This window comes from Silene latifolia, chromosome 11 (assembly GCF_048544455.1).
Source record: "Silene latifolia isolate original U9 population chromosome 11, ASM4854445v1, whole genome shotgun sequence".
NCBI lineage: Eukaryota > Viridiplantae > Streptophyta > Magnoliopsida > Caryophyllales > Caryophyllaceae > Silene > Silene latifolia.
In genome coordinates, this window is record NC_133536.1 from 35,719,247 (window position 1) to 35,791,335 (window position 72,089).

General features: G+C 39.3%; 4 protein-coding genes and 1 non-coding gene across 5 annotated transcripts; 2 read left to right on the top strand and 3 right to left on the bottom strand.

Annotated features, from left to right (window-relative positions):
- The first annotated feature begins 6,684 nt into the window (after positions 1 to 6,684).
- Positions 6,685 to 18,068, top strand: LOC141611519 (aspartic proteinase 36). Its single transcript, XM_074430072.1, has 10 exons — positions 6,685 to 7,365; positions 8,182 to 8,311; positions 8,713 to 8,963; positions 9,534 to 9,761; positions 15,669 to 15,831; positions 16,078 to 16,151; positions 16,244 to 16,340; positions 16,853 to 16,919; positions 17,071 to 17,142; positions 17,574 to 18,068. Exons 1-10 carry the CDS (start codon positions 7,118 to 7,120, stop codon positions 17,729 to 17,731), a joined length of 1,488 nt encoding a protein of 495 aa, XP_074286173.1. The 5' UTR covers positions 6,685 to 7,117; the 3' UTR covers positions 17,732 to 18,068.
- A 664-nt stretch (positions 18,069 to 18,732) lies between these two features.
- Positions 18,733 to 19,904, bottom strand: LOC141611520 (uncharacterized). The gene is made up of 2 exons (XM_074430073.1): positions 19,395 to 19,904; positions 18,733 to 19,290 (listed from the first exon to the last, which is right to left on the bottom strand). The coding sequence occupies exons 1-2, from the start codon at positions 19,561 to 19,563 to the stop codon at positions 18,965 to 18,967; spliced, it is 495 nt and encodes a 164-aa protein (XP_074286174.1). The 5' UTR covers positions 19,564 to 19,904; the 3' UTR covers positions 18,733 to 18,964.
- A 9,295-nt stretch (positions 19,905 to 29,199) lies between these two features.
- On the top strand, positions 29,200 to 33,977 carry LOC141611518 (uncharacterized). Its single transcript, XM_074430071.1, has 4 exons — positions 29,200 to 29,632; positions 30,620 to 31,540; positions 32,622 to 32,669; positions 33,176 to 33,977. Exons 1-4 carry the CDS (start codon positions 29,414 to 29,416, stop codon positions 33,590 to 33,592), a joined length of 1,605 nt encoding a protein of 534 aa, XP_074286172.1. The 5' UTR covers positions 29,200 to 29,413; the 3' UTR covers positions 33,593 to 33,977.
- Positions 33,978 to 35,733: 1,756 nt separating this feature from the next.
- On the bottom strand, positions 35,734 to 35,820 carry LOC141616257 (small nucleolar RNA U30). Its single transcript, XR_012530614.1, has one exon. It is a non-coding gene; the product is annotated as a small nucleolar RNA U30 (small nucleolar RNA).
- Positions 35,821 to 49,919: 14,099 nt separating this feature from the next.
- On the bottom strand, positions 49,920 to 54,564 carry LOC141613236 (uncharacterized). The gene is made up of 3 exons (XM_074431976.1): positions 53,286 to 54,564; positions 52,478 to 53,164; positions 49,920 to 52,381 (listed from the first exon to the last, which is right to left on the bottom strand). The coding sequence occupies exons 1-3, from the start codon at positions 54,562 to 54,564 to the stop codon at positions 49,920 to 49,922; spliced, it is 4,428 nt and encodes a 1,475-aa protein (XP_074288077.1).
- Positions 54,565 to 72,089: the final 17,525 nt, after the last annotated feature.

Sequence of the window (72,089 nt, forward strand, 5' to 3'; positions counted from 1 at the left end):
CGAAGGGAGAAAATAAACATGGTCTCCTTTATCTGGTCCGGAGTCACGCCAGTGGGTGTGGGTATGGAACAATAATAATCGATAAAGGTCTCCATGTGCTTGGCTGCATCTTCAGTTGCAGCTTCCCCGAATTGGTTTCTCTCAACCAAATTAATATAGGCAGACTTTGGCTCGAATTTTCGTTCTTCCCCTGGTAATGCGAATCCTTTGTAAAGATTCGCAGCAGTCGGCTCAGAGTGACTAGCTATGCTTGCTTCTCCAGCCATGACTGGAATTTCTGGAGAAGTGACGGTCTCAACTGAAGAAGTAGAAACAGGAGAAGAAGGTGGATCTTCCTCAAATAGAGCGTTTTCGTAGTAACTTGACAGAGTACTCAGCTCTTCCTCTGTTGGCAATATCCTAGATGATCGTCTCAACTCGCGCAAGGTCTTCTCAATCTCAGGATTGAAAGGTATTAATTCACCACCCTGTGACCTGCGCATAAGAAGAAACTACAAAAAGAATATGAGAATAGTTTAAGGAACGAATGTCCCTTAAACTAAGAAACAGACTAAAATAAAACAACAAAAAATTAGAACAATTGCCTCCCCGGCAACGGCGCCAAAATTTGATACCCGTCGTTGTGAGTACCAAAAATAATATTTATATTTCCTATTAAAACTAACCTAGGCTAGTGGTAACAGGGTCGAACCACAAGGAGGCAAATGTAATTAATAATTGTCTAATTCTAGTCTAAGGTAACGAATGTGGGAGTTGAATTGATTTGGTCTAAAGCTAAAGGCACTAAACTAAATAGACGGATAAAACAGATAAAAGAAGGGGTACTAGGATGGTCGGTTCACTATAGTTTCGGTGGCAGCATACTAAGTAGGGCTAAATCAAACACATGAGGCGGGAAAACAAGAGGTCCTCTCGCTCCACTCTTAACAAGTAGCATCTTTCGATCTCGCTACAAGTCCCTAATATCACTAATACTGACTTTCGTCCTGAAAAGTGACTAACAACCTAAACTTTACCTATCTTTCGATCTCAGCATAGTTATTTTAATCGATGGTCAATCAACCTTCCCTATCTTTCGATCTAATGGGTCAGTCGAATCCTAAACATTCAACTAGTCACGTGCACTCGATTCGTCAAATATAGAAATAAAAACAATTAAAACGAAGGTAACACCTCACGTGGTCAGTCGATCGACCAGGTATGGCAGTCGATCGACTGACACGCGATTTCAGTCTACTATTCTAATGCCGCCTAATCCTACAAATTCCCTACATCCTAGCACGAATAATTTAGCTATTCGTGACTATAGTGGAAACAACAATAATATTAAAGATTAAAACTACTGAATTCATGCTTGAATTAACGGAATAAAGGATTTGCATAAAACGATAATTATGGCTTCGGGAAACTAACTAGCAATTTCTATACTATCAATGCAATAAAGATGAACTGAAATAGAACAGAAAGAATACCGAAATTGCAGAGGAATTGTAACGGAATGATTAGAAGTACGAACGAAAATCCGATGCAAACCAATATTCCGAACCCTAATTATTTGATATTCTAAAACTGATAAAAACTGAATGTAAAACTTGATTGAAAAACTGAATCCACTCCCAAAACTCAAGCTGCGTTATAAAGGAAAAGTACGCAGCTATTATTTCTAAACCTAATATATCATGGGCTTGCTAATTCTCGATCTTCTAATTCACGTCTGAGTTAGCGTCTTGGTCGATCGACTGCTGGGACCGGTCGATCGACTGGTCCATGCTGAACAGTAGCTATGGAACCCGTGAGTTGGTCGATCGACTGAAGGCAGTGGTCGATCGACCGAAGTAGCTGACACTTGACTTCTAATTTCTCGTGGATTTGTCTTTTGGGCCTCGAAATGCGCACCAAGTTCGTTCCTTAAGTGAATACTTCACGTCAAATGCAATGCAAGATACTCGGGGACGGATTTGGCTCAAAATCTACTCATTTCCGCATAAATCTGCAATATTACATAAAAATACGAAAGTAGACGAAATGGGCCAAATAGTAGCCTTAAACTACATAAATGAGCTCTGAAATGCGTGTAAAATAAGGTGTAAAACATCATATAAATGACACGCATCAACCATCCAATGTAAACATTATAGCAGCAAGCTACCGAAGTTGATTAATGTTATAGATTGTTTAAAGGTAGCATGACTGCATGAGTTGGAGGTTGAGGATTCAAGCTTTTTACTCCTCATTTTCTTGTGTATCATGAAATTCAGTAAGTTTCAGATTTTTAAATATCCTTTATTCATCTTCAACCATCATTTTTTACATGAAACTCATTAACTTTTAGATTTCTGAATATTTTTTTATTAAATCTTCTATTTTCAGGCAAGTAAGTGTAGTGTAATACTTGTGTCAATTACAAATTTGACAACATAAATACATAGTGAAAATGATTTGAAGTAGAAAATTGTTGAGGTGCTTTAAATTTTTAAATAATATATTTAGATTCTATATTGAACTCAATATATATTGTTTTATTTTCGACTTAAATTATAAATACTACCTATATATCACTTTTGAATTTTTAAAATATAACTCTATATAATTTAAATCGTAGCTCTGTCCCTGCTCTCAAAGTCTTGTATTACACATCATAGTTACCTACTTTTCTTTTCTTTTTTTTTTTTTTTTTTGAGGAAAACTTACGTACTTTTCTTTCCACACAAATTCTCATTTGTGACATGCAATATCCGTCACTTTGGAGTGACGGATACCATTTTACCTCACAACGTACCCATTTTTTCTCTCTCTGCAACACTGTTCATGTGGCCCCCTTTCTCCACTAACCCATTTTATTACCATTTTATCTCACAAAATATCCGCTACAAATGGTAACCTGTCACAAGGGAGACCAATTGTTCTTTCCAAGCTTCGACGTTTGAACTTTTGAAGCCTGGCTCGATTTAGTAGTAGGTAGTACTTAGTAGTTAGTAGGTACATATATATACGGATGTGAATAGTGTGATTTGGGCAGTGGGCTCCAAAAGCCAATATGATATGCATGGTTTCTTCGTGATTAAGCATTTAAAGTAAGTTGCTCAATTGATTTAGCTTTAGCAAATCTTTGTTGTAAGCTTTCGTTATCCACAATTTCTTGTTCTACTTACAATTATCTCAAACGACGAGCTCCGGAAAATGTATTTTAGTGTTGTTGGAAGATATGGTCCCACTACCTTGTACATCCTTGCAAGAAAAGTTGACTTCACTTTTTTTTTTTAAACAAAAAATTGTGAATTGTGATGCTTGCAGACAATTTTTGTGTATTTGGTATACAACATACATAAATGTATTTATTAAGGTCCGTTTTTTTTTTATTGAAACTGTTTGAACGAAAGGGAATTGAATCACTCTAAACCAAATTGAACCAAATTTATAAAAATTAAAATTAAATCCAAAAGAACAAGGTTTAGCTAGGAGTAACTCGCATGTTTACCATTGATCAACATTTCAAAAATGGTGGAGCCAAGTATTTTAGATATATCGTTTTTCGAGTAATGAGAAAAATATACGGAGTAATTTTTAGCAAAAACTTTTGGATTTCCTCAATATTGCCTCAATATTTACCATGTTCTTTTCGGTTTAATTTCAGCTCTCATTTAGCTCAATTAATCCTACTTCAATTCAGCTAAGCTCATTTCAGTTCAGTTTGGCTTAATTCAGCTTTATTCATTTCAGTAAAGTTCAATTCAGTTTAGATCATTACAGTTCCATTCGGCTCACTTTCACCTCAATTCAGTTCAGTTCAACTCCATTCAATCCAAAACAGCATGACTTGATTGTTAATTCTTATCTAAATTCTAAATATTTTATCTAAATATTCAGTTCGGTTCAGCTCCAATCAGCCCAATCTAGATATTTTGTCTAAATTTTCGTCCCCTTAATTATAAATTGTGGTTTAATTAAGAAAGCAGATATATTCTATATAAGTTTATCTTAATTCTTATACTTAATATATTTACTTGAATCTTGTCATCTTGATTGGCTTCCTTTATATTGTGTCAAGTAAACTATTTGTTTTTTTTTTGGCAATCGTAAAAAAGTTTTATATAGATGGTATTTGACCAATTTAGTCAAATGCACTTAATTTAGTAAAAACATAAACTAATTAAGACAACCAAGTAGCTACATTAGCTAATATCATTGTGTTGATGGCGTACAGCTGATTGCACACAGATATCTTCTTCAACATCCACCTCATTCTTGAAGCGACGGTTAGAGCTGGCCAACTGATCAAACATAATGTGTCAAGTAAACTAACATAGATGAAATGTGACAAAATTTTGTTAAATTTCCATATTTCACATTTTACAATTTACCTAGTGTTCATGTAAGATTGTAATGTACGGAGTGCAACTTTATTTTCTAGTGAACGCGAGAAGTTAAGTCGAGACGCGTACTTTTGCTACAAGCCTACAATAGAGGATTGTCACTACATGCTTAGTAGTTAGTAATGTATCCAAAGAAAAAGCAACATTAGTAAGCAGTAAAGCACCAAGAAAAAATGGCTACGTTATATTAATGCATTTCCTTTTTTATTATGGTCGATAAACCAATAGGTTAAAATATGAATTTATCAATAAATAATTAATAAAAAAAAAATTATTGGCGCACAACAAAATCAAACTCTTAAGAGAACTAAAGTAGGTCCTTAATTACAAATCTAATCACAAACAAGTTAAAAGAGCTCCTTGCGTTCCAGCAAGGATCCTTTCCATTTTTTTTTCTCCATTTTCTCTCAAAATCCTATATTATATTAATATTCCACATTTATCTCATCATTCACTTGCAGTCTTGCACCATTTGTTCGTTTTAAAATCTAATCCGGACCATTAAAAGGAAATGGAAGGAAATGAAGAGGAGAAGAAATAGAGAGAATCTAAATTGCCTGCGTTCTACATAATCTTTTTTTTTTCCTTTGATCAATTTCTTTGGATTTTGTCTGTAGCAACATGCAAATTTATCGTGACAAAATAAGCAGTGAATTAATTGATTCATGTGTAACATAGATACTCCGTATGTTCCGTCACAAAATCACCTCCAAACACGAAATTGTTTGACATAATTGAGTAAAGGATAACTAATTAAACGTTGGTAAAATTATTACGAATGATATAAATAACTGTTTCACCGTTGAGATATATATCGGTTACTGATATGAATTATGATGAAATTGCCTCTCTAATATATGAGTAAAGTTTCTTCACAATATGTTATTATTCGGTCTCTAAATAGGAAGTGCGTATGTTATCATGTGTCAACTATATATGGCCCATACACGTTATGCATAGAACATACGCTGGAAATTATAGTTGGGAACGTCGTCAGGTACGTCGCATGGCTCATGGAACACAAATTATGACCAACCTTGCTAGCTATAGTAGTTTGAAAGCTAAAGAATAATCTTGGTAGGTCAACAAACAAAAACTCTCAAGTTTGACTTTGATAGGGGTTAAATAATCATGCAAAAGAAATGCATTACTAAATAATGTTCCTACTACAACTTAAACAATTTAGTCAATTTCATCTAAGAGGGCATATATCATATATCTAATAAAAATGATTTTGGTCAAGCTAATCTTACAATTACCACAAGTTTGTAACATGGGAGAAGACATTTGTATACACGAGAATTAAGAATTATACTCATATGATATTATTATATGCAATGTCGCATTTCACATTTACATTTTATGATTTCATAATAGAGATAATGAGTAGTTGATGATTTCGTGAAATATTTGAAGTTATGTGATGATTTTTAACTTTATTGTTGTTTACTTCTATTTACTTAATGACATTTATATTGAAAAAAAATAGGATTTTGAAGTTCACATGATGTTGGATGGCTGTGTCAAAATATGTTATTGGTCCACTTTTTATTTTTCGGAGTGTTAGCCAAGGATGTGTGATTTAATTATTTTGAATATATAAACAATTTCACAAATGTACCTCTAACGAACCTTTTTTTTGTGCAATAAAGAGATTCAAAATCTAATTACTCATATCAGCCAATGCAATTCCCGCCCCTTATAAACTTGGAAGATTTACACTAATATAATCCACAATTTATTACTCTATAACTCCCTAATCAACATAATATAAAAGAAGAGAAGAAAATTCAAACATGTACGATTTACAAATTTTCATCTTAATCACTATTAGCGATTAAACTAGCCAAAAATCCAAGCCTATTAAGTTATCAACTAGCCAAAATCTTATAAGGCACATGTCACAATAATTGGAATTTAGAAGGTGTAAGGAAGCTACCAAGTCATCCAACAAACATTAAAAACCCTCCAAAATAATTCTTCCAACCAAAAATCCAGGTAGAACCTTCTATACCACACAACTCCATCTGTGTTTAACCTAAGACTTTACTTAACAAAGAACAAGTACAAGTCCTCCTCCCTCTTATCCATAAACAAACACAAATAATCAAAATTGAATTTTCCACAAACCAAACATTAAAACTCGAGTCTTTTTTAAGACGTAATTATCCGCCTCAGATCAGTACATATCGGTTATGTATATAAAGAATACAGGAAAAAAAAAATTAATATATTTCTTTTATATATACAAGCCACTTGATCTTTATTAAACTTAACATGGATAAACCACGTCTCAAACGAGTTTCACCGTGGAAACTTAAAAACAGATACAAATACAGAAAGAAAAAGAAAAATAAAAAGTAAAAACGTGTATGATCAAGTACAGAAAAACATATATAAATGCCAAATGACCAAATAACTTCCATCTTCTTCAATTCTCTAAAGCTTTCTCTCTCTAAATTCTCTCACTAAATCATTCTACTTTAACTTAATTACATACTCTCTAAATTACGCTACGAAATTGAAAGATTTAATCTTTTTGAAAAACCCATTAATTTAATCTAATTTATTCTTAATTACATACTCTAATTCTCTACTCATTTCTTAATTCTTCCAAATATTCTTCTTCTTAATCATTTCGCACATCAATTTCTAGTTGAATTATTCTTGCTTGGTGTGCTGTCAATTTCATCAAAACAACAAATAAAACTAAAAATATTAATTTTAAATATTTAAAATTTTAAATGAAGAAGTTATACATTTTAGGAAGTTTATTGTTCATATGGGTGATCTTATCCGACGTCGTTTTAGCGGTTATTGGTGGTTCATTCCCGACAACGTTGACTCTTCAACGGTCAATTTCATTAAAAGATCGAGTTGGACTGAGTCAACTCAGAACCCATGACCGAGCTCGCCATGGTCGTTTGTTGCAGTCCATCAATGGCGTCGTAGATTTCACTGTTTCTGGCACTTATAATCCTTACCGCGTTGGGTATATTTCTTTTTTCTTTTCTTTCTTTTAATTTCCAAAATTTACCTATTTTTAGAAACCTTGATTTTGGGAATAATTTTGAAGAATTCAACTTTTTTGAGTTCTTGAGGTTTATATATGAACTGAGTTTTTGTTACTTAGATGATATGTGATCTGAGTTGTGTTTAATTTTGGTTTTAATGTTGTGTTTGAGCTTCTTGCATATGTTTTTCTTCTGTTCCATTGCAATTTTTGACTGTGATCATAATCGAGTTATTCTCATATAAGGCCGTCTTACATTATGTAAGACGGATTCATTAATACAAACCTCTTAATGTAAGGCCGTCTTACACAAGTATTTGAATTCATAATTTGAGTTGGGCTAATTAATCAGTTGATGGGTAGTTGGCATAATATGTTTGATTCTTGGTGTATTTGATGGATTATTAATTAATTACTAAATTTTTGTTGTGTTATTGGTCACATTATGTGGCTAATCGTATTGTTTAGTTGATTTATTTAGTTCATTAATTAACATAACTATGTGACAAATATAGAAATTTTGAACTTTGTTTATTAAATTAAGCTTTTTTTAAACAATAAAGTTGTCAATTATTCTGTAGCTTTAATGACCTTACTTGATCCATTGTATTGTTCATAGCTTTTGTTTTGGTGAAGTTTCTTCTGTAATTTCCATTATGGCTTTTATGACTGGATGTCCACCAGTCCACCCTACCAATTTCATCCGACAACTTTGATTAATTTTGCGGGGTAAGGGGGTCGGATGTATGTCGGTTGTGACTAATTTACGAACTTTGATTAATTTTGTGATTATAGGCTGTATTATACAAAGGTGCAACTAGGGACTCCACCACAAGAATTCAATGTGCAGATTGATACAGGAAGTGATGTGTTGTGGGTTGGTTGCAGTGGATGCACTGGTTGTCCATCCACCACTGGTCTTCAAGTATAGTAACTCTTGTCTCATAACTTGTAATATTCTTTCTTTTACGTTCACTTGTTGAACTTCAGTGACACGGAAGAAATTACTTCTAAAATGATTAGGTTTTAGTTACTTCTAAGTTCTAACTGGTTGTCTGGTTGTTAGTTACTTCTTCATGGAAGGATCAATTCAGTAATAAAAGGTCATATAAGCAATATAGCAGTTCTAAAATAACAAGGTTTTAGTTTTCCTTTCTGAAGAAAGATAAGTTAAATAGAAGGTCGAACAATGCCTATATTGAAGGAATACAAATTTATGAACGTCAAACAAAAGCATCAGTCTTGAAACAAAGATCATCAATATTAAGATATGATGAATATGCATGCCCTCTATTATTTCTGATAGAAATCTTACAAATCTTACAGGATGTACAACTCAGTGCTTTCAACCCTTCGGGCTCTTCGTCATCATCTGTTATTTCTTGCTCAGACAAACGCTGTAGTATGGCAGCGCCATTTGCTGATGCTCTCTGTGATAACTCCAACAACTGTGCCTACCAATTCCAATATGGGGATGGTAGTGGAACCGAAGGCTACTATGTGTCTGATATGCTGCGCCTAACAACTGTTGTTGGTGGAGATGCATTAACCAACAGCTCTGCCAAAGTCATCTTTGGGTAAGATTGTAAGAACTTTTTTATTTCCATTGTGAGTTATGATTCTTTAAATTTGAAAATGGATGTTAACTGTCAAGTTTCCACGGGGTTTTGAACCCTTCCAAGGAGATTTAAGGCTTCATACCCTTCCAAGGAGATTTAAGGCTTCATTCCTGGGTTGGAGCAAGGATTATAGGATTTGTTACTGGTGCCTTTTGAACAAGATACTTTAAGGATGAAAACTCCAATTCCCGAGGAGGTGCACCCATATTGTGATGAATGAAGCCAACACTAAATTCTCTGTGCTTCGTAAATTGTGAATAGCAGTCAATGCAATGAAGTTTTCTCTATGGATCATTCATAAACAACCTCTCCTAGGTTTCAAATTTCGATTACAACCGACCCCGTTATCTCGTGGGCACCTGTAAATGTTGTTTATGCTGTCGTAAACTCGTAATTCTTCTTCTCTACTCCGTATAAGTTACTGGAAGAAGAATAAGTCAAAGTTTGACACCTGCATCCACGTTTTTTTTTTTTTTTGGCATGCTCTAAGGTAACTTACTGGATTTTGCTTCCAAAACTGTGGAACAGCTGTAGCGTGACTCAAACTGGGGATTTGACAAAGACGGATAGAGCAGTTGATGGGATATTTGGATTCGGACAGCAGGCAATGTCTGTTGTCACTCAGTTATCATCACAAGGAGTTGCACCTGCAGCATTCTCGCACTGCTTGAGAGGAGATGAAAATGGTGGAGGAATACTGGTTCTGGGGAGCATTGTGGAACCTGGCATGGTCTACACTCCTCTTATGCCATCACAGTATGTTCCCTTCTTTTTTTTTTTTTTTTTTGAGAAAATGTAAGTAGTATCATTAATAGCCCAAGAACCAAAGTACAAATTACATCACCAAGATTGAACTATCCTGCACCATACATCAGTGCACGATATCATCAATCCATTTCTTAACTCGACTACTATTACATTTAAATTCAACATTACGCAACCTACTAATACTCTCCTTCTTCACAAGCTGTCCAAGTCTTTCTGGACGATGTAAGTACCCTTCAATCCTGCAAGTATTACGAGCAGACCAGATGCCATACATACTGCAAGCTAATATAACTCCCACAACTTTCTTCCTGCACATAGATGACTGTCTCCACTCAACCCACCACTTGATGCAGTCAATCTGTGGTAAACCAACCTTACACCAGTCACTTACAGCTTGAATGCATGCCCAGCTATAGCTACACTCAAAAAATAGATGCTGATGACTCTCTTCCTGCACACCACAAAAATAGCACAAGTTCTGGTTGATCACTCCCATAGTATACAACCTATCCTGAGTTAAGAGTCTCCTACGGGCCACTAACCAACACAAAAAACCATGCTTGGGAACAATCCACTTATTGAGTGCCCAAGGATACCAAGAAACCTTTTCCCCATCAGGCTTGAGCCATTTATACCCGTCTTTTATACTATAACAGGAACCAGAAGAAAAAAGCAATTGCTGGAGCCTGTCCTTAACTTGACAGATCTTCCTCCAAGCCCAGCTACTACCCAATCCTGGTTGATAATCCTTCCATTGCTGCTGCTTAATATAAATGGCATGGACCCAACGAACCCACAAGTGATCCTCCTTATTAGCTACCCACCAAACATATTTTCCTATGGCTGCAATGTTCCAACAATGCAAGTCTTTGAATCCTAAACCACCCTGTGTCACAGGTCTGCATATGTGCTCCCATGAAACAAGTGAAGGGCTTTCCTTCATCTCATTACCATGCCATAAGAACTTCCTACAAATACTTTCAATCCTCTTTATGATCGTCTTAGGCGAATAAAAATTCGTGCCCAATAATTATGAAGAGTTGCTAGAATCGCCTTTAATGAGCACAATCCTCGCCCGATAGATGCCTTCCTAGTGCCCAAGCGTCTCACCCTCTCCACAACCTTATCCACCAAGCACTGGCAATCAAGAACAGAAAGTCTCTTTGGTGAAACACACACCCCTAAATACTTAAAAGGTACTTGTGTCCCTTTTCATTCCGCATGGATTCAATCTCAAAGAATCGATGACTATCCATGCCATTGCAATAAAAGCTAGACTTGCTCCTATTCATCTTCAATCCAAAGAGCTTTAGAGAAATAATCAAAAGCTTGAAAGATCACCGGATAGATCGTTTGTCCCCTTTGCGAACAAAATTAGATCATCAAAGAAAACATAAGTGGGATAGTCGTATCCCGTTACACAAAGGGTGGTAGTGAAAATGCTCATGTTGCTGTACCACCATTAAAATCCTACTCAAGTACTCTAGACAAAGAGTAAACAGAAGGGGAGAAAGAGGATCTCCTTGTCTAAGGCCTCTCTTTCCCTTAAAGAAGCCAAAAGTTTCACCATTAAGTGACAGAGAATAAGTTGGGGTAGTCACACACTGCATTAGAAGCTTCAAAATTTAGAAGGGAATCCCAGAGCCTTTGTCATTGCATCCACAAAACTCCACTCCACAGAATCATATGCTTTTTGCAAGTCAAGCTTCAAAAGGATTCTAGGAGAGCAAGCTTTCCTTTTGTACAGTTTAATTATATCTTGGCAAATTAAGATATTGCCAACTATGTCTCTTCCTTTAACAAAAGCACTCTGTGAAGGGCTCACAAGTGTAGGTAATATCCGCTCATTCTATTGCACGAACCTTGGATAAACATTTATAAACAAGTGTTGCAACAGCAATAGGCCTGAATTGATGCACTCGCTTTTCAGCACCGCAACCTTTGGAATCAAAGTTAATATGGTGGCATTACATTGCTTCAAAGAGCTGCCCGTGTGAAAAACATCCTTAATTGCAAGACAAATATCGTGCCCTACAATAGTCCAGTTATCCTTAAAGAATTGACTCGCTATATCCGTCGGGGCACGGGGCTTTGTTCCCAGGGATATCAAACATGGCTGTTCTTATTTCATCATCAGTAATAGGAACAGCTAAACTATTACATTGCTCCTGAGACAAACAACTTCCATACTGAACTATTTTCGTACTGATCTGCTGCACCTTTGTTGAAGTGCCCAGTAGAGAAGTATAATACTCTTGGAAAGCTCTCTGAATTTCATCAGGGGAGGAACATAGAGTATCATTCCCATCCCTTATCTGGTATACTCTATTAGCTGCTCTTCTCCTTCTAATACAAGCATGAAAAAAAACAGTATTATCATCCCCCATCTTTAACCAGTCACATTTAGCTTTTTGCCTCAGATAACTATCTCTAGCCTTAATCAAACCCTCTAATTCTTTGGCACACTCCCTCTCAGAAGTACACAACCCAGAATTCAAAGGGTCATGAATCAACATCTCCTGGAACTCTTTTAAAGCAATCTCTGCAACATTAGTCAAGTTCTCAATGTCTGCAAACTGGCACTTATTCAACTGCTTTAAATCATACTTCAGGTTCTTTAACTTCTTCACTACTTGATACATAGCAGTGCCATGAACCTGCCTTTGCCAACCATTTTGAATGATACTGCCATATTCAGGAGCTAGTGCCCACATGTTGAAATACTTAAAAGGGGCCCTCCTGCCAGATACCTCCTCCTCAAGTTTTACCACAGCAGGACAGTGATCAAACATCCCCTCAGGTAAAAAATGCACATAACTGTGAGGAAACTTGATAATCCAATCATCATTAACAAGCATTCTATCAATTCTGCTATAAATCTTAGTCCCAGACTCATGCTTATTCGTCCAGGTAAAGAAAGCTCCCCTAGCCCCCAGATCAGCCAACTCACAGTCATGGACCACCTGTGACAATGGCCTCATCTCAGCACTAGTTATTGGTGCACCACCAATTCTTTCATTCCCAGCAAGGACAGTGTTAAAGTCTCCCCCAACAATCCAAGGACCATTAACAGTAGAATAATAATGTCTTAAACTACTCCACAAAGGCTCCCTCTCCACTGCTTTATTCAGGCCATAAACAACAGTAAACCAGAACTTCATTTTTCTAACTTTATCAGTTACCAGAGAATGAATACACTGCACAGTTACATCCAGGATATCCATCTCAAACAACTCAGGATCCCAAATAACCCAAATTCTTCCACCTTTGTGAAGACTAGAATTGGTACAAATTGCCCAATCATCACAGAAGTTACATCTCACTTTATTCCAATTTTTATTACTAATTTTTGTTTCTAAGAGGCCAAACAATCCCACTTTATTATAATGAAGGAATTTTTTTATTTCTTTTTGTTTATTAGGATTATTTAGACCTCGAATGTTCCACACTCCATAACTACCCATTATCAGAGGGTATTCTACTTGGCCCCCCTTTTTCCACAGTACAGTGTTCAATCAACCCCAATCTGGATTTCTGCAATGAATTGGAGAGGTTCTCCATGAAAGAGATTCCCCCAGAAGTAAAAGATCTACGTCCACCAGACTCATTTCTCAGCAGTTTTGTTAAAAACCTTCTAGGAATAGAGGGTTCAACCACGGGTGTCTTATCCACCAGTACCGGAGTTAGCACAACTTCAGGAGTGACCTCCTTCTGTTTCCTCTTCTCCTGAACAGGTGCAGGAACACCAGGCTCCACAACAGGCTTTGGATGCCTTACTACAGGACCCTTAGGTCGCCAGACTTTCTTTGGCACTGGTTTTGTCCCCACCTTCCTGCAATTTTCAGTCAAATGCCCCAAACCTTTGCAAGCTGTACATGATAAGGGGAGCCAATCATACACAACCTGCAGAGTTTGAACCGCATCATTTTCATCCTGGAATTTAATAACTTCTGGGAAATCTTGCCCAATATCTACTTCAATCATGATACGGGCAAATCCAAGAAAGTTTTTATGCAAAGTGGCTTCATCACAGCGGATAAATTTCCCTACCACTTCACACAATTTCTTAAGACACCCCATCCCCCAATACTTCACATCCAATCCATGAATTTTCATCCAGATTGGAATACGCTTCACATCATGTTTAATCAACTTTACCTCAGGTGTCCACTCTTTGATAATAACAGGTTTATTATCAAAGAGCAGATGACCATTTCCCAAAACAAATTGCTGCTGTTCCTTCGTTTTAAACCTAACGAGAAAGATACCGTTTGGTAGAAACGAGATTTTGTCCACACCCTGAGCTTGCCATACCCTCCGTACGTAACAAACGACAGCAGTGGACCAAAAGGAGATTTCACCAGCAACATCATCTTTAGTAATTCTTACCATAGGCGTAGCCACCGGAGTAGCTACCGGAGTAACCACATGGTCATCTGCAATTTCCTCCTCAGATCGATGACTCTTCATCCCCTTCGATGATGGAGTGCAAATCAGCTTCCAATTCCTGCGAGGAAAATTGCAACTGTCGTTGTGATTTCCCTTTATTAGAAGAATTCAGACTAAAATCAACTTGTTTTTGTGAATTTTGTGTATTTTTTTGATTAGAATTTGGAGTTTTCGGATGATTTTTGGTTGTTTTCCGTGTTCTAGCCATTGCTTGGAAGAAAAGCAAACAAAAATCTATGTTCCCTTCTTTTACGAGGCATTAACATAGTGTTCTGTTTTTGGTAATCGTTAGGTTGATTCCATTTAGCTTATCATACTGTTGAGCATTTTAAACTCGTGCTTTTTATGTGGTTCATCTTTTTATTACTCAAAACACTCCCTACACAACTGTTGAGTGGGTGACTTACTTGAGCTCGGATGTTAAAGTTTACCTGTAGAATGACACATTAGAATAATTTTTCACTTGATGTCGTCACAAGTCTTGATATTTACAAAATATTATTATTGTATTCTAAGAGTCAACTTAGACTCACGACATTTTTAGCTTATTCCTCGAATTTCTCGAAACTCCTTTAGATAATATGGACTTCATAATACTCCTTCAGATAATTTGTGGGATCCATAGTTTCTCCCAATATTTATCCTCCAAAGTGAAAATGAGTCCTGGTGGAAATCAGACGTCTGATATGGTTGCCTACTTTTGGTATTGACCAAAGTCGAAGCAAAGTCTGAGGCTTGAGACGTGGACTAAAGTCAATCTTAGCTTGAGCATAATGTGTATTTATTTTAAAAGGGTTAGAAAATATATTACTCCATTATTTAGACTCTGGTTCTGAAGTTCAGGGGAGAATATTGATGGGTGAACGGATGGAGTAAAGAGGACCTGATGTTTCCCAATGAAGCAAAAGAGAAACTTAAAGTCTAACTCTTCTACTCAGATTCTTCTTATTAATCACTCTTCTCTTTTTGTCTCCCTTTTCTTGGGTTGAGGAAGTGTTTATATCAGAAAATTAGAGTACATTCACCTCACCCACTCAGATGCAACATTTCTTTAAATGCATAATAAAATTCTAGTACATTCACCCCACCCACTAAGATGCAACGTTTTGGATAGTGTAGCTTTTGTTTCAGGTTATTAGTCATTATTAGTATAGTTTGGGGGGCATTTCAGATAGGGGATCGTTTTCAGGACGGATTGTTTCATAATGGGTCAATGGGGATTTGTGTATTCTAAGCATTGTTCTTCTCTGTTTGTGTCGAGTCAGGGACAATTTTTGTCAGATCTAGCCATCTTGCTAAAAGGCGATTATGTAATATTTTACCTTGTAAAAACAGGACAAGTCCAAATCTTCAGTCATAACGATCCTGTATATTGAGTACCTTTAATTATCAATTCTTCAGTACTTCCAGAGATTCCAATGATTTTAATATATGTATGACTTGCAGGCCACACTACAATTTGAATCTGGAGAGTATCTCTATCAACAGTCAAACACTTCCCATAGATGCTTCGGTATTTAGTACTTCAACAGACACTGGTACCATCATTGATTCTGGGACAACCTTGGCTTATCTTGCTGAAGCAGCTTATGAACCTTTTGTAAATGCGGTAAGTTTCTTTTGTACTGGTTGCATTAAAAGCAAATGTTCTAGCTTAGCTCGTAAAGACATTGAGGGGTGGTACGGTACTCGTGATGTGAGTTGAACCCCCTCCGGGTCTAGTCCCCAGTGATAGAATATCAGTTGTTTGTTTGGTGCTACACATCATATCCAACTAGTTTGCTTTTAGATGCTGAAAAGGCTAGACTTTGCCATCTCCCAGTATCTTAATAAGGAAATACTATGATTTTTGTAGATATCATCGGCTGTTTCTCAGTCAGTACGTCCTTTACTCTCAAGGGGAAACTCATGCTATTTAATAACATCCAGGTTTTCCTTTAGCTCTTCTACACTTACAATATATGTTGAATCAATGGGTACAAATTTCTTATGTTGTTATCTTTGTGTTCTAAAATGTACAGTGTCAATGATGTATTCCCTCAAGTTAGCTTGAATTTCGCTGGTGGTTCATCAATGGTTCTGAGGCCACAAGACTATTTGCTGGAGCAGAACTCTATTGTAAGTTTGTTCCATACATCACTTGGCTGCTGTTTTTGGAATGATACTGAAAAAAAAAATAGAAACACAAGATCCATTACTCCTGCATCACCTAATCTGTCAGCTATGTTACTCAGACACGTTTTGGGTGCGTGTCAAACTGTCATACCCAACTTATTTTGGCTTAAAAATTAAAATAATGTCCAAGTGACTCACCCATGTGGGTTGGTAATATTAAGAGTTGGGAAGTGACATAGACTATCACATAGTCTTAGTTAATAACTAGCTTTTCTATTCAATGACTGCTTTTTACATGTTAACTATTTTACTCCAGAAACTCGGCTGCTAGTAACGACCTCTAACAGTCGACCTCTATGCACTAAAACAATATCATAGACCAAATTCCATGGAAGTAGCCAAATTGGATGTTCAGATAAAATTTTACCAAAGACAGATATAATAAAAATATGTAGCAGAATTTTGTTCATCTTTTCAGTTTCAAATAATCATAAATCAAAAATTGTTGGTAACAGGCTGGAGCTGCAGTTTGGTGTATGGGATTTCAGAAGATCGACGGGCAGAAAATGACTATTTTAGGAGGTAATCCCACTATAATAGCACATAATTTGTTGCTCGAAGGACACAATAAGAAGGATAACATAATTGTTTACCTCGCTTCAGCGTGAGGGCTGATTTCCCCATGTTAACCCCATTTGGATGTCTTATTGACTGTTCACCGTGTTTTATGCAGATCTTGTTTTGAAAGACAAAGCCGTGGTCTATGATTTGGCTAATCAGCGTGTTGGATGGGTCAACTATGATTGTGAGTTTATTCTCATCTATGACTCCCTTCGTGATTGATTTTCAGCCTCTAAAAAACTGGAACTTTATTGTTTGTGAGAATGTTTCCTGTTGAAAACCGGGGTTACTGGATTCAGTTGACCCCAGTGAATCAAGATTCACGAATTGGTTTAAGAGCGTATTCTGTTATGACGCTTGCTTAAAACCTTTACACACCCTATTAAGAGTGTATCACATTCATATTGAATCAGACGACCATGTTCAAAACCATTGAATGAATGTTACGATATAAAAAGATCAAAGTAAGATGACATTGTTACAAGTCCCAAACAGCATTACCAGTTGATAGGCAGAATTATATGTAAAATGACCGATCTAACTTCTAAGTGACATTTCATCTAATGTTGTTCTCCATATAAGCTGACATTAAGATTTGTTAATCCATTTTGCTAGGTTCTCTATCAGTGAATGTTTCCACAAGTACTGGCTCAAATTCAAACACTTACGTCAACACCGGACAACTAAGCAGTGGTGTCTCCTCGAGGAATCCTCCTCTGTCCGCAGTACTAATTGTCATCGTCGTAATGCTGGGGACTCTGTTGTTCATGTGACATACCGCAACATGAATTATTAGTTTTCTTTTTCTTTTCTCTTCCCATACCCGCTACCATTTTTTCTCCATGTAGATAGATTGTCCCGTCATATATATATTTATAGCAAATGACCAGACAAATTAGTTACTTCACTTACACTACCTCAGGCATATCTTTTTTCTTTTTTTTTTTTCCTTTTTTTTTTTTTGCTATTTTGCCTTAGTTTGGGTTCAGCAGTGTAGATTAAGCATGATTTTGGCCTTTCCTCTTGTATATATTGTGTATTTATAGGGTTGTAAATTACATAACATTAATGATTAATGATTGTTACGGAGTATAAAAAGCATTAGTTGTATAAGTTTTCTGATTATTCATTTTTCTATATTTCAGTTCAATTTGTGTTTATATATTCCGCAACACTTAATATTACTCCTATTATATTAGATTCACAATTATATTGGTTGCTACTTGCTACTGGACCACGCAAGCGAGTCATTCTGGAGGGTATGAGTTCGATTAGTATGGATCCTAGTAATTTCAGGTGTGTCTGCATTCAAGGTAGATCGGTCATTACATATTCTAGCAAGTTTTGGTGGCTGTGATCAATCATTTAAGGGTAACGCTGTAAACCTGTAATGGTTACTATTGGACTACAAAATTTTATGTCAGATCAATTTGGGTTCAAGTCATATGTGTGCAGCCTTCACTATCCTGTTTTACGTGTTCAGTTAACGACATTTCTACAATTTATTTGTTTGGTACATGACAGTAATGAAACAGCATAGGCTTGAGATGAGTCCGACATCGACTCATTCTCCGTTCAAGTCTTATGTATGCGGGAGAATATATCTATTTATTCATTCCCTTTACTCAATCCACACGAATCCAAGGATGTCAACAACTTGTCGCTGACATATTCATTCCAGAAGCAATTGTAATGCTTATGTATGTAACACACATAAAAATAAGTCTACTGAATTCCACAATTGACAAATCTAGTTAACTACAATGGCGAAAGACAGTAACAATGTTCTAGATGGTATTGTATATTGATATGGTAGCAATGGGTACAAGAGAATGGTGATCAATGATGGAGATAACAACTGACAAATCTAGATACATTACAGTAGCGAAAGATGGTAGCAATGGTTACAAGGATTTGAAAGCAATGATCTAGATGACAATTGACAAATCTTGTTAATATTAGATAGGAACGGAGAGCAATAATCTACATGCGCTGATATATCATCTTCATTCGGTTGTCCAGCCCAAATTGCGAGCTCTTTGTTCCCACAACAAAGTAAGCTTGGTCTCCTTCCTCAAAAGCGCCTCAGAATGCTCTCTAGCTCCCTCACAGGTCTCAGTCGCGGCAACGCATTTATCAGCCTCTCTCTGATACTGTGAAGCGACTCTTCTAGCATCAGTCAAAGTCACATTCATATGTTGAGCATGTTCAGCACTAACACCCTCTTGCAGCTTCAATTCTTCCGTCAATAAATCCACAAATTCTTTCCCCATTTCCTGCTTTACTTCCGGATCACTTTTTCCACAATCTGTAACAGACAGGTTCAGCAAACCTGAAAGAAAAAAGAAAAGATTATCAGGGGGCAGGTTAATAAGATAATAAAGGGAGAGTGTATTAGTGTAAGACGGTGTTATTCTAAAAAAGAAAAAGACGGACCGGGAGCGAAGCGGAGAAGAGAAGGAGGAGGAGGGCAGTGGCAGGAGCAAGGAGGGCAGGTGAAGTTGGGAATGGTTTTGTGGAATTTCCAGTAAAGGGCCGGACCGGATACGCATAAGGCGGAGATGACAGCGAACATGACTAAACACCATCGACCAGATCCCATCATACTAGTACTTGTGAATTGTGATGATACTTATGATTCTTCACCAGATCTGGGTTCTGTTCTTTGGGTTTTGGTTATTTTGATGAATGTCGGTGTTTAGATCTGGGGTTTTACTTCAGTTTGGTTTTCTTCTGTTGTTTCATTTCATGGGTGGTATTGGGTTGTCGGCACTGGTACTTTTCTTTTACTAGTAGAGTTTATTGTGACTGGAAATGTTGCAGTGTCTATGGCGTATCGAATTCCTAGAGTAAACAATAACTAATCGGATATGGGGATAATCTAACTTTTTACAACCCGAACTTGGAAATTTGATGAATCCAAATTGTGCCGAGGTTAAATCGGTTATCGATTATGATACAATCTTTGCCCACTATAAGATGACCCGTGAGTCCATGACCTAGTACAAACTCAATCTTATCAATACTATATATTAATTCCAGAAATCAAGGGACTTTAATGTAATTAAAGAAAGTTATACAAATTAATTATATTATATAGTTTTAAATCACTAAGACTGTGTGATGGACCCAATTAAGGGATCTCAATGCAAATATTATATAGTTTGGGTTAAAATTAAACTATATAGAAGCTTGGTAATTTTCCTAAACATTTGTAAGAGACTAAAACATGGTCAATTTTCTTAAAATAAAATAATTAATTAAGACAATCAATTTCCTTGAAATAAAATAATTAATTAAGATGGTCAATTTCAAGGAGATTAAAAGAAATAAAATGTTTGGTAATTTTCTTAAATATTTATAGAATACTAGAAAGATGGTCAATTTCCTTAAAATAAAATAATAAATTAGTATAAACATGCACACTTATGGTATTAATTATTATCACCATAAAATTATATATTAAATTTATAATCTATGCATTTTTATTAAATGTTATAGTTTATTAGATGTATAGAGATGTTAATTATTTAACATACAATACAAAAATATAATATAAGTAGGTTATAAATAATTCAACTTAGATTCCATAATATATAATATTGCATAATTTTTTCGATTTGATTTAATGCATATATGTAATATATTTATATAAATATATAATCCTCTTAAAATTGCATGCCTACGTAGTAAAAGTAATTTCGTCAGTAGTACCTGTAAGGCCTATCAAAACAGCACTAAACAAAAGATTAAAACGGCCTCAAGGGAAAAATCCCCTGAGGCTAAAAACAGATAAAATTAAACAAATAAATAAATAGATTGCCTCCCCGGCAACGGCGCCAAAATTTGATACTGTCGTTTCGTACCAAAAATAAAATACCTAAGTACTACTAACAGAAGTCAGCGGTAAGTAGGGTCGATCTCCACAGGGAGGCTAAGTTGCTATCTATCTGTCTAATTCGGTCTGTCAGGGTGTCACAGAAATGGGGTTTTGATTTGATATTCTAAACTAAAGACTAAAGCGGCGAGGGAAATAAATAAGAGAAATTAACAGCAAGAGAGAAGGGAGTATGCTAGGGGTCGGTCTACCGTGGCAGCTATCAGATCTTATACTATCGAGAATATTAAGGCGATTAGACTATTGATAAGAAGAGCTATGGTCGTCACCTTTCGGTCCTTAAACCGCCCTAGAGCGTAAACAGCTTAACTTTCGCCCTCACTGCAATACCCTATTGTAACTAGGCAAGTCTTCCCTTCCAATCTTTCGATCTAGGTCGGGGTTAACTAAATTTATGGTCTCCTGCATGCATTCATTCGACCGGATAACAGTTAAATTGCCTAATACAATTCTTATCGCAGGGCTAATCTATTTAATACAGTTAAAACATCGCTACCACGGCTTCCCTAATCCTAACATACTAGGGGAATTAGCTATGCATAATTAAGGGAGAACAAGAAATAAAGAAAGAACAAATAATAAACATTAAGTAATTAAAGAGAAGAAGGGAGAGAAATTACTGTAAATAAATGATCCGGAAATTAAAAGAAAGTGACCGTAGCAAAGATAGGGAGAAAAGGAACGAAGTAAAGTCTGTGAGAGAGAGTTTATAATAACATACTGACTCCCTATTTATAAGTAAATAGGATTAGCTAAACCTAATGACGGAATTAAACCTAAAAGCCCAGCCCGTCAGCAAAATCCACTCGATCGACTAACTAAAGGCTCTCGATCGAGTGATATTCCTTAGCATTCCTCTCGATCGAGAACAATTCCTCTCGATCGAAGACTTCTTTCCCTTTAATCACTCGATCAAGAATAGGTAGCTCTCGATCGAGCAAATGGGCTCTCGATCGAGCACTTCTCAGCGCGTAATTCCTGCTTCGCGCACTGAACTTCAAACGGCTGCCATTTCTTCGTTACTTGGTCAAACAGGATGATTCCGGTGGCATTGGAAAGCTAAAAGGACAAACGTTCATCTCCAATTGGAATCACCTGAATATCTGTTGTAGAACTCGAGATATGGCTCTTACAAGCAGGAACTAGCAAATTGAAGCACTCTCTTGGCTCGCCTAACTTCCTTACTCCAATGCGCATCTCAAAATAGCTTCATTTCCGCTCTAAATTCACTCTTCCTCCAAATGCATGCTAAAAGGATGGTAAAAGGCTTGATTTCACTACTTTTGGATCCATACCTGCAAATAAGACATAATAACCCAAAGTAGCATATTCGGGGCATTTCGTAGCATAAAACCACGATAAAAGCATAGAAATACGTGCATGAATTAGGCTAAAAAGACTATATAAAATGCACGTATCAAATCTCCCCAAACCAAACCTTTACTCGTCCCCGAGTAAACTAAAATGCAACTAATGGAACGGAAAAGATAACTCAGAGCTAGCTACAAATGCCCACTTAAGCCAATTTAATGCAAGCAAACTAACACTTATAGCTAAGCAGTCAAATGCAAACGAGTTATAGGATGTTTATAAAAGTAGCTGAACCGTCGACCTTGCAAGACCTTTAATAATGGACTCTCACGGGTCACTCTTCTCTCATGAAGCAAAGGGTGAACATATATATGTAAGAGAGAAAGAAAAATAGTCTCACCTAGACTACGACCCACATAAACATGCATGCAACTAATATGATAGACAATTCTAACTACCGTACATACATTCCAACCAAACGAGGTCCTGTCACAGCCGAGGGCTTACAAAATATGGTAAAGTGAGGCAATGGGTAAGAAAAGGCAAAACATTTATGGGAATGTGGAGGTATAGGTGATCAAGCTAGTACCTAAACAGAACCATATATCAACATCCATTTCCAACTCAATTATGAAATAAACACATGCCCTTCATTTGGCATAAAATCTCACCAAACCGAACTAGAAATACTCCTCAAATGATATAAATAAAGCATAGGAGCGAAACCGTCAACAAACGACATCTTTTTTTTTCTTTCTTTTTCTATTTCTATTTTTTTTTCGGTTTCTTCTTTTTTTTTCCTTTTTTTTTTTCGAATCTTTTTTTTTCATCTTTCACGTTTTTTCATCAACCTCCTTTTCAATTCATCCTCTTTTTTCTTTTCTACCAACTCCAAATCAACAGAATATGCGCCAAAATTTGATGCAATGAAATATATACCGCAAAACATACACTAAACTAGCTTGACAAGGCAGGCTAAATTTGGATGTAGCTAAGGGTCAACAGGCAAATTTGGCTAATGTGGAGTTTAATGGGTAAAAATGAAAGAAAGGGAAAATGTAAGCACCTCCCTGCATGTGACACCAACCACTAACCCGAATGTATGACGGCAAAAAGCAATTGAATTTCATATATGTGCAAATTGATGAACATGTTATGCAAGGAGTATACTACTCACAATCCTACATGAACCGGTCGCAAATGACACCAGTTTATACGGCTCTAAATCTTAGAAATTATAAGTAGGTTGCCAAAATTTCAGGTCAAGTCTATTCGTTCAGCTAAATTTTAACATTAACTCGTAGATTATGCAAAAGACAAAGCTAAAAGATAACAGTTCAATGCAAGGCTTAAGCAAAAAGACAGTTGCAGTGCAATTTCATCATTGAAATCTACCGTTCCGACTCAACCTATATGCTAAAATAAACGTGAAATTTTTGAATTTTTGACAATTCAAATCAATTTTTATGGAATTTTTTGAATTTTTATGAAATAAAAAACAATGCAAACAGAAAATTAAACGTGATAACTGAAATGCAGATAAAACAATATGCAGACACAGATATGGATGCATAACCTCCCCAAACCAAACCGTACAATGCCCCCATTGTACCAAAACATGGAAAGGAAATGCAAACTGAAGGAGAAAGAGAGTAAATGCGGAAAACTCACAAGATTGCGCGAATAAGGGGACCTCCCCAAACCGACCATGAACATGGGAGGTTGCTAAAGGCCCGGAAAACCGTCTCAGGAAGCTAATCCAAGTCAATCGAATGAATGGGCATCCAAAAACTGCTCGATCGAGAAAAAAGGCAGTCGATCGAGTAGTTTCTCTTTTCGCAGGAGGTCGATCGAGTAAATGTTTCACTCGATCGAGTGAATATAGCAGAAAAAGCTCTCGATCGAGTACAAAAAAGTACTCGATCGAGTAATCCCCAGTGCATACCTGCAAAACGCAATAAAAACAGCCCGCAAACTAACAAGACAAGCATACTGAGAAAGTTTTATGGTATAAGAACCATTTATTACAACTGAAATTGAAATAAAAACAAAATAAAATCGCCGGGTTGCCTCCCGGGTAGCGCTAGCTTCAGTCAGGTCCCAGCTCGACCTTCTTTTTCTTCGAGCCTCTCTAATTAAATACAATCAAAACAGCTCAAAGCGCGCAAAGAACTTTGTCAAATAGTCTGCGCATGTGCTACACAACAGCATAAGTAGCACCAAAGTGGAATACAGAAATAGGAAAAGAAACTAAACAACTGTTTGAGTCTAACAAATTTCCTATGTGAGCTCCTAAATTTATCCACATAAATAAGGAGCGCGGGAGCAACTGTCAAAATATAGGGGTCCTGATTCAGATTAGCAATTTTGAGATAACATGTACGGTGGGAATTTGCCAATTTAATCGTCCACTTGAGAGGGGGTATAACTTTAAAAGAAATTGCGCAAGTCAAACGAGGCAGAATACTATTAGAACAAACAATAATAAAATTATCGTTTACTACCTCAGATCGGTCGCTCTCAATGACGGAATCATAGGTAAAAGAGTTTATTACCTCTTCCGTGCTAGGAGCAATTACCGTCTCAACTGCTTCTTCATCAACCTCCTCAGTGGAATCCATCCCGTAGATCGCAGCTTCAAGTGTATCCGACTTTTGTGAATAGGGGAGGTTCACCGTAACCTTCATCATCGTCAGACTCGTCATCCAAATCAAACCAAAATGACGAACCAAAGCTCCCAATGGCCAATTCAGTCGATCGAGCAGAATAATCACTCGATCGACCACTTTCCTCCCGAATGTCACTCGATCGAGTAACAAAACCATTCGATCGAGAATCATCCTCCTGCATTCCACTCGATCGAGTAAGAATGCTACTCGATCGAGGGCTTCCTTCTGAAATTTCACTCGATCGACTACCTTTAGTCACTCGATCGAGTGATTCTTCCTGCATAGGGCTGAAATCTTCGTGTGGGGCAGTGAAGTATGATAGGAACTCGTCGTCTGAGTCATAGAAGTCATCCTCATCATTGGGCAACACGGTTTCCTCAGGAGAAAAACCGCTCTCAGCGAGATAAACCTTCTCTTCTTGCATCTCAGCTGCTAACTGAGCTATTTGTGACTTCAGCGCATGGATTCGAGCGTCCATATATCTATCACTCTCTTGCATTTGTGATACAAGCATTCTCATTAAATATGTCAGCTCCGCGATCTCTTCTCTCTCCATCTCAGCTGCTAATTGAGCAACTGCAGACTCGAGCTCATCAAATCGCGAGACATATTCTTGCACTTGGAATGCAAGTGCCTCCATCAAAGATTTCAACTCCGCAATGTCTTCTTCTTGTATATCAGGGGAATCTTGTTGCGGTGGCCATTGATAGGGCGGATGTGGCGGCACAACTACAGCTGCATTGTGCTCAGCAGAACCACATCTCCCGTAGCGGATCACCTACTGCTCCATATAATGGGACATCGGTGATGGGTCAAAGGTACTCAAGCCTTCCCTTTGATCGTCTTTCACCTAGAACTGTCTAGGTAGTACCGTAAGGCCTATCAAAACAAAGACTAAACAAAAGATTAAAACGGCCTCAAGGGAAAAATCCCCGAGGCTAAAAAAAAAGATAAAATTAAACAAATAAATAAATAGATTGCCTCCCCGGCAACGGCGCCAAAATTTGATACTGTCGTTTCGTACCAAAAATAAAATACATAAGTACTACTAACAGAAGTCAGCGGTAAGTAGGGTCGATCTCCACATGGAGGCTAAGTTGCTATCTATCTGTCTAATTCGGTCTGTCAGGGTGTCACAGAAATGGGGTTTTGATTTGATATTCTAAACTAAAGACTAAAGCGGCGAGGGAAATAAATAAGAGAAATTAACAGCAAGAGAGAAGGGAGTATGCTAGGGGTCGGTCTACCGTGGCAGCTATCAGATCTTATACTATCGAGAATATTAAGGCGATTAGACTATTGATAAGAAGAGCTATGGTCGTCACCTTTCGGTCCTTAAACCGCCCTAGAGCGTAAACAGCTTAACTTTCGCCCTCACTGCAATACCCTATTGTAACTAGGCAAGCCTTCCCTTCCAATCTTTCGATCTAGGTCGGGGTTAACTAAATTTATGGTCTCCTGCATGCATTCATTCGACCGGATAACAGTTAAATTGCCTAATACAATTCTTATCGCAGGGCTAATCTATTTAATACAGTTAAAACATCGCTACCACGGCTTCCCTAATCCTAACATACTAGGGGAATTAGCTATGCATAATTAAGGGAGAACAAGAAATAAAGAAAGAACAAATAATAAACATTAAGTAATTAAAGAGAAGAAGGGAGAGAAATTACTGTAAATAAATGATCCGGAAATTAAGAGCAAAGTGACCGTAGCAAAGATAGGGAGAAAAGGAACGAAGTAAAGTCTGTGAGAGAGAGTTTATAATAACATACTGACTCCCTATTTATAAGAAAATAGGATTAGCTAAACCTAATGACAGAATTAAACCTAAAAGCCCACCACAAAAAAATCCACTCGATCGACTAACTAAAGGCTCTCGATCGAGTGATATTTCTTAGCATTCCTCTCGATCGAGAACAATTCCTCTCGATCGAAGACTTCTTTCCCTTTAATCACTCGATCAAGAATAGGTAGCTCTCGATCGAGCAAATGGGCTCTCGATCGAGCACTTCTCAGCGCGTAATTCCTGCTTCGCGCACTGAACTTCAAACGGCTGCCATTTCTTCGTTACTTGGTCAAACAGGATGATTCCGGTGGCATTGGAAAGCTAAAAGGACAAACGTTCATCTCCAATTGGAATCACCTGAATATCTGTTGTAGAACTCGAGATATGGCTCTTACAAGCAGGAACTAGCAAATTGAAGCACTCTCTTGGCTCGCCTAACTTCCTTACTCCAATGCGCATCTCAAAATAGCTTCATTTCCGCTCTAAATTCACTCTTCCTCCAAATGCATGCTAAAAGGATGGTAAAAGGCTTGATTTCACTACTTTTGGATCCATACCTGCAAATAAGACATAATAACCCAAAGTAGCATATTCGGGGCATTTCGTAGCATAAAACCACGATAAAAGCATAGAAATACGTGCATGAATTAGGCTAAAAAGACTATATAAAATGCACGTATCAAAACCCATAAGGCAATAATAAGCATAATTGTCCCCCTCCCCAAATCCCAACCACCCCTTCCCCCTCCCTCGCCCCTACCAGCGCCGACGATGAAGAACAAATTAAACGAAGCAAAATAGGGTTTCGAAATGAAGAAACGAAGCAACGCCATTCTAATTCTATGTTCCGACGACGATGAAGACGAAGAAACGAATAACAATTTTAAGAACACTCACTCGCTCGCTCAAATTCAAAGTCTAATCGTTGCAATTCAATTCCTAATTCATCGAAACCGAAACCGAAACCGAAAACTTCAAACGTAAAGTCCATGATTAAGAAGCAACTAATTTATCAACCTCTCATTTTCTGTCAAATTATTTCACATTTGATGATTAATTTTAAAATTATGCTTTATTATTGAATTAGTTATGTTGCTGTTAATGGTTGAATGTTTGAATAGGATTGAATTTGTGAACTTTTAGTTGGTGAATGATGGAGAGGTCAGTAGAGGTAAAATGTGTAGGATATAGTAAAACTGAGTGAGGGATTTAGCAATTGCGTTTTTTTTTAAAGCTTAACTTCAGTTTTCATTCAGCTTAGTTTAGTCAAACTTACCTCATTCCAACTCTATTTATCTCATCAAACTTCAATTCAGTTTACTTTAGTTCCATTCAGCCAAAAAAACACGACCATAGTACCCCGTAACTAAATAAATACACTAGTCTAAACTCAGGCGAGTTATTTCTCATCGACATCTGAAGTATGTTCAGACTTCAGTTCAATACTAAAATAGATAAATTACATTTAAACTATATCCACAAGTTCCCACATTGTTTTGTTGAAAACATTTGCAAACAGATCAATTAATCGCAAACATACGTCGAAAAATTCTAAAGTAACATAGATAAAAAATTTACACATCATTTTAAAAATGAGTTTTACTATCATGTGCCCAATGGGCACGTGATAAAGAGCTACTTAAGGAAATAATTAAACATTAATTCTCTAAATATGATTTTTTTTTTTGGTTACAATTTCTCTAAGTATGATAAAATTCTTTAAGTATGATAATTATGAGTTTATAATTCAAAATCTTATGATATATTGTTTTAATTCTTTCTTTAAATGGCTCCTTATCATGTGTTAATTGGGTATATATAGAAACTAGCTAGTCTTGCTTGTGAGTTGTTTGTTAGCTAATCCCGTCACAAGCTTGTAACCTCTCACAAAAAGGGAGAGGGGACAAGGTGGGGCACCCTCCATGTGCTTCCCACTCACCGCTCAATGGACATTTTGTGAGAGGAAACGGTACCCGTCACTCGCTTATGACGGATAGTGTCCGTCACAAGTGAGAATTTATGTATAGAAAAACCCTTTAAAAATCCACTTCTTTATTATCAAAGAGATAACTTTTCATGTCATTTTTTGAACCCTTCTTTACTCTGTCGTTCAATAATTTTATAATGATTATTTTTGTGGAAACATTGCGTTATAAATATTTATTACGAAAAGCTACATTAAATTATTTTTTATTTATTTATTGTGATATTATATAATAAAACTTTCTTTTTTTTAAGAAAATTTTCCTTCATAAGAAAAAAAAATAAAAAAATTCAACTTATATCACAATTTTTTTTTTTTTTTTTTGTACATATAACTTATACTCCCTCATATTCACTATATATTCCCCTTTACTTTTTACCCAAGAAATAAGGAAGTGGATTTGGACTACACAAAATACAATATCTCACCTGCCATTGAATTTGAACCATACAAATCAACCAAAAAAAGGAAATAAGGAAGAAAACTCGAATAACCGAATAAGGAAATAAGGAAGAAAATCCTAAATAGGAGGGATTATAACAGTAAAATTCCTTTAAAAAAAAAAAACATTAAAATTCCTAAAAATTAATTTCCCGGCAAAGTGGAAGATGCAGAAGGCGGCGATTTGACACAAAACATCACCTAATTAATTTTTAATCTCCTCTCTCTATCCTCTTCCTTTCTCTCTCCTCCCAAACCCTAATTTCTTCCCCCAAAACCTTCAATCACTCCACTTAAACCCTAAATCAAAAACACTTACCTGCTAATCTCAATCTCAATCATAAATTTAATTAAAGCAATATGGTAGGCGATAGAGATAAAGAGAGAATAGTTAGTGAAGAAGAAGAAGAAGAGAGTGATTACACATCTGAAGATGAAGGTAGTGAAGATTATAGAAGAGGTGGATATCATCAAGTTAAAGTTGGTGATTCTTTTAAGAATGGTAGATATGTTGTTCAATCTAAACTTGGTTGGGGTCATTTCTCTACTGTTTGGCTTGCTTGGGACACTCAAAATCCTGTAATTTCTCCTTTCTTCTTTTCTATTTCGTAATTTCTGATTGTTTAAATTACTTGTAGCCGAATACTCCCTCCGTCCCAATCATTTATTTATCTTCGATTGAAATACCCCTTGCAAAGAATATAAAAGGTAAATAACCGACTGGGATGGGATGGTTAATTGTTTTGATGGGTATTGAAGTGTAGTTGTAAATATATGTCGAAAATCCATAACCGAAGAATAAGTAGTCTTTGATTCTATTGAAATTTGGAAATACTAATGCAATAGTATTGTACTGTGCAACTTCCAAAAATGTCGATAATTTTAATTGAAAGCTTCGCATTTGTCGTTGATTAAGGAGGGGTGGTCCGGGTGGCAGCCCTTGTTAACCCCTGTGTGTTCTGTGAAAGACCTTGTAAAGTGAATAGAATTAGTAGAAGAAAGTTCTGAAATAGGATTAGAGCGTTAATGGTGATGGGTGATCCTGGAACCTGGAAGTGGAGCCTTGGCGCACCGGTTAAGGTGTTGCTTTGTGACCGTGAGGTCACGGGTTCAAGTCCTTGGAGCGGCCTCTAGCCAAAATGGCAAGGGAAGGCTTGCCCCTATTACACCCTTGTGGTGGGACTCTTCCCCGGACCCTCGCCTAGCGGGGACGCCATTGTGCACCGGGCTGCCCTTTTATACAATATTTACAACTTTGTAACCATGATTTTAGATTGTATATATGTACAATAAAATCAATCGTTAAAGTTGAATCGACTGAGTATCAAAGCCAATTGAAGACCTAACATTGAGACAGAGGAAGTAGGATTGAAGTCCTAAATAAGAACTCTTATGTTGCATGTAGGTTGACTCTGCATGTTCATAGGGATCTATGATATTATTGTTTGGTTGTGCCAGTTGACTTTTGATAATGATTCTCGATCTATTTTGTTGCATTTATTAGGAATAGATGTGTTTTCATCTCTACCAAAAGCAAGGTTTTAATTATGTTATTGCTTCTTGTAGAAATATGTAGCTCTAAAAGTTCAAAAGAGTGCGAAACATTACACAGAGGCTGCAATGGATGAGATATCTATCCTCAAACAGATTGCAGATGGAGACCCAGATGACAAAAAGTGTGTTGTGAAGCTGTTAGATCATTTTAAGCATTCAGGGCCACATGGGCAGCACGTGTGTATGGTTTTTGAGTACTTGGGAGACAATCTGCTTACTCTTATAAAGTATTCTGATTACAGAGGAATTCCGCTTCATTTGGTGAAAGAAATCTGTTTCCGTGTTTTAGTGGCTTTAGATTTTTTGCATCGTGAACTTTCAATGATACACACTGATCTCAAACCAGAGAATGTCTTGCTTTTGTCCACGATTGATCCCTCCAAGGATCCAAGGAAGTCAAATGTTCCTTTGGTTCTTCCATTAAATAAACCTAAATCCGTCTCTGATGTTCAACCCTCGAAAATTACACCCCCCATCAATAGTGATTTGACCAAGAACCAGAAAAAGAAAATGAAGAAAAAGGCCAAGAAGGCTGCACAGAAATGTACTGGAGATGAAGGTTCCGAAGAGCCTGAGTCCAGCGAGAAAATGGCAGGCGAAAAACTCAGTGATGATGTGGTATCGAATGGAACCCCTAGTGAAACCTCCCAACAAAAGAAGAGAAGTAGAAGAGGTAGTCGATCAACAAGACAAAAACTGTTAAAGTCTGTGGATGGCAATTGCAAATTGGTTGACCTTGGAAATGCGTGCTGGACGTATAAACAATTTACATCTGATATCCAGACTAGGCAATACAGATCTCCAGAGGTTATTCTTGGATGTAAATACTCTACTCCAGCCGATTTGTGGTCCTTTGCTTGCATATGTTTCGAGCTGGCCACTGGTGATGTTCTTTTCGATCCTCATTCTGGTGACAACTACAGTCGGGATGAGGTATGGCTGCAAATCTGTTCTTTTTACTTTCGCTTAAGATAAACCTTCTTCCTCGGAAGTATACTGGGATTATTCGAAACACCTTTATTTGTGTTTTTAACACATTGGCAAGGCTGCAGGTTCAACTCCTCCGCACCCCTCTATTTGCAGGAGCCCTTGAGGCACTCGGATAAAGTTTTATTTGTCTGTTAATATGGCAAGTGCTGAACCTATTATTTTTTCATGGATGTCGGACTTTATCAGATCGTTCTTCAATATTGTTATTTGTTGCACATTTGGATGATGTTAAATCTATACATAACTGCATCATTGAATGGAAATTGTTCTTGTGACTTGTGTTCATTTTGTCATGGAATTTGGCTACATAGTTAATAGAAAATAGTTTATTTTTTTAGAAAAACAATAACTTCAACCTTTTTTTGTATCACTTTTTCAAACTTCAATCTTTCTAGTGTTTTTTTAAAATTCCCACCTTTTTTAAAAACTCTCTCAAACTCCTACCAAAAGCCCATTTTTTTGCCAAAATTTATGTCACGTTCTAGGGAATATTATTCATGATACATCTTCATTTTTGTCCAAAAGTAATAACTTTTAATAAAAGGGAAAAAGCATTTGTGATTAATATGAACGAAAAATGTCTTCTATTTTGGCAAAAATGGCGAGGAGAGTTTTGGAGGAAATCTTTAGAAAAGAAGGGAGTTTTGAAAAAATATATATAGAAAAGGTGGGAGTTCTTGTTGTAGAATAGGTGGGAATTATGATTCTCTTTATGTTATTTGCATTGCAGTCACATGTCAGCACTCAGCACACAAGTATCTTAGGTGCCTGACGGTCTCTATAGGACTTGTAGGCTTTCCTGCCAAGGAAAATGTAGAATCCTTGAGATATCTGTTTTTAGCTGAACCTTGAGATATCTGTTTTTTGAACAATGTCTTTTTAGGGAGTTAGTGATTTTGAATGTAGTATGTTGTTGAGGTTTATGATGTTTGCTGATACTAAAGTGTCTACAAATATCTATTAGAAAGAGACGTCTTACACTCTTACAGTTACCTATAACTTCTCACCTGCCCATATGTTTCAGGACCACCTTGCACTGATGATGGAGCTGTTAGGCGTGATACCACGAAAGGTAATTCAATATCTTCATGCAAACTCTTTTGTTGCCACCGCGTTATTCTTGTACTGCTCAATAACAACACCAACAACCATGGGGATTAAACATTAGCTGCTATCCTAAATCTCAATTATCAAGGTCTCATTTATGGCGCAGTTACCTAGATGAGTCCGCGGCGACTGATTTGGGAAATCATGTCTCGCACTGAGATTTACTACTAAATTGATTTGGATTGAGGGTTCCCACAAACGATGGGGTAAGGCGGGTTGGAGTTGGATATACGCAATCTTACCCTTGTGTGTTTGACACACAAATGATGTTTCTGGATGACCATTAATGACAATTGTGCCAAGAATAGCTTCAATTGACTGATACTTCACATTTAAGAAAAAATGTTGCCATTTAAGAGCGCCATCTTGTAATATTGTATAACTATAAAATGGAGGATATGAAATATGAATGGTGAAGGAATATTTGGATGACCTTATTCTTGTATTGAACCTTGTTATTGGTCACTGCAGATAGCTCTAGCAGGACGCCATGCAAAGGAGTATTTCAACCGACAAGGGGATCTAAGGCACATACGGCGATTACGTTTCTGGCCACTTGACAAGGTACTTGTTGAAAAGTATCAATTTTCTGAGCAAGATGCAAAGGGCATATCAGAATTCCTTCTCACAATTCTCGAATATTCCCCTGATAAGAGACCAAAAGCCGCTGAGTGCCTTACCCACCCATGGATGGATCCAGGTCCTAGGATTATGGAACCTTCTGTGACAGTCGAAGCAGGTGGTGAGCAATGCGATAATGAAAAAGAGAGGGAAGACAGAGAGGAAATGGAAGCTGGATTAGGTAATATTGCACTTGATGGGCCTTTCAAGTCCATGAAAGATGAGCCGGAATCTGCTCCTGTTCCTTTAAAGGTTCGCGCTTGCTAATTTACTTCCGGAGGTGGGCCCATTGCTTTGACTTCAGTGCCCTGGGAATATCTCCCGGGGATGCGGGTAGATGGTCTGGTGAGAATGTCAGATATACGGATACCCCTTCAAGGTAGCTGCTTGGTTGATGATGCAGTCTTGGAGTGAGCTTGCTGGGTTAGCTAGATAAAGCTCTCATTTTTGGGTCGAATTCGATATTTAATGTAAATTTGAGTGGGACAGTTTATGAAGTCTTGTTTCCAAGTGCATTTGTTTCACATTACGTGTATGCTATTTTGACTTTTGAGTAGTGCAAAGTCTGTACGTTTGTTTTAATTAGGGATGGTGAAAATTGAGACCAAACAAAGTTCATTTACAGATTGCAGTTAAGATTTTATTCTTTGAACTGATTGTAGTTATTATTTATTGTTCAAATTGAGAGAGGAAAGAAATTTAGTTGATTACAGAAGGATAGCTGAATGTTTTTACACAAAATCTCATTGAAGACGGATAGTGCCTCTCTCACAAGATACAAGTGGCAATATGTATGGGTGCTCCATTTTCCCTCCCACTTGCCAACCCACTTACTTTATTGTGAGAGGTCTTCAGCTTGTGATGGATATTGTCCGTCACAAGCAAGACGCTTTGATGTTTTTATTGTGACCAGTATGGTTTGCACTTGGTTCTGCCTTCACGTTGCTGATACCTTATCTGATCATCTCGGGTTGTGGTCTCTTTCCTATGTTTCATTTCGGGTTTTTTGTTGACAGCTGTAATGTTGATAAACTAGGAGTGTAATTCAAAAGTAGTCAATTTTGGATTTTCGGTCATTGTGGGTTGGACTTGGACATTTTATACGGCTACAGCCTACAGAGTCGGTTTTGATTAACAACATTGCTTACGGGAAGGAACTATGTATCCGCAACACAGGTGAAGAGTTGAAGACTGGTACGGACTGTGGAGTACTTCATATTCGATTTGCAAGCGTACTACTCCCTCTTCTAAATAACCCTCCCTATTTCTTTTTTCGTCAATTCACAATACTCTCCCTATTTCCTTATTTGTCAAACTTTTATATTTATTTTAATCACCTCACCCCACAACAATACCCCACAATACTCAAACTTTATCTTATTTTAATCACCTTCCCCCACAACAATACTTATTTTAATCACACAATATCTTCCCTCTCTCCAATCTCCCTTAATTCTCGTGCCCTTCATGAAAGGGAAGGGTTATTAAGAATAGGAGGGAGTATATGTTTTACTTGTAATTAATAAACACAATTTCGTATTCTAAAATATTTGGTATATGTTTTTGTAAAAATCATTCAAGTGTGTTTGGGTACGCAGTAGTAAATCCTGTGATTTAGTCATCAGCTAAACATCCCACAGTGCGCAAAATTATGATCCATTATAGATAGATCTGGCACACGGTGTCGGATTGTTCAAGTTTGCAAGAATTCAGGGCTGGTCATTTCAGGTTCTTTTGCGATGTCTGTTAGACACCATGTTTTCTCCACTTCCACAAATATATAGTTAAGTATTAACCTCCTTAGCATTATAATGGTTAACAAACTTCATTTAAAATTGTAAACCAAATAAGTGATACTTCCATTTGTAATTTGCTCGAATACTTGAAATTGGAAACCATGCAGCTGTGGAAGCATATCAACTCATGGACAAAATTATGATCCAACATAATCAGTATCTTCAAAATCCTGATTCATACAATCATCAATTGATACTAAAGTTAAATGAAACCTTGAAACATTTTTAATTATATCTTGATCAATTTTTCTACATGTATTCAATTCCATGGTACAAATAGCCAAAAGAGACAGGATTATTTCTTACAGTACAATTTAGTTTAGTTGTCCTGTATGATACATTTATCACAAATCAAAGCTTTTATTGTTTCAATAATCATTTAAAAAAAAATTAGACAATTTAATCGTAGAACAGAATCGATTTCCAAAACTAGACATCAAATCCATGTTCAAGTAACACGTATTTATATCTTTAATGACTGATTTTGCACTAAATTAGTATAAAACTGTAGAACACAGGACATCAAATAAAAAGTAAGGATCAATGACACAATAAAAACATTCAAATCAAGATAAGAAATCAGTTAGAAAAAGGAGTTGTAATGAGAAAGGTGCTCAGAGATAGTTAGAATGGAACTGAAGTTTATCCTCAGAGTTTAATAACTCGGATTAACGAGATTATATTTTAATCATCATTGCACCTTTCTAATTCACAATTATATATATCAAACAAAAACACAAATTTATTTTCAAAAATTGACAAAAATAAAATTGATTATGAAAATTGAGATGTTAGCAAATAAAAGGAGCGACGGCGAAATGGAAAGAGAGATTAGGGTTAATGGTATGAGAAGAGGGGGGCGAGTGGGGTTATTTATATAACTTGTGGGCTGGAAATTCATTTCAATAATCAAAGTTCTACACCCTAATTTGCTGTTTGTGTAATGGACCTTATGTGGATTCATGTCCGTTTCAAAATTAAAAAGGCCCGGCAAGTATTAGCCGGTTGTGATTTTGATTTGTCATTCGGATTATACGAGTCGAGATCGGCTGGATCGTTATTTGGGTTATTGGTGTGTTTCGGTGGTGTCTCTTATAGATAACTAGTGTAGATCCCGTGCAAATGCACGGTTTTTTGGATAATAATGTATAAAGATATTAAATATTATAGCTTAGGGTATGATTATTGGTAACTCTCTAAAGACTACCAATAATCTTACCCTTAGTAACATGTTTAAGCGGTATAACCGTATAAAAAAAATTGATAGTTTTCACATCATATAAGATTGACGTGTAACCTGAACCTAATTATATAACTTACTTAATTATTAAAAATAGTATTATCATACTACTACATTTACCTAAAGAATAACCTTAATTAATGACTTAATTATGATAAGGATATACTCAACTTGTAGTATATCAAAAGACAGGAAAATAAATTATGAAAAAGATTGTGCAAAATATTCTCTCCCATTATACCGTATTATTAATGCAATTACACCTATGTAACAAAATCAAATAATCATTAATGTGTTTTTACATAACTAGTTTAGATCACGCGCAATGAATGCGCGGTATTTATAGAGATTTTTTTTTTAATTTAATCATGCTAAACTAACACCTTATTAATTTTTCGTATTTCACGTCATTATATTTTGATATGAGAAAAAAAAAATGAACTGTAAAATTATTCAAGAAAATTGAGTAAAATTAAAGTGCAAAATAATAGTGGTATCTCATTAGTTGTTCATTTTTCTCGTTATTGTATTTTGTTTCGAGCAAAAAAAAGAAAATTATAATTGAAAATTAATCCAAGAGAATTGAGTAATGTTCTGAAATATTTTTTTTTCTTAAAAGTATTTTTTATACCACAAAGTTAATGATTTCAATTTATAAATTCTCTCAATTTTTTTTTTACAAAAACTCCGGAGAGACGGTCTCTCAATAGCGTTATTGAGAGCCCTCTCATATGATTGGGTGAGGTACCCACTAAATTTCTTTTTTCCCTATTATGTCTCCCACTAAATTAGTGGAAGACGGTCTTTCATGAGACTTACTGTTTTTTTTTTTGTTATGAAAGTAATCAAAACGATTTATAGTTTGTTTATACTTAGTATGAATAGTATGACTAAAGTCATCCTCAAATAATAGCATCAATAAAAGATTTAATAGTTTATAGTTTTATATTATTTATACTTTAATTCAAATATTATAGTTTAGTATCTAGTGATAATTATATAATTTGATGAAAAGATTAATTTTAAATAAAGAAATCATATAATTTAAATACATTATAATTATTAATTTCCTTATTTAGTGAATACAATTAAATTATCAATAGCTTCCTTATTTAAAAAGATTCTTTTTGGAGGGAAATTTGTGAGTTCACCTATTCTTTTAGTAGATAGGGGATGAAATTAGTATAGTAGTATTTCTGATCTATCTATGGGATAAAATTAATATGATATGATGTGAAGACCAATCGTTAGAAAATTGCACTTTGGCGGGAAAATTTTGAAGCCCTCTTATTCTTTTAGTATAAGGGGGATTTTGAGCTTGGCCATTATGAATTATGATTTGATTTTTCGAATACGGGTCACGTCTAACCAATCATACTTGAGGTGCTCTCTATCACATGTTATTAGAGTTGATCAAGAGCGGGCTTGGGCCAGACATGGGCATGCCTAGACTTAAAAATAATTGACCAGCGGACCTAAATCTGTTGTCCGTGTCTTTTATAGCGGGCTTAGTTTGATTGTCCATACCGGCCCATCAAAAGAGGCGGGACTACCCGCGGGCTCGTGGACTCACAACTATAACAATAAACTCGATCTATTATAAAGAATAAAATAGGTTTATGAATTTTTTTTTTAGGCTCAACTTCGTTTTGCTTAAATTTATCTAAGAAAAATAGTTAGCGTATTGTTTTATACATTTTTTTTATATTAAAGAAGTTGTCATATTGATAAAAATAGGAAAATATTTTTAAGCGGGCCGGTCCATGGACATTTCTTTTAGTCCATACCTGGCCATTAATTCTAGCGAGCCTATTGTATTCGTCCGTTACCCGTAAATTTAATATATTTATATGTCCAAGCCCGCTTAAATAGCGGGCCAAGCGGGATGGGCCTAGCGGCTCGCACTTGTTCTGCTCTACAAGTTACAAAGTTATGATAATTGATTAATAATATGATAATTTGTTTTAATTTATAATTTACATTTATATAAATTGTTTCAACATATTTGGATCAATTACATAAGGCTTGCACGCGTAATATTGGAGTTGATCCGGGGTGTAAATTCTGCGCGAATGAAGGTATGGTTATGGAAACGATGGAACATTTATTTCGTGTTCAGAGATTGGCATTCGTACTGACTATGGATCTAACTTGAGTATTGGGAAATGGCTCATTGATTAGATTTCCTATTTGGGAAAACTTGAGGAAGCGGATGTTCGGTTGGTCCGGTTCTTGGCAACGTTTTGGTGCTTATGGAGTATCCGAAATTGTATTCTTTTTCAGGGGGTGGCCTTTCAACCGACAATGTTTTTCAAGTTCTGGTCGCAAGTGGTGGGGACGGCTGATCAGGTTTGGATGTGGTTAAAAAAGGTAAAGAAGGCATCGTTAAGGCTGGTTCTGTGCTGAAAGATGAACGGCTTCTCTGGGCTCGCGAAAGTAAACTGGTATGTGTTGTGGGGACCATCAATTCTTGTGATTGTTTAAGAATTATAGTCGATGCAGGTTGGAAATCCATGGATAATGCCGGTATAGGGTGGGTCGTCTTCTCAAAGGCATGGGAAAATATCTTTTCGACAAGGAAAAGTGTTAGGACTGAGTCGGCTTTACAGGCGGAAGGTTTGGGGGTAAGAGAGGTTCTTCTATGGGCTGTGGAACAGGGGCTTCGTCAGTTGGAGATCTCCTCGGATTGCCTTTCTCTTGTTTGGCATATTGTCGGGCTTGAGCGACCACATCATCTCGTTACTGTTATCCTCGACGACATTCACTCTCTTTCCTCATCCTTTCATTGTTTAACTTTTAGTTTTATTCCTAGGTCTTTTAATAATGTGACTCATAGTCTTGCGTGTGAGGCTATGACTAATTAGGTGTACCTTTTTTACGACTGAAAAAAAAAAAAAAAAAACTAATTTATCTTAGATTCTGATGGACTGTATATGGATAATTGCTCATACGAAGCCTAAGGGCATTAACCACATTAATCTGCCAATTGCATACTGCCTGCTAAAAGATCGTTGACACATTACTAATTATCGTCGACAATTTGTAATGACTTTCCTAATCTACCCCTCACTCTAAAGCTCCCATATATTACCATTTTTTTTCAAGTACAACATTTCCGTCACCACCGCTTCAATTCCGTTAGCAAATTCAAGAAATCGACGACAAGTAATCTAAATTAGTTTAATTTTTAAAAAATTCGTAATTAGTTAGTAGATTTAGGTAGTTTAGAATAGAATCGTTATTGTTAGAACAGATTAACGAGTATCGATTACCGCACCAAAAATTAATCTAAGTCAGAAAATGATTTTTTTTTTTCAAAAAAAAAAATTTTTTTTTTTTCCGAACGAAAAACATTTTCGTCCAGACCAAGGTCCGGACAAAGAAATTTTTCGTCCAGACCATGGTCCAGACAAAAATATTTTTCGTCCAGACCCAGGTCCAGACAGAAAATATTTTCGTCCAGACCCAGGCCCAGACGAAAAATATTTTTGTCCGGAAAAAAAAAGGACCTGGGTCTGGACGAAAAATATTTTTGTCTGGACCATGGTCTGGATGAAAAATTTCTTTGTCCGGACCTTGGTCTGGACGAAAAATTTCTTCATCCAGGCCCTTTTTCAACAATTTTTTTTTTTTTTTTAAAAAAAAAATTATTAATTTCCGTCTTAAATTAGTTTTGGGTGCGTGGATCGATAATCGCTAATCCGTTCGTCAAATCATAAACTTGAAATGTAAACATATATCTTGAACATCGTTACTAGCTTGATCGTTGTTACCGTCATTAGTCGATATGCTTAAAACCGTTTTAATCGAAAAGTTCGTAAATTAAATTACGATTTTTTTTTTCCAAAAAACCATCTTTTTGTTTTAGAAAGATTAGAGAGAGAGAGAGAGGGACAAATGGGGTTAATGGAGGGCAATATTGGAAAGATGTGTTAATTGTCGATGATAATTAGTAAAAGTGTCGACGATCTTTAGCACGACCCGTTATAATTAGGACCAAGACATATTTGTGTCCATGTTCATTATAACACAAATATCCTTGGCCCAAAACACCTATGACTTTGACGAAACACGATTTGAAGTTTTAATGGTTAAAATACAAACAAAAATGTTGGAACCAAATTTGTATGGTAATTAGAGAAAAGAAAAATCAACATTTTGAGCTAGTTCCAATTCATGTGAATTGGGGTAATTAGAGAAAAGAAAAATCAACATTTTGAGCTATTTTGGGTGCCTTGTTTGGTTACCCCAATTCACATGAATTGGAACTTTCCATGAATTCTAATTCCTGCATAATGGAAGAAGTTGCTTACCTAGGTCCCCCTAGGTAAGGGGAAATGTCTACATGAATTCCAATTCCTATATGCAACCAAACAACATTTTCTAATTCATATAAATTCTAAAATCATGTGATCTATCACTTCCTAGGCAATGGAAATTCCAGCATGCAACCAAACGACTCCTAATTCTATCCCGGAATGATCAGGATTACACTTAATGAAGAGGAACCAAGATAGCTAAGTAAGCAACTTCTTCATAAGAGTTCAACTCTATATGTTTAGAGTATGCAACTAAACGACGAATACACTACAAGTGATAAAAAATGCGGCTTGTATCGGACACAAGTTGATACAAAACGTGGAAGCAATTAACAAATTAAATGGGACGATTTAAGACTCGAATTCCAGCAATTAACGAAAACAGAATAGCGAAAACAGAAGGCTTGTTTTTGTGAGTATATGACGCAATAACATCAACAATACACGATTAAATTTACTGAACGGATAATCGATTTGTGTTGTGATTGAAATCACAAAATCAGGAGCAACAATACTAATGTAACAATGAAATAAACAAAGGGCAACAGTAATGGATAAACAGTGACGGGTGAACAGTAACACGAGGGATATATTTAGTTTGAGATTCGACCTGAATTCACGACTAATAACGAAGGAACTCGGAGCCCAAGTTACAATCGCAGGTTGATCTGAAGTACGTTCTCAAATCAAAGGGTTTGTGATCAAAAGCTTGATCGTTTTTCTGGAATTATATTTTAACGTTCAATGAGGAAATATGCAACACACACCTATGCCTTATATAGGCCACACTCTAGGTTACAATAGCTGATCTTTTTTTTTTTTTTTTTTTTTTTTTTGCAACGGTAAAGAAAGAGTTTTACATTATAGTGGTACGGCTCACTAAACCATACCTATAAACTACAACATAAAACACCATAGAACTACTAATAACATAAACTAAAGCATAGTAACAATTGCATCGGTAGACGTCGTGTTGATGGCGTACGACGGTAGTCGGGACACACTCTTCAAATTCAAAAATCACCCCAATCTCTAATGGATGATCAACGCTAGCCAAAGGAAGACACCCATCTTTGTTTGTCTTGATTGATGTAGCTTCAGAGAAATACCTGCAACAAAACCCAAAAGAGGGTCTCGGAGATTCATCTCCTTGGCTGTGAAAATCTTCCTCGGAAATCCAACGAGTCTCCACAAACTCATTTTTACTCGTCTTAATAAAGATAGCTTCAGATAAATACCTACTACAAGACACAAGAAAGCGTCTCGGAGATTCATCTCCTTGGCTGTGATACACCTTATCTGGACACCAACGAGCCCCTTGACCCAACGAGAGAAAACAAAGTGCACTTACGCCCCAAGGACGTAGAAAGAAAAGGCGGAAAACAAACCACAAAAATCTGTCTCCAGAGGAGAATAAACTCCTACACTTTGTAACACAAACCCCGCTGACCAGGATCCCAAAGTCAAGAATAACGAGTAAATAGTTGGGAACTAAAGGAGGAAACCACTTAAAATTCCCCCTAACCAAAACCATCTCTACAGACCGCAGAGAGTTAGGCTCAACACTGACCCGATGCAAAGTACCAGTCGTCCTAATTAACCCGTGGATAAGAGGACAGGACACCCCAAACCACCAGGAGTTTATTAAAGGAAAAAACAGAAAACCCACAAACAGCGAGGTTATTATTCTTATAAACAGGATAAGACGAAAGCAACGACCCACCGTCATAAAGAAAAAGACGGGAACCACCACAACCAACCCCACCCCCACCATCATCCAGCCCAACCAATCCCAAACCTAAACGACTCGAGAGCACTGAAAAACACCGACACCAAGACACTCACGGCCAAAACGACCCGGACAATGCCCACATCCGGGTCCGCCACCACACGCAGGAAGCCGCCCAAACACAAAGCCCACCCAACCCCATCAACAGAGACCAATAACAACATAAAAAACCCACGACCACCCCGATGACCAGACCGACACAAAAACGGTAAGACCAGCCAAGACCAACACAAACAAAGAAGACCCAACAACCGACACAGACAGACCCAAGACCCATGCATGCCGTCCAAAGAACCAACAGGTGGGGGAAGGGGGCGAGGGGAAGGGGAACACCGTATGACCCCATGCACACCATACAAGAGACCAGGACTCTAAAACCACATAACAAGGATGACACTTACCGGAGAGGAGGGGGAAGGGGGCGAGGGGAAGGGGATCACCTCTCCGGCACCACCCTGAGACGCACAAGGCAGGACCACCATCAGGGAAGAGTCTGGAAAGATCGGGGGGCCAAAAGACGAGAACGGAAGAGGGGGGAAGACAAAGGTGGCCGGCGACAGAGCAACACGGGGCAGACCGATGGAGAAACGCATCCCGATCAAGCGACAAGGCCAAAGGGGGAATCGGGAAAGGTATTAGACAAGGTGCAGACGAATCGAATCACCGGAGATGGGCCCAAGAGAAGCCACATCTCCGGCGATAGGTTTGGGAGAAACAGTGGGGAGGACGATGGGAGTAGGGCGGCGGCAGTGGAACAAAAAGTTAGGGTTTTTTTGGGGGTTTTTTGTAGTGAGAGGTGAGAGCTTTTTTAGAGAGAGAGTAAGGTTTTAATTGGAATTGATTGTAACACAATAGCTGATCTTAAAAGATCTTATTCTTGGAAAACCCCCATATACCAAAGTGTCATACCAAATACCACCTTAGCATATAAGGGTGCTACCATCTCAATTACCCGAGGTAGTACACATCATAGAAACCATAATGAAACAACTGTTATTAAAACAACTGAAATAAAAAGGTTACAAGTCTTAAAACTCCAAGACGATACAACCAAAACCAAAAGTCATAAACCTAAACTCAGCTACAGCTAGACGACGCAACAAGTGATGACTGCGCCCATCCATATCCCGCGAGCTATCTCAACATGCATCACCCACTAAGTCAACTGCTCACCATCCCCGAATGGATCACCATAGTTTTGAAAATATAAAACGGGGTCAGTCAACTGTATAACCAAATCTAGTATACTCAGCTGAAACAATTACAAACAACGCAATCAATCAATACTCCAACTCCAACAATTACCAATAACTGACTACACACTAAAATGTGTAGCCCTGCCAGGTTACTCATCACAACAGGTAACTCACATCGCCAGTGAGGACCACAACCGTACCACCTAAGTCCTGCTCATCGCAACGAGCGATCCCAGCTCCTTAATGTACACATCCCCCTTATGACGAAAGTCACAAGGGGTGAACACGGGGTTGGAACCATCTCCCAACATGGCCCCACAACAACAACAACCAACCTACAATATAATCCAAATCAACCTCCATCAAACTCAATAAAAAATGTAACATGCCAACAATTAATCACAAACAACTTAACCAATTACGCAACCAACTGCGTAGGGAAAACCATACCTTATTTGCAATCCAATCAACCACACCAATAAATCAAAACGGCTCCTCTACGATCTCGTCACCTATAACCACATCATACAATCAAAATATACCCTAAACCCCCAGTCAATCCAATTTGGGTTTATCAACTACAACATGACAATAATAACAAGAGTACGATGCTTACCGATGAAATCGACGCGGACAAAAGATGTAAAAACCCTTCAATCGAGCGAATCTAGCCTTAGGAGTGATTAGAATGGTCGGAGAAGTTATACGTAGTTTAGTTTTTTAAGAGAATGATTAAGAAATGATTAAGAAACTGTTAACACGCCTTTATATACTTCTCCAACTAATTTAAATCAAAACCGCGGAAATTAACCCGTCAGACCGGTTACACGACCGAGTACTCGATGTACTCGACCGAGTACGCCCAACTCGACCAAGTACAAAGACTAATCAGTCGAGTACTGGCATTCCAGAACCCAACCTCAGTACACCCGACAGCCTACTCGGTCGAGTAAGCCCTACTCGACCAAGTATCCCATGGTTAGAAACCCGTGGTATTACAATTCTTGAAAAAAAATAAAGCTAATAACAGAATAGGGAAATAAGAAAATATCTTAAAGCTAGAATAAGGAAATAACAAATAAGGAAATAAATACTAGCTCTTAACCAACATCTATTCCACACGCCAATAAGCAGCTCAAGGAACATCGATAATTAGAACCCCGACTCCTTGGACTTGAAAATGCGAGCCCACATAAGCTAACACTCGAGAACTTGTAGTAACCAGCTCGTGTCCATTTGCTGGACCTAACGTGATCTCCTCGGCTTCAAATACATCACCCTCTCCCTCTTGAAAGGAAATTGACCTCAATTCCGACAATCCCTCATCATCTAAGTATGGCGAAAGATCTCCCACATTAAATATGGCGTGAACTCCACAGTCTCCGGGAAGTTCGAGCTTGTAAGCATTGTCATTCACTTTCCCAACTACTTTATAAGGACCCTCGGCTCGAGGATCGAGGCATGAGCTTGTTCTTGCTCTTTCCCGGAAAGCGTTCATTCCTCAAATGCAACCAAACCAGATCGCCTGGTTCAAAGAGTCTAGGCACGATTTTTGTTCGATCTTTTATTGTAAGCCTCATTTATCGTCTCAATTCGCTTCTTTACCTGCTTGTGTAGCTTCCACATTGATTTGAGCTTCGATTCAGCATCTTTGTGCACCAACTCATCACTAGGAAGCAGAATCAAGTTTATGGGCAGGTATGGATTAACACCATATATACTACTTCAAAAGGAGAATGCTTCATGGCCATGGTTGGAGTACGGTTGTATGCAAACTCGGCATGAGCTAGCTTCACATTCCAATCCTTTTGTGTCTTGCTAACCAGCCCACGAAGTATGGTGCCCAAAGTACGATTAGTAACCTCGGTTTGCCCATCGTTTTGGGGATGATGCGAAGTACTAAACACCAACTTTGTACCCAATTTAAATTCCTCGGTTTGCCCATAGGCTAGCATCGTCTCCCATTGACCTTGCTCTGATTACCACAGATGATACAAAACACGGAAGCAATTAACAAATTAAAGGGGACGATTTAAGACTCGAATTCCAACAATTAACAAAAACAGAAGAGCGAAAACAGATGGCTTGTTTTTGTGAGTTTATGACGCAATAACAGCAACAATACACGATTAAATTTGATGAATGGATAATCGATTTATGTTGTGATTTAAATCTAATAAAACCAGCAGCAACAATACTAATATAACTGTTCCGGGTGTAATTCCGGAGCAGGATTATGACCACTTAAGCTTGTAGAATGACGTCGTTTGCTTGTCTCTTCCTTTCGCTCTCTCCTGTAAAGATGAACAAACTGAGGGCTCGGCTTGGTACCGAGCGTACTCACTCCGACGCTCAAGTCAGTAAACTTAAAGAGATAAGTTGTGTGTTAACTTGGCAAAGAATATTGTAGAGAGATAAGGGAGTTTATACCAGATTAAGATGAATTTTGGATCCTTTTCTCAATGAGAGAATTGGAGTATTTATAGACTTTCACCTTTTGTCACGTAGTGGCCAAGTGGCTAGCAGGTGGAAAGACTATCTTACCCTCGGCCGAGGCACCCATGACAGGCCGGCGGGCCTGGTTGACTCCATGCCGAGGGGACTGGATGTGAGTACGTGGATATGCCTCTCGGCCGGCTAGTTGCCGAGACCGAGACCCAAGTGACAGGCCGACAGGCTTCGTCGGTTAGGCTGTTAATATGTTGACTTGCTGTCTTTTATCTTTGACCTTGCTCAATATGTTGACTCGGTCAGCGGGTGCAGAATATGCCCCATCAATTTGCCCCCAGCGTAGTCTATGCCGTGGTATGGACCTTCGATGAGTGTTGAGCGTATTCTGCGCATGTCGAACTTCTTTCTCGGCTTGGTTCTGTTCAGGCCGTACCATATCCCCCGTCCATATGGTTGTGTAATGGACATCGAATGTGGAAAAGAAAAATGGCGCTGGCCGAGACCAAGGTTGGGAGTGCCGTTTGCTTTTGATTGCCCCCGGCCGGTGCTGCCAAGCTTGGTTGATCAGCTGGCCATTGGCAAGTAGGTACCAAGGAGCGTGTCGAAGAAGATTGGTACTGTATGTAGATTGACATTCCGTGGCTGCATGCTTGACACGTGGCCCGGTTTTGATTGGTGGACGCTTCATGGGCTTTGCTCTGATTGGTCCACTGAATGGGCTTTGCTCTACAAATAGAGCAGTGTGCCCCTCATTTTGACTTGCAAACTTCATTTTCTTCAAAAATTTTCTCTCTCTAGTTTTTCGAAGAGTTTCTTTCTCTCTCTAATTTTCGAAGCGTTACTCGGCGTAACATTTTCTTTCAAGGTAAACAAACAAATTCTTCCTCAATCTTTTATTTGTTAAGTAATTGTTGCCACTATGTCTTCTGCTGATGCTATGCCCGACCTCGACTCCGGGGCGAACCGTCGCATCCTGATGAACAGGAGCCACTGGTTGTCACCCCGATAGGGTTCGGGGGCCGCAAGTCGCCTTCTCCTGAAATTAATGAGAAATTATTGGAGGATTTCGATGATGATGATGATGAAAAGACCCAATCCGACTCAGAGAGGCCGCATTATTCGTGGCACGGCGAAGCCTGCTCGATCAATCCTGATCGTGTTTGGACAAACAAGTTCGCCTCTGTCTCCGGGCCTGAGCTTTTTGAAGCCCATTACTCCTTCGGTTGGGGGTATAGAATTATTGTCCCTAAGGGTGATCAGGCAGTCTGTTGCCCTCCCGAAGGCTGTATCGGCGTGTACATCAGACATCTGGAGTATGGGCTCCGATTTCCTCTTAATGAACACGTCGCGGCCATAATCAAAGCCATGAACGTTGCCGTGGCACAACTGCATTCGTTGGCCATTAGGACGATTATTGGCTTCGTATGGTTATGTCTCTTTAAGGGGGAGGCCCCAACGGTGAACCTTTTCCGCCGGCTCCACCATCTTCGGCAGACTACCCTAGGCGGCACGGGGTGGGACAGCATACAGACCGAGCCGGGTTATGTGACCGTCTCTAAGCTGACCTCTTGCAAAGACTGGAAGGGGCGGTGGGTATATGTCGAGGTTCCGAAGGACTATCCACTGCCCCGGTCCTTCCAGAGCCGCGTCAGTTTGCGGTGTGAGAGTCAGGGGGAGCATGATAGATATGTCTCCCGTAACAAGATTAAGATGGACGCCAAGAAGGTCTATCTTAAGGAGGACGAAATGCGGGCAATGAGCATGTTTGAGGCTGAGAAGGATGGCACGCCGAAGGGATGGATGCCCCCGACGCAGATCGTCCTTCAAGACGAGCCGCTTTGCCACGTCGGCCTCATACCGGCCCTCGGCCAGGGTGAGTGGGGTCGGTATGAGGCCCACCTTTGCTTTTTATGCTTCTGTATTTGAGCCTTGGTTTATTTCTTTTGCTTAACTGTTGACTTTGTTTCTTGCAGATCGATTTGGCCAGGATCTCTCCGTCTCCATTCTAAACAAGTTGGGACTTGACCGGGACGGGAGAGTTGTTGAGCTGCACCCTAAGGCCGCGCCACGTGATCGTAGACCGGCCCCTCACGAACTCATGGAGCAGGCGATGAAGGCAATGGATGTGGCGGCGACTCAAGCGGAGATTGGCGGTAACGTGCCGCGCCGGAGACCAAAAACAACGTCTACGGCGGCTACGACGTCAACCCCCACTCGATCTCCAATCCCTGCAGTCCAAAAGGAGCAGGTGGTCGTCAATGTTAAAGAGGACGTCACCGTTCTGGAGTGTCCTCCTCCTTCAAATAAGAGGAAGGAAACAACGCCTGCCGCTGCTGTTACCGAGGCAGGGAAAGAGAAGGGGTCAGCCGGCCCTCTGTCCAAGAAGGCTAAGACTGGTACGGATCTAACCAATGGCTTGGATTTAGCAGGTTCTTTAGGCATTCCTGATGACAGGCTTTCTGATATGTCAATGAATGTTGACATGGATGCTTTGTCTGGGTTTTTTATAGATCAGCCGTCGCCGGCTGTCATTCTGACTGAACGTCAATTGGAGAAGCAGCCTGTGCAGACGGGCGATAAAAATGTCACCGCCGACTCCTCATCCCAGAAGGTTTCCTGCGATCAGCTCAGGGCGGACGGCGTAAAGTTGGCCAAAAGGCTGGTGAAGTGGGCTGAACTAGCCGACACTCAGCTTATCGAGCAAGAAAAGCTTATGGCCAATCTGCCCCTGCGCTCGAACGACTTAGGCTTGAGCTTGCCGCTGCTAAGAAGGAGGCCGAGAGGACGAAGAGGGACTTCCTCGCCACCATGAAGGACTTCCTCGCTGAGCGAAAGCTTAATGAGGATGCTGAGAAGGTGGTACTGGCCGAGAGAGCTAAGGTTGAGTCTGCCTTGGCTGATGTTGCTAAGCTGCGGGAGGAGAGAAACAAGTTTGAGGGCGGCTATAAGGCCATGGTTGAGCAGAGGGAAAAATGGAAGTCCCTGCATTCGGCCGAGGCGAAGGAGCATAAGAGCACAAAGGCTATCCTTGCTCAGAGGGAGAAGGATATTGAGATGCTTAAAACCGTCATCATCCCTGAGATGTGTGCCCAGTACCGGGACCAAGCTGAAGATGCTACCAGGGATGCGATTAAAGAGCTCCTTCCTGAAGGTACCTTCCCGTGGCAAGATTTTGACAGGCTTCTTGATGAGAAGGCGGCTGCTGCGGAGGCCAAGGCCGCGGATGAGGCGAAGGCTTCTCAGGAAGCTGAGGCCAAGGCGGCCCGTGATGCTAAGGTGAAGGAGGCTAGAGAGGAGGCTGAAAGGGCAAAGGCAAGTGAAGCTGCCAAGTCATCCTCTGGGCCGCCCATCGTTGGTGATGTTGCTACTGCTGCCGGTGGCGAGCAGCAACAAGCATAGGGAGACGGGCGATCGTCACCAGATTCACCCGGCCCTTCGGACAGCTTCAGCTGTTCGGGGGCCAACTATTGAGCCTTTCCTCCCTGCCATCCTTTTGGCGCTTCATGTCTTATGTTGTAATCTTTTGTTGCACCTTCTTTTTTTGTTAAACTTTGGCAGGTTGTGTTTAGACTATCCCTATGGGGACGGCCGTCAACTTTGTTTTGCCTCACTTGTAAACATTTTTCAATAAAGTTTGTTTATTTGCCTTCGGCTTGGCCGAGGATTTTGATCTCATCCTCCATTAAGTTTTTTTTTGGGAAAGGTTAAGAATATATTATAAATCAAAGAATAAGAGTGTTTTTGTACAACTCATCAAACTCAAACTACTACATCAAAACAACAGCAAACTAAACAAGACTAAATCATTGAATGCTTCGAATCCAGGCCAAATCTTGTTGCTTCAAACTAGTGATGTTCCCCCTGTTAAATCTAGCAAGCACCTCAGCAAGAATAGCCTTGATAACACTAGAAGGTCTGCGTACATAGTGATCAATTCTTGCCTCATTCCTGACTCTCCATATGGCATAAACCAATCCAACATAACAGGCCCCAAGGAATCTCCGTTGCAGCTTAGTCTTCCTAGCTGAGGAAAACCAGTGAACCATATATTGGGGAAAAGAACTGAACTTCAACGACAATTGGAGCAACCTGCAGCAGGTTTTGAAGTAGTCACACCCACCAAACAAATGAAAATGATCCTCAGGTTGCACACAACAAATTTCACACAAAGAATCAGTAGTGATACCCATTCTGATTAGTCTATCCTTAGTCAATAACCTCCTATGCATAACAGCCCAGAAAATAAAAGCCCACTTTGGCACATTCAGCTGATTCCAACAGATATGTCGCCAAGGAACTTTAGGAGCTTTGAGCCTGGGCCACTCATAACCATCATGGACAGTATAAGGAATAGTAGAGTTCAACCAATTATTACCAGTGTATGCTTGATGGAAAGTTTGTAAAGTATGAGCTATTTTCCTCCATGACCAACTGCAGTCAAGAGGAGGAGAGTAATCCTTCCAATCCATACCTTTCATATAAACATGGTTAACCCATTTCACCCAAAGGTGATCTTGTTTTTTAGCTAACCACCAAGCATATTTCCCCAAGAGAGCCTTGTTCCAACTTTTAGCCTCTTTAATGCCAAGACCTCCCTCTTCTTTAGGCATACAACACATAGCCCAACTAACAGAAGGAGGTTTCTGATAATCAGACTTTCCTGCCCATAAAAAATTCCTACAAATGGCATTGATACAGTTCATTATAGAATTAGGGATCAGGAAAATAGTAGCCCAGTAAGAATGAAGGGAGGTAAGAACAGAGGTAACCAAAGTAAGTCTCCCAGCATAAGAGAGATGCCTGGTCCCCCATCCTCTAATTCTAGCCACAATGCGATCAGTGAGCTTCATTCCATCATTTTTAGACAATTTCTTAGCAGAAATAGGGACACCTAAGTACTTGAATGGCAAAGTCCCCCTTTGAAAGCCTGAGACTTGCAAGATTTCATTCACCACAGTAGAAGGAACACCATTAAAGTAGATATTAGACTTAGACTTGTTAAGATTTAGGCCAGAAGCTGCAGAGAAGGTAGCAAACCCCCTGAGAATCCACATGATAGACTGAGCAGTCCCCTTGCTAAACAGAAGCAAATCATCTGCAAACAGAAGATGATTAAGCTTTAAGTGCCCACATAAAGGGTGGAATCTAAAATCCTCTTGTTGAGCCACCACACCCAAAATCCTTGAAAGGTACTCCATACACAAAGTAAAAAGGAGAGGGGATAAGGGGTCTCCTTGTCTCAAACCTCTTTTCCCTTGGAAAAAGCCAAAACAAGATCCATTAAGAACCAAAGTGTACGTAGGAGAAGTGACACACTGCATTATCAAATCCATAAACTTCACAGGAAATTTCAAGGCAGACAGTATTTGCTTCAAGAACACCCATTCAACAGAATCATAAGCTTTTTGAAGGTCAATCTTTATCAAGCAACGAGGAGAAGCAGCTTTCCTATTATAGAGCCTCACCAAATCCTGGCAAATTAGGACATTCTCAACAATATTCCTCCCTTTAATGAACCCCCCTTGGCTCTCATTAACAATATCAGGAAGAATCTTACTAAGTCTCTTGCATAGAACTTTAGAAATGCATTTATAGACTGTATTGCAGCAAGCAATAGGTCTAAAATCCAAGACACTAGTGGGATTATCGATCTTAGGAATGAGAGTAAGGGTAGTAGTGTTTAACTCCTTAAGTAATTTACCATTAGTGAAGAAATCAGTCACAGCAGCTATAATATCTCCTCCAACAATGTCCCAAGAATCTTTAAAAAACTGGCTTGAAAACCCATCAGGACCAGGGGACTTAGTAGAGGCAATGGAGAAAATACACTCTTTGATTTCAGCTGCAGAGACAGGAGCCAACAGAACTTGCTTATGATCATTAGTAACCAGCTTCCCAGTTCGAACAGTAGGGAAATGGACATCAGCAGTAGCCTGACAAGTTCCCAAAAGAGATTTATAATAATCAAGGAAAGCTGATTCAATATCTTTAGGGTTATTATAAACAGCCCCATCAGACCCTTTAATGCTCATGACACTATTGTGAATCTGCCTAGCTCTAATATGATTATGAAAGAATCTAGTATTTTCATCCCCATTAGTAGTCCAATCAAGTTTAGCTTTTTGGCTCAGGAAACTATATTGGACCTTAGAAAGATGTCTCAAAGAGTCTGCAGCCTCCCTCTCAGCCTCAATCAAAGCAGGACAAGAAGGAAGAGCTTGGAGTTGAATTTGGATATCTTCTAAAAGAGCTTTGGCCACCCCAACTGATTTATCAACATCAGAGAACCTGTTCCTATTGAGATCCTTAAGAGGCTTCTTCTAATTCTTCAATTTAGTGACCACCTTATACAGAAGAGTACCTCTCACAGGAGAAGACCATACAGACTGAACAATAGCCTTAAAACCTGGATCTATACTCCACATGTTATAGTATCTAAAAGGAGGCCTTCTGCAAGCTCTCACCTCCCTTCTGTAACAAACACATGGGTTGTGGTCAAAAAGGCCCTCAGGAAGAAAGTGAGCATAAGCTAGAGGGTAGAGGTCCATCCATTCAGCATTCACCAGAAACCTATCAATCCTGGAATAAGACCTAGACCCAGGAGCCTGTTTGTTGTTCCAAGTATAAAAAGCACCCTTCCTTTTAATATCAACTAAACCACAGTACTGAACACACTCCCTAAACTCAACAATGTCAGACCAAAGAACATCACTCCCAATCCTCTCATTAAAATTGAGAACATTATTAAAATCCCCACAGACCCCCCAAGGCCCATGGAAATTATCCTGTATGAACTTCAAATCCTGCCATAACAGAAGCCTATCATGATCATCATTAAAACCATACACCACAGTAAAAAGGAAAGAATCACCAGAAGAGATCTCTGACACTTGAACAGTAATAGCTTGAGCTGTAACAGTAAATACTTGAGGAACCCAAATGATCCATATCCTTCCCCCAGAATGAACATTACTATTATTAATACCTTGCCAGTGAGTGCCTAAGTTAGATAAGATATTATCAAAATCTTGAGATTTAACTTTAGTTTCTACAAGACCATAGAGACCAATATTATTCTGATGCAAAAATTTCTTGACATCCTTTTGTTTATTGATCCCATTTATTCCCCTAACATTCCAACTACCAACACTATCCATTAATAACTAAACCAGGTGGTTCTCCCATTCCCCCACTCTGTTTAGCCATGCTTTTTGGACTAAGAGCTTCAGCATATGATTTAGCAGGTGATACATCAGTTCTCAAGTCATGATGCTCTTGTCTGGTAATCTGTTGTATAACAGGCACAGAGATTATATTGGCAGAATTGTGATAAGTAATCCCTCTAAAAGGAATTTCAGGTGGCTGAGTCTGAGCAGCAGGCACAACACCAGCAGTACCCCCCTGTCTTTGAACAGGTCTCCATACCTTAGTAGTCTTTCCAGTAGGGAGAGATGGAACAGGGACAGACTTCTTCCTGCACATATCCTTAATATGCCCTATTCCTTTACAGGCACTACAGATAGTAGGCTTCCACTCATACTCCACCAACACACTGACTTCATCACCTTTTTCATCTCTAAAGAAAATTTTATCAGGGAAATCCTGTCCTATTTGCACTTCCACCAACAATCTAGCATAACCCAATCTAGTTTTATCCTCAGTAGCAGCATCCCGTCTAACAAATTTACCCAAAAGCCCAGCCAATTTCTCAAGACTTGACTTGCTCCAAAATTTAAGAGGGAGGCCACAAAGACGCAACCAGATAGGTACAACTTTTACCCGCTCTTTTAGAAGACTACATGACTCTGACCAAGGTTTAACAACCAAAGGTTTGTTATCATACATTGGAAAACCTTGTTGTAAAACCAAGGACTGACACTCCTTAGTAGGAAACCGCACCAGAAATACTCCATTAGGAAGAAAAGAAATTTTGTCAGGTTTATAAGCCCCCCACAACTTCTTAACAAAGCCCGACAGAAGTTCCCATGGCGGGTTTGCACCAAGGACATAACAAACCACAGCTGTATCCCAATATTGAAGTTCAGGCGCAACATCTTCAGCAGTGAGTTGCAATAAACCCTTATCAGACACAATCGGACTAGAGGGACGGTTAGGAGACAAAGAACGCTTACCTTTCACCTGTGTCCATTCACCATCACCATCTTCATGCTCAGAAGGAACACTACCACCAGTTTCCTGCTCAGATTGAACGCTGTCATCATCTTCCACAATCGTACCCAAATCCAGCACAGGAATACCCACAATTGCACTAACTTCTTTCGTTTTCAATGCCTCCGCTGATTGAGGAATTCCTGAACACCTTTGGGATGATTCTGGTTGCTCCCTATCTAGTTGAAGATTAGGACAATTAGTAAAAGAAAGACGTTTTTTAATTTTAGATTTAGATTTGCTTTTTAACTGGGATTTTTTAGAAATTTTTCTTGCCATTTTGCAATCAAAACCCTAAAAACCCTAGAGAGAAGTCAGAGGTTTCTCTCTCTAAAGCCATCTTGTCGTCACCTTGGGCGGCTATCCTCCATTAAGTTGTCTTCTTACGTTTTTAACATATTGAGCGCTTTTTTGTTTTACCTTCGGCTTTGGCCGAGGCAGTTAGATTGCGTATCACAACTGTGCTTAAACGTTTTTTAAACATGTTGGCATGTCGGTCGCTTACTCCTCCACTCCCGGTCTTAGCCGAGACGGTCAGATTTGCGCTTCCCAACTGCTGTTATGAACATGTTAGCGTATCGGTCGTTTCCCCGTCACTCCCGGCTTTGGCCGAGGCAATCGAGGTTACGGCTCGACAGCGTTCGTATCTATAGACATATTGATCGCTTCCTCTGCCACTCCCGGATTGGCCGAGGTAGTCAGATTTGCGTTCTCAACTGTACTTATACGTTCTTAAGCATGTTGGTCACTTTCGCGAGTATCAAATGCATTGGTAGTGACTGCCCGGCTGGCCTCTACTAAGCATGTTGGTCGTTTTCGCGAGTATCAACTGCCATTGTAGTGACTGCCCGGCTTTGGCCGTGGCGTCTACTAGTGACTGCCCGGCTTTTGCCGTGGCGTCTACTTTGGTACGACTACGGAGGGGACAAGCATTTCGATGGAAAACTTGGATCACTCTTCATAAGATATAATCACGCGTTGGGGTGCCCACAACGGTCTCAGACACCTCCGCCGCTATACGAAATACTTCCTAAGGTTGTCGGTGTTCCAGTGGCTCATTAGAGGCACACCCTCCATGTCTGTCAGCCGGTATGTCCCCGGCCTCATTTCTTCAACTACCCTGTAGGGTCCCTCCCAGTTGGCCGTCATTTTACCATGGATGTTTCCTTTGTTTATTGCGGCCGACTTTCTCAGGACTAGATCTCCTACTCTTAAATCCCTTTTGTGGACCCTACGGTTGTATGCTCTTCTCATTCGGTTTTGATACACTGCCAAGTTGAGCCGTGCCGTGTCTCGACTTTCTTCGACCAGGTCTAGGGAGGCTCTCAGGCCTTCCTCATTTTCGACTGGGTCAAAGGTTTGCGTTCTGAATGTTGGCACCGCTGCTTCAATTGGCAGGACGGCCTCAGACCCATAGACTAGGTTGAATGGACTGTACCCTGTTGCTTCTTTTTCCGTGGTTCGAAGTGACCACAGGACGCCGGGTAGTTCATCAGCCCATGTTCCCTTTAGATCTTCAACCTTCTTCTTAAACCCGTTCAGTATTGTTTTATTAGCTGCCTCCGCCTGCCCGTTGCTATAAGGGTGGCAGACGGAGGAGTATGCAAATTTGATACCGAGCTCTTCCAACCAATTCATCACCATGTCGCTCCAAAACTCTCAGCCGTGGTCAAATACAATGACTTGGGGTAACCCAAAACGAGTTATGATGTTCTCCCAAATCACCTTTCTTACGGCCGCCGTGGTCTTGGCTGGTACCGCGACAGCCTCGACCCATTTGGTGAAGTAGTCAACGGCGACAATCAGGTACTTCCTTCCTCCGGAGGCCGTCGGAAATGGTCCTAATAAATCCATCCTCCACTCTGCAAAGGGTAGGGGACTAAGTACTGGTTGCAGGTCTCGGGAAGGTGCATGTATTACCGGAGCATGCATCTGATAATGTTGGGGCTGGTGTCCTTTACAGTTAGTGCAAGGACTTATAAATCTCTAAAAGGATCAAAGAGTATACTTTTGTATTATAATCAGTTGGTCCACGTTTATCAATAACGGTTGGCTTGCTAGATAAGTTTGACGTTATTGTCATACAGATGGCGGTGATCAACTGGTCCCTAAAAGTCACACCTATAGGATACGTTTGAGAGATGTGACGGTATGAAAATACAGTCATGTTGATGCCAGAAAATTGACTAAGCAGTTAGTCCGAGTTATTGACTAATAATTAGTCAAAACGCGATGTTGAGATATTTTATTTAATACGGATTAAATAAAATTGGCTAAGGCGAATTAAACAGTTAATTCGTAAATTAAATATAAACGATTATATTTAATTAATGTATATTGAATTAATTATACAATATTGTCTTTGTCGGACATGTATTAATATATCAGCTAATCCCTGTTACTAGACGATATATTAATAACCGATAACCGATGACGATCTATAATAAAACCGTGTCATATACATTTAGCATTTTACGAACCGGACCACGAGGTAAAATTAAGAGGAGTGGAAGCCCACTTCCCCATGTAGGCTCTCGGCCGGCCAAGCAAGAGGAAACAAAAGAGAGGCTCTCTCTTTTGTAACCTAAGCATTTCATTTGTAAACAAATTAGGGTTTTGAGAAATTTTTCCTCTCAAAACTTTAGATCTCACATCTAGCAAAAACCTCACACAACAAATTCTCTCAATATTGCAAGGCAATTAGAGAGTTCATTTCTAGCACAAGGGCATAGTCTCAGACGGTCTTGGGTGTATCGATTAGGAGGAAATCTACTTTGATTTCTGTTCTTAGGCCACATCTCAAAGGACCCGAGGTTATTTCTAATGCTTTATCGTTTCTTTATTGTATTTTCGTTTTATGACAATAATCACATATAAAATTTGCTTTATAGTCCTAATTTTTAAGGGTATTATACGGATATTACCCCACAAGTGGTATCAGAGCGAGGCCACGTAAATTTTTCTATGTGTTTTTCATCAAACGAATTTGAATCGATAAATTTTGGCATAAAAATTGTAAACCGTGTGGTTTTTTTTTGGTCTCGGCATTTTTTTTGTTTGCCACGGCCTGTTTTGTTTTTTTTATGCTTTGGAAACCGTGCAAAACGGTTTATGTCTAGATCAGACGATCTTTTGTTTTTCGATTTGTTCTTTGCGTATTGTTATTTTAATCGATAATTATAACAATATCTTAAGATCATGTCAATTGTAATTTTGTTTTAATACGGATTATGTTAAATTTACAATTGTTTGTTAACAAATCGATTTTGTTTGTTTTGTTAAGGCTCTCGTTTTTCAGCCGCTTGATTTTTTTTTGGCTTTTTGAGCTCTCGGCATTAGCTCCAATAAAAAAAAAAAAAAAAAAAAATTGGTACTGTTCACGGCCAGACGTGAAGAAAAAAAAAAAAAATTTTGAGTTTTATTTTTTTTGGCCTTAACATGTGCATAATACGGATTTATACATTCGCTTGATAGTGAAACGGTTCATTCACGTACCATTTAGTTATTTTAAAAAGATTTAAAGTAACGGATTATCACGGATTAAAATTAAGTTGATTAAAGCGGTTTTGTCACATAATTTTAATCATTAAAGGTGGTTTGGATAAATTTTAACATAATTACGGAATTATGTCACGAATAAATTTAATTTAGTTGATGCATTTTTTTTATCGTTATTGTTGAATGCCTTGAGTGCTTTTAATTACGTATTTATTTATTTTTACAAACGGTTGTAACTTAGTGTGGCCTTAGTAGAACGTGTTACCGTAATGATGGAACACGGTCTTGGTTGTATTTTGAGATCTCGTATCTCCATTTTGATTTTTCCCTTGTAATTACAGTGTTTATTTAGAATGTAAATAGGTTTATTTTTGTAAATTTTAATTGTAATTTTGAGAAGACCAAAGGTGGAGATCGGATGCTCACTCCCGCTGCATGGACAAAGATGGAACATCAAGACAAGCTTCTCGGGTCCAACGGTGGATTCCAAAGTTGTATTATGTTCTTTTTACTAGGATAGGCCACACTAGGAATTTTTATTTACGTATTGCATTCATTTATTTATTTTATCGTAACGATAGATTGCATCATTTTCGCCTAAGACCAAACCACCTAATAATTGCATGAAAACTGACTCATATAGAGGTCACGCGTTAGTTTTCTATGACATTCTCATGTCACACGATCAATTTAAGCCATCACCTAAGTTAATTCATTAATGCTAGTTATTCGTTCACTTAAAATGAATTAAAACTAAGTTGATGAGATCTTCCTCGTATAAACAAAAATTGAGAACAATCTTTATAGGTCAAACTCCAATGAATCCCTTCTTCGTCGGTAGGCATAATATGACCCCTTCTACGTCGGGTAAGTTGGAACTGATTGACTTATTTTATCTCAACACTATGGTCACTCGTACGATCCTGTGATTGTGGTGGACTATAGATAGGATTTACGGAAATCTATCGACCAAGAGTTCTTACGGAAGAACTAGCTAAACAGTTGGCTTATCAATTTACGGAAATTGAGTCTTGGGATCACTTGTATTATTCTTGAGGGAGATCAATTATGCAAGTGCAATGAGTCTACACGATTAAAATGAATTTTTAATAGACTTAAATCACCTCGATGAGTTGCTTATTTCGTTTTTGTTTTTCTTTCTTTTTCAGCGTAGATCACGTTTTTTAAACTGCTAATAACATAATGGCTGGCATCCTCGATGACCCAATGCCAAGTGCCACATTGGACCGTGAGTCCTGGCTTCGGATCTTCATGAATCAGATGAATCACCCACTAGATCGAAGAATGATGGATCAAACTTCGCGGAATGGGAGGCGGCATTACGGAATGCGCCACCGCCGACGGGGGAGCTCAAGTATCCGATCGAGCCCCTTCCGCCACCCCAGGCCCCACGGCTCGAGTTAACAAGGTCTCCACGTATAGCGACTTCGTCATGGAAGCGGGTGCGATTAAAAACGTACTCATTTTTGCAATGGAATCCAATTTGCAGAAACGCTTCATAGCCCAAGGTGCAAACAAGATTTTCACCACGCTCACTAAGGAATTCTCGAAAGCACCGAGAATCGTGACCTATGAGCATACCACTCGCTTCTTTGATGCGAGACTCCAGAAGGGCCAACCGGTTAGCCCACACATTCTCAGCATGATTGAGAATGTCGAGAGACTGGAGGCGCTTGATTGTAAAATCAGCGAGAACATTGTGATTGACCGCATGCTTCATTCACTCCACGATGGTTTTGCGCTCTTTAGAGCCAATTACTATATGAATGATTTGAAGAAAAGTCCCCATGAATTGCACTCCCTTCTCGTACATACCGAGAAGGACATGAAGTTCAGTGGGAGCATGAAACAAGATATTCTCGTTGTGACAAACAAGGGCAAGGGTAAGGGCAAAGCTCAGGTAAACCTAGCAGTAGGTAAACCGAAGTTCAAGAAGTCGGGGTCAGGTAAGAGTGGGCCTGGTGAGGCAAGTAACTCATCGGGCGCGACAAAGAGCAAGACCGAAAACATGGAATGCCATCATTGCCACAAGATTGGGCATTGGAGGCGTACATGTCCTGTTTATCATGAGGACATAAAAGCGGTCGCGTTAAACCCGTTGGTATGTCTTCTTCTTCTACTTTTATTCATATGATTGAGATTAACCACGCAAGTTACGGAACTTGGGTACTAGATACTTGGCTGTGGTTCTCATCTGTGTAATCATGTGCGGGGGCTTGAAACATCGAACCCCTCGTAAAGGGTGAGGTGGATCTGCGTGTTGGGAATGGAGCACGAGTGGCTGCCGTCTCAAGGGGAACATACGTGATCCGACTTCCTAGCGGATTTGAGTTATTTTTATATAATCTGCTATTATGTACCATCTTTCGAAAAACATTATTTCGGTTTACGCACTTGACAAACTTGGTTTTTCATTTGTAATAGAGAATAATTCTTGCATTTTCTCATTACACGATATGATTTATGGCAAGGCAGTCTCCATGAACGGAATTTATGTTTTAGATCAGACCACCGAAATATTACACGTAATGAATAAAAAGTTAAAGGTTGGTGACAAAGATCAAACGTATCTATGGCACTGCCGTATGGGACACATTAATGAGAAACGCGTAAAACAGCTCATAAAGAATGGAGCTATCTCGGCCTTTGATTTTCAATCATTTGGCACCTGTGAATCATGTCTCATCGGTAAGATGACTCGAATTTCCTTCAAAGGTGTTGGAATGCGCGGCTGTGACCTATTAGGACTCATACATACGGATGTATGTGGGCCTATGTCAATCACCGCACGAGAAGGCTATAGGTATTTCATCACTTTCACGGATGATTTAAGTAGATATGGCTATGTCTACTTAATGAAGCACAAAAGTGAATTCTTTGAGAAATTCAAGGAATACCAGAATCGGGTAAAGAACCTACTGGGCAGAAAGATTAAAACACTGCGCTCAGACCGTGGTGGCGAGTATCTTTCTCACGAGTTTGATCAACACCTTAAGGACTGTGGGATTGTCCTACAGTTAACTCCACCTAGAACACCTCAGTTGAATGGTGTGTCCGAACGGAGAAATCGAACACTACTTGATATGGTTCGATCCATGATGAGTCACACCGTGTTGCCTGACTCATTGTGAGGTTATGCTCTTCTGTCACCGCTCTAAATACTTAACAAAGTCCGTCTAAAGCTCATGACAAGACTCCATATGAACTATGGAAGGGAACGGTCCCTAACTTGTCCTTTATACGGGTTTTGGGCTGCGAGGCTTATGTCAAGTGGAGACACGAGGATAAGCTCGGCCCGCGATCGGTCAAGACATACTTTATAGGTTATCCTAAAGGAACACTTGGTCATTACTTCTATTCGCCAACCGAACAACGTGTTTTTGTTGCGGCTAGTGCGACATTCTTAGAGAAGGAATTTCTCGAGAATGCAAAGAGTGATAGAACCTTCGACCTGTCGGAGATTCCAGAACCAAATACCGAGCAACCATTGGAGGAACCAATTCCTTCAATCCCGGCTGCGGTGAATATTCCTGAGGAACCTAGGAGGTCGGGAAGAGTCTCTATTCCTCCGGACAGATACATTGGTATGGTCGAGGAACATGACATAGATGACATTCTACTCTTAACAAGTAGTGAACCCGCAACCTATAAAGGTGCCATGACCGATTCGACTCAAAGCTATGGCTTGAGGCCATGCAATCCGAGATGGACTCCATGTATGAGAACAACGTATGGGATCTTGTTGACTTACCTGCTAAGGTTCGTCCCCTTCAATGCAAATGGCTTTACAAGATAAAGCATTCTGTGGAAGGTCAACAAGATATCTATAAAGCACGACTAGTTGCTAAAGGTTTCACCCAAGTGCCAGGTTTGCACTACGATGAAATTTTTGCACCCGTAGTCATGTTGCGTTCCATTCGGATTATCTTAGCGATCGCCGCTTTTCATGACTATGAAATTTGGCAGATGGATGTGAAAACCGCCTTCTTAAACGGTTATTTGGAGGTAGAGTTTTACATGGTACAACCCGAAGGTTTCATCGATCCAGAACATCCTAAGAAAGTATGCAAGCTTAAGCGTTCCATTTATGGACTTAAGCAAGCATCTCGGAGTTGGAATCATCGCTTCGACCAAGTGATTAAAGAAAATGGATTTACTCGATCGGTCGAGGAACCATGTCTTTATATCAAGTCGAGTGGGAGCAAGATTGTCTTCCTAATATTGTATGTCGATGACATACTCCTGATTGGGAATGACATACCTCTCTTAACTTCGGTGAAAGTATGGTTGAAAAACCATTTCCAGATGAAAGATCTGGGTGAGGCACAAAGAATTCTAGGCATCCGTATCTATCGAGATAGATCACGTCGGATGTTATCTCTCAGTCAGGAGTCTTACATAGACAAGATCCTAGAGAGATTCAGCATGACTAACTCCAAAAAGGGGTTTCTTCCTATGGCTTCAGGGGTGCACTTGAGCAAGTCTCAGGCACCAGAGACACCGGAAGAGAAAGAGCGCATGACACGGATTCCTTATGCCTCGGCTATAGGATCAATCATGTATGCCATGATATGCACACGTCCGGACGTGGCATATGCATTGAGTATGACAAGTCGATTCCAACAGCATCCAGGTGAATCACATTGGATGGCTGTCAAGAACATTCTTAAGTACCTACGGAGGACCAAAGATTGGGCATTGACTTATGGAGGCGATCAAAAGCTATACGCAACCGGTTTTTGCCCTGGAATCTTTCAGCATGGTGGGCCAGAAGTAGCCGGCTCGGAGAGCTTTGTGGGCTAGCGTTCTTGCCCCCATGTGGTGTCCGCAGATGCCTTCGTGAATCTCTGTCAGTATAAGCTCCGCGTCGGCTGGGCCGACACATTTCAAGAGTGGTCTTATTACGGACCTTCTGTACAATTCTCCTCCGAACACCAAGTACCTTGCGGCGATCCTTCTTATCTTCTGAGACAGACTGCGGTCCTCCGACAACTCTTTTGTTAGCTTGTATTTCATTATCGGAGTCATCCACGTCGTCTCGGCTTCGATGTCGCCCACCCTGCCGACGGTCTTAGTGATGCTTTTAGCATTTCTGATATCCACCAGCACGGTTCGACTGACATTCTTGATGCTTGAACTGGCAAGTTTTGAGAGAGCGTCGGCTCGGTTATTCTCAGACCTGGGGATGCACTGTATTTGGAAAGATTTCAATTTTGAGGTGTCAGCTTTTACCCTTTACAGGTACCTTACCATCCCATCGTCTCGAGCCTCATACTCTCCTCGGATTTGATTAGTCACTAAGAGTGAGTCTGTTTTTAACACAATGTGCTCCGCCCCGGCAGCTCTAGCTAACTCAACTCCAGTTATCACCGCCTCATATTCGGATTCGTTATTTGAGGCCGAGAAGGTAAACTTCAAGGCGTACTCAAACTCTTCTCCGTTAGGGCTGATGATAAGGATGCCGGCTCCTGAGCTGTTCGCCGTGGAGGACCCGTCGGTATACACTTCACACACGCCGGGATGTGATTCTTCTTGATATGTGCACTCGACCAGGAAGTCTGCAAGCGCTTGTCCCTTTATCGAAGGCCTCGGCTTGTACTGAATGTCAAAGCCGGATAGCTCCACTGCCCATTTGATAAGTCTGTCGGATTTTTCGAAATTTTCCAATGCTTTCTCCAATAGCTGGTCGGTTAAGACCGTCACGGGATGTGCGTCGAAGTAGGGTTTCAGCTTCCTTTCGGCAACGACGACGGTGAGGGCTGCCTTTTCGATTAGTGGGTAATTTCTTTCGGCGGCCAGCAGTGTATGGCTGATAAAGTAAATTGGGTGTTGCTGCTTACTTTCTTCCCTGACGATTACGACACTGACCGTGGCCGAGGTAACTGCTAAGTATAGATATAGCGTCTCCCCCAGCATCGGCCTGGATAGGGTCGGTAGTGTCAGAAGGTGAGCTTTCAGTTGCCTGAAAGCTGTGCTCTGTTCCTCCCCCCAGCTAAAGTCTTTTTTCCCTTTTAGCACTTTAAAGAACGGAGTGCTCTTGTCGGCCGACCGAGAGATGAAACGGGCGAGAGCCGCCATCCTTCCGGTCAGCACCATAACCTCTTTTCGATTTCTCGGCTCCGGTAGGTCTAGTATTGCTTGGACTTTCTCTGGATTGGCATTAATTCCCCTGGTGCTGACAAGCACGCCGAGGAACTTACCGGCCTGGACACCGAAGTTGCATTTCTTTGGGTTAAGCTTCATTTTATATTTCCTTAGTGAACAAAATGTTTCGCTCAAATCGGCTAAGTGCTCGCTGTCAGACTTGCTTTTTACAATAGCATCGTCGACGTAAGCCTCGATGTTTCGCCCTTTTTTATTTCGGAACACTTTGTCCACCAGCCTAGTGTAAGTTGCGCCAGCGTTCTTCAAACCGAACGACATCATTTTATACATGTATGTGCCGTGAATGGTGATGAATGCGCACTTAGGCATGTCTTCCTCGGCCATGAATACCTGATGGTACCCTGAGAAGGCGTCTAGCAGGCTTAGCATAGTGTAGCCTGCCGTGGCGTCAATTAAACTATCTATTCGAGGCAAGGGATAGCAATCTTTAGGGCACACTTTATTAAGATTGGTAAAATCAACACACATCCTCCACGCCCCTGATGACTTCCTCACCATTACAACATTTGCTAGCTACTCAGGGTAAGTACAAGGCATGATAAAGCCCGCCTCTAATAATTTGTCTACTTCAGCTTTGATGGCCTCATCCTTCTCGGCCGAGGAGTTCCTCATCTTCTACTTGACAGGGCGAGCGGTGGAGAGTACGTTCAGCTTGTGAACGATCACCTCCCGGCTCACGCCTGGCATCTCGGCTGCTGAGTATGCGAAGACATCTTTGTTCTTCCTCAGCAGGTCTAGGAGATCAGCTCTGAATTTTGGCTCCAGGTCGACACCGACAGTTACGGTGCGCTCCGGGTCAATTTTCACTTCCTCGGTCTCGGCTCCTTCGACCATGCCGACATTAGTATCCATCGATTCGCCCTCCTGCTGTAAGGATGGGCTCTTCCCTTTCTCTGATTTCTTCGCCACTTTGAAGGATAGCATGTTGCACCCCCTGGCAGATACTTGGATATTGACAATTTCATCTCTTTCGTCCTTTGAGACGAGCTTTTGTGCTTCCTCCCGGTCCGAGACGTACATTAATGTCAGGGCCCGGATGGACATTACTGCATCGGCCTCGCTCAAAGTGACCCGGCCTATGAGAACATTGTAGGCAGACGAACTATCAATAACCACGAACTCAGATAAAACATTCTTGGCCGCATCCGCTTGGCCGAATATCACCGGCAGTCTGATTGACCCCAGGGGTACCAGACCGGCCCCAGAGAAGCTGTATAGCGGGTTGGTGCAGGGGCTCAGGTCTTCAATCTTCAGGCCGAGATTGAGAAAGCACTCCCTGAACATGATGTTTGTGTAGGCGCCTGTGTCAATCAGGCACCTTTTGACCAAGTGGTTGGCTACATCCAGGTGGACTACAAGCGGGTCGCTGTGCGGGGCAACGACTCCTTCGTAGTCCTTCTTTCCGATGGTTATATCGGGGATGGTGGAAGCGGGCATCGCTGTTTTGGGCACAAAGTTGATGGCTTGGTACAACTCATTTAGGTGCCGTTTGTGCCCATTAGCTGACCCACCGTTCTCGTTTCCCCCGATGACAACCTGGATCACTCCCATCCTTTGGAATACTGATTTTCTATTCGCCCCGTTGGAGCTTGTTTCTGGGCCTCCAGCTACATACTTGCTGAGGGCCCCCTTTCGGATTAGCTCCTCGATGGCGTTCCTTAGATGTCGGCAGTTGTCAGTTTTATGGCCGGTGTGGCCGTGGTACTCGCAAAACTGACTAGTGTCACCGTCCCCCCTCGCCTTGGGGGGGCTTGCCCACTTCTGCCCTTCATTCTTGCTTAGGGTTAAGATCTCGGCTGGAGATTTGACCAAGGGGGTGAGACTACTGTACCGCTTCTGGGTGTATGGTCCCGAACTCCCCCCGGCGCCCGCCGAGCGCTGTTTCCTATTAAATCTCTTAGGCCGTGACCTATTCCCGTCACGGCGTCCTTCATCTACGTTGTCCCGACGGCTCCTCCTCTCTGGGTGCCCAGCTTCACTGTGGCCTACCCAGGTTTTGTGATAGTCCTCCACCTTTACGGCTCGGTCGGCCATCTTTCTGGCGGAGTCTAAGTTGAGGTCCTCGCACTTGATCAGCTCGTTTTTGAACTCGCCTTTCGGGAGGCCTTTCATCAGCGCGAAGGCCGCCAGTTCGGTGTTCAGCTCACGAATCTGCTGAACCTTGGCGTCGAATCTTTTCACATAGCTCCGGAGGGACTCGTCCTCCCCCTGTCGGATAGTCAGGAGGTCTGACGTTTCCACGGCCCTTCTCTTGTTGCAAGCATATTGGGCTAGGAAATTGTCTCTCAGGTCGGCATAACAGTATACCGAGCCATTAGGTAACCCCTTGTACCAACTCTGAACCATCCCATGCAGGGTCGTTGGGAAGACTCGGCACCACACCTCATCAGGCTGCTCCCATACCGACATGTACGAAAGCCTCGGCATGGTCGGTTGGGTCGCTATCCCCTTTGTATGATAGGGGCGGCAGCTTCAGTTTAGTCGGCACAGGGACTTCGAGGACATAGGCACCGAGGGGTGTCGACCACGTGTCGAATGACACGCGGCGATCGGCTCCTCGCAACCTTAGTCCGGCTTCTCTCCCTCTGGCTGGAAGGGCTTCTTGTTGTCCGACTTTGGTGAGTCGGACTTCTTTCATTCCTTCGGGGGTGGCCTCGTTGTTGCCGCGGCGACGCTGTCCTCCCGCGAGTGGGGGAAGGACCTAGGTCTGCCACTGGCACCACGGGCTCTGCCGGCGTCCTAGCATGCCCAACTCCTTGTAACGCTCCGGACAAGTTGTTCGGAGTCACTTTATGGGCCCTGGTCTCCTGTGGATGCGCTGCCGTCACCGTCGTCGTGACGGGGGTGATCGACGTACTACCCATCAGGTCCAGGAATAGCTTTAATTTGGCTGCATCGACCACATGTCCCATGACAGGGACTTGGCCGGTAGGCAGCGGTGTTTCTGGCTCTTTCGGCACCCCATACGCCGGTTCAATGACTCGGCCGGTGGGGGACTGCCCGATTTCAGAATTAGGGAACGTGTCATCCTGGAAGAATGCAGTTCCTTCACTCATAGTTTCTTGTTGCTTTGACATCTTCTTGGCTCTTTGAATGGTTTTGTTTTATTTTTTTTGTAAGGGAGGTGACTAGCTTTTAGTATCTATCCCCACAGACGACGCCAATTGTTCCGGGTGTAATTCCGGAGCAGGATTATGACCACTTAAGCTTGTAGAATGACGTCGTTTGCTTGTCTCTTCCTTTCGCTCTCTCCTGTAAAGATGAACAAACTGAGAGCTCGGCTTGGTACCGAGCGTACTCACTCCGACGCTCAAGTCAGTAAACTTAAAGAGATAAGTTGTGTGTTAACTTGGCAAAGAATATTGTAGAGAGATAAGGGAGTTTATACCAGATTAAGATGAATTTTGGATCCTTTTCTCAATGAGAGAAGTGGAGTATTTATAGACTTTCACCTTTTGTCACGTAGTGGCCAAGTGGCTAGCAGGTGGAAAGACTATCTTACCCTCGGCCGAGGCACCCATGACAGGCCGGCAGGCCTAGTTGACTCCATGCCGAGGGGACTGGATGTGAGTACGTGGATATGCCTCTCGGCCGGCTAGTTGCCGAGACCGAGACCCAAGTGACAGGCCGACAGGCTTCGTCGGTTAGGCTGTTAATATGTTGACTTGCTGTCTTTTATCTTTGACCTTGCTCAATATGTTGACTCGGTCAGCGGGTGCAGAATATGCCCCATCAATAACAACGAAATAAACAAAGGGGAACAGTAACAGATAAACAGTGACAGATGAACAAATAGTGACGGGTGAACAGTAACATGGTGAACAGTAACACGAGGGATATTTAGCTTTGAGATTCGACCTGAATTTGCAGCTAATAACGAAGGAACTCGGAGCCCAAGTTACAATCGCAGGTTGATCTGAAGTACGTTCTCAAATCAAAGGGTCTGTGATCAAAAGCTTGATCGAGTTTCTGGAATTATATTTCAACGTTCAATGAGGAAATACGCACACACACACCTATGCCTTATATAGGCCACGCTCTAAGTTACAATAGCTGATCTTAAAAGAACTTATTCTTGACAAAAAGGAAAGCTAATAACAGAATAGGGAAATAAAAAAATATCTTAAAGCTAGAATAAGGAAATAACAAATAAGGAAATAAATACTAGCTCTTAACCAACAACTATTCCACACGCCAAGAAGCAGCTCAAGGAACATCGATAATTAGAATCCCGACTCTTTGGACTTGAAAATGCGAGCCCACATAAGCTAACACTTGAGAACTTGTAGTAACCAGCCCGTGTTCATTTGTTGGACCTAACATGACCTCCTCGGCTTCAAATGCATCACAAGTCGATCGTGTCTGATCCATGAGTATTTTTGGGCACATAAATACATGATCAAACGAGCAAACGAAATGGACAACATGACTTGTGTAGTACTCGATTAAGGATGAATATTTGGAGTAAAGGTCACTGAAGCTCTCCACCAACTATTTCATTGTCCCACCAAAACAAAAGCATCAAAACGAAACGACAAGTCTAGAAACTCTAATTTGCAAAGTGGGTATTGAGATTGACTTGGTAACTAGCTAACTATTGACTCAATCGATCTTTCTACATCGGGTTTGCTAAAGATCGCCCCTAGTTTTACTCACATCGCCCCTAAATATTACCTTTTTGCCCTTGTGTAATTAAAACCCCATTTACCTTCCTTTTTACTCATTTTCGATTTTAAATTTAAAATTTCAAAAAAACCACTTCATAAATTAACAAAAACAAAACCGTCTCAAAATAATACGAAATAGGGATTTAAATTGGACTAAATTTGACGAATAAAGCCAAAAAACTTCAAACGATCATAACTTTGTGCTCAGGTGTCCGATTGTGACGATTTTTTTTTTCAAATCACTTAACTCGACGAGACGAACGCAATGCAAAAAAAAAAAAAAAAAAAAAAAAAAAAAAAATTGAGAAATGGTCCATTCGTGTAAAAAACACGAATTGACCTAGGCCAATTCTTGTGGTTTACACGAACCAGCCTGGGCCAATTCGTGTAATCCACATGAACTGGCCTAGGCCCATTCGTGTGATTTACATGAACTGGCCAAGGTTGGTTCATGTAAACCACATGAACCGGCCTAGGCCAGTTCGTGTTTTTCACACGAATGGGCCCGCTTTCCAGTTTTTTTTTTTTTTTTTACCTTTGCGTTCGTCTCGTCGAGTTAAGTGATTTGAAAAAAAAAATCGTCAAAATCGGACACCCGAGCACAAAGTTATGATCGTTTGAAGTTTTTACGTTTCTAATCGTCAATTTTGTTTCGAATTTAATCGTGCTTGATTAATAATTATCGTAAAATGGGTCACCGCCATTCATAGGTTGAATTATCGATAAAAAATAGTTTTGAAAATGCGTTAGAGTAAAGGGCAAAATTGGAAAGTGAAATGAATATTAGGGGCGAGATGAGTAATATAGGGGCGATCTTTAGTAATTTTGTTCTACATCCCCTATCCACTTCCCCTATCTATTAAACAAATAGGTGAACTCATGATTTTTTCATTTAAAAAGCATATTTTTAAATAAAGAAAGTAATCACAATTAAATCGATTGAATAAATAAGAAATGTATTTTTTTGACAGTTAGTCTTGCTTATGACGGGCTAATTCCGTCGCAAGCTTGTGACCTCTCACAAAAAGGGAGAGGGGACAAGGTGGGGCACCCCCCATGTGCTTCCCACTCACTTCTCAATGGGTATTTTGTGAGAAGAAACGGTATCCGTCACAAGCTTGTGATGGATATCGTCCGTCTTCAATGAGATTTGATGTTTTTTTTATAAGGTAAAGAAACTAGATGATTGAAAATCAACCTATATCATCCTTCTGGATGAGAACGGTAAACGTAAATCAACGATTTTCAAAATACGAAGAAGCAAACAAATTAAAAGGGCATCAACAAGAAACTCACAAATTCTCATCAGAAAATAAAGTCTCTTAAAAACGCAAAAAAAGAATTAAAAAATAATACTACAAAGTAAATAAACAAATTCTAAACTGTAAAGAGGAAACAGACATAATTCTATAGAAGAAACAGATAGATCTCCTCAAATGCAATGTATGAAAAAATTATATCTCTTACATTTCTAGTATCAACAATGATTTGGTACAAACAATTTGAAGATAAATCTTGAAATATTACTCTTTAATCCTTAATTTACACCTTTAACTAGACATGTGACTAAAATGAACCCTCCTATGCTAAAATGGAGAGTAAATTAAAGTTAAGTCTTTAAGAAGATGAAAATCAAGAACGAAATCTGAAAATCCCCTATTTACTAAATGAATAGGCGAAATTCCAAAATTTCCCACCTAAACATATTTGCTAAAATAAAGTTTAGTTATTTTTAGCATATTCTATAAGTATGGTATACTATAATACACATGATCTTTCAGCTTTATATATTTATTTCATTTAGTATTTACATGCTACACGAAATTATCTCCAATCTTTTTATGATATAAAAAGGAATTCTTTTTTTTTTTTTGGTTTAAAGTATCATACGAAAAAATTCATTGATTTTCTACGATAAAAAGTTGCGGCTAAAAATATATTATCAGTAAAATTTTATAAAATAACATCATTAATCTCTCAGAAATAGGAAAACTTTCATTGAAATACCTATTTTATGATTAATACGATTTAGACTTTGAATTTTCAAATCAAAAATATAACGATGAGAAGGTGAAAAGAAAAAGATTAGCTAATTTATATTTCATAAGTATAATACACTAAAAAAAAGTAAAAATTTTATATATACCGTGCATACATTGCACGGGAGCTAAACTAGTTTTCAATTAAACGGATAAAAAGAGACAAATAAAAACTACATAATCATACAAATGGCGAAGATTATTATATAGAGAAGGGTTGAGGAAGACAGAATGCTCGGAAGAGAGACCAAAGAAACAATTTCGATCTCTCAATTTCTAAGATTTTGAGAGATTTTTCTCTCTCCTCTTTCTCTCCATAAAAAATGTACTTATATATTATATTTTTTTTTCGTTAATTTATAATTGTTCGTTTAAATATATATTTTCATCAAATTTTATTGTTTTCACTAAACTTTAAACTATAATATTTTAATTAAGTATTAATAAAATCAATTGGTCTCCCTTGTGACGGGTTACCATTTGTGGCGGATATTTTGTGAGTTAAAATGGTAATAAAATGGGTTAGTGGAAAAAGGGGACCACATGAATAGTGTTGCAGAGAGAGAAAAAGTGGATACTTTGTGAGGTAAATGGTATCCGTCACTCAAGAGTGACGGATATGTACCGTCACAAACAAGAATTTGTGTAATAAAATTTATACCAAACTATAAATTGTTAAATATTTACTGATGCTATTATTTGATAAGGATTTAACCCATAGTGCGTATCAAACAAAAGTGTAATTATTCACTAATTTGTTTTCGCGAAAAAAAATTTGAGAGAATTTATATATTGAAATAACGGATAATTCACGTGGTACCCTTAAAGTTTGCCACTTTGCACAAAATACCCAAATTTTTGATCCGGAAAACTTAAAGAGGCCAAAACTCGTGTTTACGAACTCAGAAAGTGAAATTTTTTGTTTTCAAATCGATCATCTTTCCGAGAACTATGATTTGATAAAAAAATTTGACAAGCTTGGAACTCGTGACCAAGAGATATGATCACTCAAAGTTTGTTCGCTCGGAAAAACTTTGACGCACAATAACTCCTAGCAACGGATCCAAATGCGACAATTTTTTTTTTCCAAATTGTAGTTCTCGGAAAGATAAGCGATTTGGAAAAAAAAATGTCACTTTCTGAACTCGTAAACACGAGTTATGACCTCTTTAAGTTTTTCGGATCAAAAATTTGGGTATTTCGTGCAAAAGTGGCAAACTTCAAGGGTACCGCGTGAATTATCCGTTGAAATAATTAGTTTTAGGGTATAAAAATTGGGAGTATTTTCTTTAGATTAACTTTCAGCATATAAACTCTCAATAAAATTTCGTTTCAACTTTTTTTCCTCAAAACAAAACATAATGACGAGAAATAACAATAATTATTGAGACACTATTATATAGGTAATTTATTA

Bases quoted from the DNA above. Each gene is read 5' to 3' on its own strand.
- LOC141613236 (XM_074431976.1), bottom strand. From the start codon at position 54,564: ATGGCAAGAAAAATTTCTAAAAAATCCCAGTTAAAAAGCAAATCTAAA. The intron at 53,165-53,285 runs GTTTAGTTATTA...ATGGTCTTGTAG, and splicing joins GGGAATGGGAGAACCACCTG to AAACTAAAGTTAAATCTCAA. The intron at 52,382-52,477 runs GTACTCTTCTGT...TTGATAAATCAG, and splicing joins ATGGTCTTCTCCTGTGAGAG to TTGGGGTGGCCAAAGCTCTT.
- LOC141611520 (XM_074430073.1), bottom strand. From the start codon at position 19,563: ATGATGGGATCTGGTCGATGGTGTTTAGTCATGTTCGCTGTCATCTCC. The intron at 19,291-19,394 runs GTCCGTCTTTTT...TTTTTCTTTCAG, and splicing joins TCTTCTCCGCTTCGCTCCCG to GTTTGCTGAACCTGTCTGTT.
- LOC141611518 (XM_074430071.1), top strand. From the start codon at position 29,414: ATGGTAGGCGATAGAGATAAAGAGAGAATAGTTAGTGAAGAAGAAGAA. The intron at 29,633-30,619 runs GTAATTTCTCCT...TGCTTCTTGTAG, and splicing joins CTTGGGACACTCAAAATCCT to AAATATGTAGCTCTAAAAGT. The intron at 31,541-32,621 runs GTATGGCTGCAA...CATATGTTTCAG, and splicing joins ACAACTACAGTCGGGATGAG to GACCACCTTGCACTGATGAT.
- LOC141611519 (XM_074430072.1), top strand. From the start codon at position 7,118: ATGAAGAAGTTATACATTTTAGGAAGTTTATTGTTCATATGGGTGATC. The intron at 7,366-8,181 runs GTATATTTCTTT...TTGTGATTATAG, and splicing joins TATAATCCTTACCGCGTTGG to GCTGTATTATACAAAGGTGC. The intron at 16,920-17,070 runs GTAATCCCACTA...TGTTTTATGCAG, and splicing joins GAAAATGACTATTTTAGGAG to ATCTTGTTTTGAAAGACAAA.